General features: G+C 37.6%; 4 protein-coding genes across 4 annotated transcripts; 2 read left to right on the top strand and 2 right to left on the bottom strand.

Annotated features, from left to right (window-relative positions):
- Nucleotides 1-30,406: 30,406 nt before the first annotated feature.
- On the bottom strand, nt 30,407-31,256 carry LOC134796844 (helix-loop-helix protein delilah-like). Its single transcript, XM_063769055.1, has one exon. It carries the CDS (start codon nt 31,005-31,007, stop codon nt 30,546-30,548), a length of 462 nt encoding a protein of 153 aa, XP_063625125.1. The 5' UTR covers nt 31,008-31,256; the 3' UTR covers nt 30,407-30,545.
- Nucleotides 31,257-32,170: 914 nt separating this feature from the next.
- LOC134796935 (uncharacterized) lies at nt 32,171-33,942 on the top strand. Its single transcript, XM_063769129.1, has one exon. It carries the CDS (start codon nt 32,221-32,223, stop codon nt 33,940-33,942), a length of 1,722 nt encoding a protein of 573 aa, XP_063625199.1. The 5' UTR covers nt 32,171-32,220.
- Nucleotides 33,943-34,389: 447 nt separating this feature from the next.
- On the bottom strand, nt 34,390-36,946 carry LOC134797026 (inhibitor of nuclear factor kappa-B kinase subunit beta). Its single transcript, XM_063769228.1, has one exon. It carries the CDS (start codon nt 36,776-36,778, stop codon nt 34,454-34,456), a length of 2,325 nt encoding a protein of 774 aa, XP_063625298.1. The 5' UTR covers nt 36,779-36,946; the 3' UTR covers nt 34,390-34,453.
- A 628-nt stretch (nt 36,947-37,574) lies between these two features.
- On the top strand, nt 37,575-42,347 carry LOC134797025 (gastrula zinc finger protein XlCGF57.1-like). Its single transcript, XM_063769227.1, has 6 exons — nt 37,575-37,859; nt 37,944-38,739; nt 40,088-40,270; nt 41,226-41,379; nt 41,711-41,857; nt 42,083-42,347. The coding sequence occupies exons 1-6, from the start codon at nt 37,722-37,724 to the stop codon at nt 42,318-42,320; spliced, it is 1,656 nt and encodes a 551-aa protein (XP_063625297.1). The 5' UTR covers nt 37,575-37,721; the 3' UTR covers nt 42,321-42,347.
- The last annotated feature ends 12,036 nt before the right edge of the window (nt 42,348-54,383 follow it).

Genomic DNA, 54,383 nt, shown 5'->3' with positions numbered 1-54,383 from the left:
GAGCTTGGTCTAACTTTATCAGAAAGACAGACAGGTAAATCAGTCTTACTTAATGCATCAAATAAATAAAATAATGCAATGTTATAGCCGACACAGAATGTCATTTACTTAATGAGATACTTATTAATTAAGTTTATGGTTGAAACACTTAGCTTTAAGTATGTTAAGATATAATATTGAACGTATTTAAGCAGGGCATCGAAACTAAAAGATTTCTTAAAGTATTTCACATTATTTCAAGTTACATAAATAACTCTGCAATTTTCTTGGTGCGTCGGATGTTGACCCGCGCATCCGCGATCCATTACCTGTCCCAAAAGATTATTATTTTCAAGTCCTCTTTTTGTTGGGTTCTTCAATTAAAATTGAATAAATAAAGTAGATGCACTGTCAAGTTTTATTCGTAAAAAGCTACTTTGTTCACTTTCAGGCGATGCATTGCTTTCTTAAAGTTACGGAAGCTTAATAAGTATAGGTACCTACCTACCTAATATTAGCAAAGAAAATTTCTATTACCTACCTATATGAAATAGGTAGAGATAATTTTTGTAAACTTGCAGTTTAAAAAAAATATGACGTTTAATTAAATAACACTTTGCGGAGTCGGGGCTATAAAAATCGCTTCTAGATTGGTCTAACTTTAGTAAGGTTTCGACACTTTGAGGCTCCCAAGTCGGTACAAAGTTAGCTCAGCGCCTTTTGCACTATCCCACTAACCCGGGGTTAAACGGTTAAACTGTTAACCCAGTGTCAAATTGTACTAGTAACCATGGTAACTCCAGGTTTAACCGGTTAACCCTGGGTTAGTGGGATGGTGCAATGGCCATTAGATGGAGTCTATCAAGATTTTAATAGTTATAGGTATAGGTGAAATAATGGTGATGCCAGATTTTATATTAAAAGTCGAAGTACCACAGGAACCCTAATCGTTATTTATTCATACACATACCTATATCTTACCTAGCAGCATCGCACGACCCGCGCGAATGTTTCGAAAGCCAAAAAATACCTCCCAAAAAGGTGCTACGGGCGTCGACCTCCAAAAATGGAAGGACGTGATGCGAGGCTTAACTCTCATGTGCGGTACACCCATTTGTAATTAATTTTGGATTTTTAAATGTCTCTGGTTGGTCTGGTGTCATGAATGTCGTGTAGTGATAACGAAATTTTCTTCATCACATTTTGTCTGTATGTGGTAGTTTATCAAGCGGACCCCAAGCTTCCATGAGCCGTGGATGCTGGGATAACGCGAGGAAGATGATGATGAAATTTTGTCTGTAGGTATTAGTAGAAACGTACTCTGTAGTAGTCGAGTTACCTACTTGTTAGTAGGTATATAATCTCTAGCATCATCTCTACCATCAGCTTGTCAGTAGAAATGCACCTTTGCTCCGTTATTTTTCTGCCGCCTTTTTCTACTGACAAAGTTTGCTTGTCAGAACCAAGACTGGCAAAACACCTTATAAAATTAAGGGCCACCCCACACTAGCGTCTTTTGAGCGTCGTCGTCTTGCCAGCGCCCGAGCAACGACGACGCAACTTTTGTGTTGCGTCAACGCAGCGTTGTTTTACTTTAGTGTATTTAAGTAAGTATAGTTATTTACTAAGCTAGCGTGGGCGCGCGATAATCATCCTCTATATCACCTACAAAGTAGTTTTCAAAGGTTTATATGCATCATATATAAGGTTTATGTATAATAAGGTAGACTAATTTAGCACCATAAAAGGTGTAAGTGTCCGCTTACAGAACATGTTGCATAAATATATGTTAACGTAAAATTTGCTGGTTCATTTTAGCACCTTGTCACATTATACCTAAGTACCTATTCTATCCGAGAATTTATTGATGATAATTTTGCATAGTTACAAATATTAATTTTAAGTAAGTAAGTATAGTATTATTAGCATAAATAAATAAAAAATACTTTGATCTATAAAAAGTTCAATTGTGGCCAAAAATGTAATTAATTATATAATACCTACTATAGGATTATGTTGTCTAAAGAGCAATTTAGAAAATTTATAAATAATAACCTAGAAGTGTACAGTCAACTGTAAAAATATGGGTGTAGCCAACTTATTCAAAAATATGTCCCATAGTTCTTAATTCGCTGACATAAGAGCTATGGGACATGTTTTTGAGATGATTTGTGCACCCATATTTTTACAGTTGACTGTACTTTTGCTGTCATTTTGTTGTGAACTACCTATTTTGCTACACCCTTTCCAGGGTTGAAATTGTCAATAATATGCCGCAATAATTAATTATTAACGTATTTTTGAACCACCCTGTATACGACATGTATGTATATATGTTATGTATGTACGGTTGCCTGTACGGAGGTGTCCTAAAAACAATGGTCAGTATGACCGCAAGATAAACGTTTTTGGCAAAAAAGCGTTTAAGGCGTAAAGTGCACCCGAAAAAGGCGCGGTGTTGTGATATAAGATGGAATCTGCGTATCTGGCGCCGACGGTGGCTGCGCCCACTGAAACTTTAGACTTTACTTTACCAAAAAGAATAGATAGTATAGAGGGGTCCTGTCATTGTAAATTTTGTAGTCACTGTAAATTTACTGCCATCTATCGACACACGACTAAAACTCAAAATGAAAACGTATAAAGTTATCAAAACATGTATATATATGGATAAATGATTTCATTATTTTTATATCATTTTGATCCATGTTCATTCACTGATATCTATGTGTTAAAATTGTTAAATATGAAACGGTGTCGTCACGCCATCTAGCCGAGGATAGGCTAAAGGTGTGTGCGCCATCTATTCGAGAATGACTTTTGCTTCAATTCCGAGGCACGTTTTTTCCTTAGACTTTATTCGTCTTATACGAAGTTACATATGTCTTTGACTTTACTTAAGTATAGTCCGTAGATTCGTAACAGACCCCGAACTGCTAATCCTTTGTCTATTGTTATGTAAAACCACACTTACCTGCAAAAAAGGGTCTTAATTATTCTATTTGGCACCTGAGCGCGGGCTAGTCCAACGCTCAAAAAACCAGTGTAGGTGCGCTCTCCGATAACGCGCCTTCGTTACGCATCTCGATGACACATTTTAGACTGGTTCGACTCGCCAGCAGTAACCGTAGAGAATTACACGACCCTTTTTTTTACAGGTAGAGGCACGTGCGGTTTTTCTTAACAATAGACAAAGGATTAGCGGCTCGGGTCCACTTACAAATTTACAGACTATACTGCTGTGGCGCGACGACCAGTACGGTTACCATCAGTTTGTCACTGACGTAAACGCCGTCGAGAACGTAATTTACTTTCTATACATCTCGCTCGCACTCGCATATTAGTGCAAACGGGATGTATAGAAAGTAAATTACGTTCTCGACGGCGTTTATGTCAGTGAGAAACTGATGGTAACCGTACCGTACCTCCGTCTAAATTTGATTCGATACCGTGACGTGAGGTACCGAGGTACGCGTTTGCGTTAAGTCTAATTTAATATGGCATTTTGAGTTTCCAAAACGTCCCGCTTGGCGCGCTGTTCGAAATCCCATACAAAATGAGACAATGGAAACGAGTACTTCACGTCACGCTATCGAATGAAATTTACTCTAAGGGTTCAGAACACTCCGACACTAAAAGCCACCACCATATGCTTCTCTGTCCAATCGACGGCGCCGATTTCGGTAAGATCTTTTTCCACTTCGTCTCTCCATTGGTACCTAAGGACCTAGCTCCAAATGATCTTCGGCTATTGGTACCCCATCAGAGTACGCCTCCAGACTGCACGATCGTCTCCCATGCATTCGGGGGATCAGAAAAATATCACGAGGGTTCTCGAGAAGACATGGTCAGAATGGCCTAGTACGCTAAATGTGATCACATGATTTCTGAACGAGCCCTTACATGGCCCCTACTTAGGTAAGACGACGTTGACTTTCGTAGCATCTGTCATCCCGATATATTTTTCTTTTCGTTCGGCGTATGTCGATATGTACGGTTGTCATCTTGGCTAGGCCCCCAGGAAAATATTTATTTTTATTTTTATTTATAAGGCACACTATATAGACGACATTCAATACATGATTACAATAAAAGTGGTAGGCTTCATATAGGAATCCCATCCAAAATAAGTATGCACAGCAAGAAAAATAAATAACAATGATCAAAAACTATCTTAAAATTATAAAAAAAGTCAAAATATCTTAAAAACATACTAAATTATAAAATTACATAAATGATCGTAACATGCTAAATTGCTTACTATTGTTGTGTAGCATTACTAGCATTGACATAGATATCTAGGGACTGGCTTTACGGGCAATAATAATGAGGCATGACAGGGGCCAGTACAGCGGTGTGACACCGCTACAACGCGATTGGTTGATGAGTTCGCATCACGCGCGCGATTGGTTGATGAGTTCGCATTACGCGCGCTATTGGTCGCAACTACTTGCGTTAGACTGCACGATTGGCTGGAATTAGTGACACACACTAGTACCATTTTAAGTGCCCGTAAGGCCAGTCCTTAGATATATACGTCAATGTTGTGTTAGTATTATGATGGCCAAGAACTCTAACGACGCCTCTCGAATACCGCTAGCAGTATCGTATCGACGTCTCTATATTGTGATACTAAGTAATTGTACTGACGACAAATTCTATCGATTGGATTATAAAAATATGTATTATTTTTGTAGACCTGAAGGGCGAAAGTCTTAGTTAGGAGCACGGGATCTGAATCGAGGGGTATTGAAAGTAACCATCAGGGATAATAAGCTAGGCGAGAAGGCGAGTCAACTTTGTGATGAAGAAGTTTGTGTAGGAATGTCAGTCATGTAAGAGACGACTGAGATCGATCGATGAATGATAAATTTAAAAGATATTGTACGATTTACACAAGTCCACATTTTACGTAGGCAGCAGGTCGCATGACTCACATCTCGCAGGGGTCAGCCGTCGCGGGCGCAGATGAATGGGCCCGGGACAAGTGCGACACGTCTCTTCTACATGTATGTGGACATATACTGATTCATCAGATACATCGGAGCGGACGAGGTGCTCAAAAATATTATCTGAACACTAACACTCTATAGTACGGCATGCTCTATTATTCAAACAATATTCAGCAGCTACTTTTGTGTTACTTGGGTAGCGCCTTGGCAATAGAGGCGTGTTCAGTCAGATACTTCAGATTTTTGTGAGCCGCTTATTTCCGATATATGTATTATGTAGGTACTGGAACTTACAGTGGGTAAGTACCCGATTATACGTCGTACATTGATCACCTTCTGAGAGCTTTAGATCGAGATTCGAAAGCGCATTATTGATTGTCACTTGTGCCCACTTGTGCCTTATGAAGACTAGAATTTCCCCGTGATGTTTTCCTTCATATAAAAACAAATGATTTGTAAAAATAAATTGATTTGAGCTGGGGACGCTAGGCTTCGAAGTTCGAACCCACGACCTTTTGAAAGTCTGTTAGGATGCGCATACACTCCTTATAAGTAAATGATATATTTATTTGACATTTGCCAAGCTTCTCAATAAGCAGAAGAAGAGAAGTGTAGGTACCTAAGTGTCGTGTCGTGTCGTTGTACGGCCCCGTACATTATCGATCGAGTAAAACGCGTTTTAAACTACCTACATTAGTCCATTATTCCACGGGTCATATTGTATAAGTATCAGAGTATAGCCTGTCCGATTTCTAAGATCAAGTTCGCCATACATTTAGGGGAGATGTGGGTATAATGATCCCCTTCAGGGAGAAAATTTACTGCATTGTTCACAGTTGGAGACAAAAACACAAGATTTAGGTCTTTATGAAAAGTCCATTTACTTAACTTGACTTAACTAAGTAACTGCATACTTATTTCTCGGGTTTTTTTATATATTTAAATAAGTATGTTATGTTTTCTAAAGGTTAAGTGAGGATCATTTTATACATAGGTATGTATCGAGTAGGGTTAAAATAATCACAGGTGATTCCTTTGTAATATCAAGATTTCTTCGTCTTAATCATTTAAGTCAGTCGACTCCAGCGTTTCTTTATTTTTAGAAGATGAGTGCAATTATTTTTTCTACTTTGGCCTTATTTTTAACGCCGTCAGGGGCACAGATTTTGCTTGCTATTTTAAAAGGCAATCCATAATTTAATCGCATTAAGAGCCCTTAGCATTTCTTCCTAAGGTCATTTTTCGGAAGTGGCTTTGCGCACATAAATTTGCGACATGATATGTTATGGCCTGTACAGGAAATGCTCATAGTAAATTACTTAGGGAGTAAAATGATACCAGGGATCATTTTACGCCTACGAATAGGGATAATTTTACCTCAAACACCAAATTTGAAAACATCGACAAAAATATAACTTTCAACAAACTTTCAATAAACATCGTTAAAGTATAGCTAAACATCATTAAGATCCGACAGTGAAACACAATTTGAATAAAACGTAACATGCTAAAGGTAATGGAATTCGGAAAATAGGCATACCGTAGATTAGACATATATTTTTTAATTATTTCCTAATAAAATCTCGCTGCATGCTCGTACCGTCATGACACTTTAAGAGGCAACTGGCAGTGTCACGGGGCATACGTTTATTGCATATTTAGATAGATGGCACCAGTAGTTGCTCAGATACGATGGGAAATCATTTTACTCCGAGGGATCATTATACCCACATCTCCCCTACTATGGCGTATATACTTACTTGATCTTAGCAAAACGGACAGACTATACTCTGCATCCTTTTTCTACCAAGTCAGTGGCAAATACGGCCCGCAAGATGGTCAGCAGTCACTGTAGCCTGTGCCCCTGTACGTACTCCTTAAGCCACCACAAGGTCCACAAGTCTTACACCACCCCATCAGAGAAATAGGGTCTAAGAATTAGTGTAGGAAAGTGGTCTAAAATGACTAAAATGCGTTTTACTCTGGTTGTGCCCGTATAGCGCCATTTAGTTCAGCTGTACAGGAGACTTTGTTTTCTGACTTTACGCCTCTACTACAATCGATGTCTCTTTGTTGGTAAAGGTGTTGCGGCCCTAAGCACTGTTTTTCCACTTTTAATTGGCTACCCACGTTTTCTAGGCTAGCTTAATTGCAACTTTTGCACAACTACTAGACTTTGTTGTACTTAAGTATATTTTTTCACATGTTTTATCCTTATCAATTAAAAAAAGTTTTGTTTGTATAACTTGTACTTGCCCTAATTTCTTTGTTTGACAATTTCTAGCAAAGAAAAGTAGTACCTACCAGACATAGGAATCATAGGATATAGGTATATCAGGGGCCTTATTCGAGATGTACAACAGTCAGATTTGATTCTATCAAGTTTTGATTCGATCAACTTTACTGTCGATAATATCATTTGGTACAACCAAAACTCAGCTCTGTACTCGGGGTGGTTCGGTTTGGTTTGGTTGTCAACTAACTGTGGATTGCTAGTTGCTAATGTCAAATTTTGACAGTTCACAATTTTTCCCACATCAACGGGAGATCAACTTGATACGTCAGTTATCGCTAGTCGAATAGGGGTCCAGATATATGTTACTTGAATGTTCATGTTAAATTTCAAAATGATAAAATAAAATGAGCATTAAATTTTAAAATGGGAGAGTAATCTGAAATTCGATTGGTGGCGGCTAAGTACGTGTGAATCCATTATAAGTATACTGGAAGTCGTACTGCACACATATATATTATACATAGCTAGTATAATATATCATTTAACTAATTTATGGGCTCCTCGGTCTAGTGACTGCTTCTGGTATGTCCAAAGTTCGATGCTCGGGCGAAACGGAGCGAAACGCATGATACTAGGTGTAGATGCCTTATTAAATTTTAGTTTAGACTTTAGAGTATTAGGACTAACTAGGTATTTGTTTAAATTTTTGATATGGGCGCCCTAAATAATATTCGTTATAGGTACATATTAAATTTAAATATCACCTATTAAGTAGGTGGATGTCTCATTCAGGGCTGTAACCGCGAAAATCGAAGTTCGCAAATTGCGGGCATTTTTCTCTGTCACTCTTATTACGCCTTCATTGGAGTAAAAGAGAAAGATCCCCGCAATTTGCGAATATCGGTTTTCGCGGTAGCCCCTCAGAGCCGTCATGCCGATTAGCGATGGCGAAATTTCTCCCAAAACCCAAACAATATCAAAAGATTTGGGCAATAAATATATTGCGTCTACTTAAATCGAAATAATATTAAATTTTTATAACGTCATATTGTCAGTTACTTTAAGATACCTATGGTTATTGTAAAGTTATTTTCCTACTTTTACACTGTAACCTCTAATCCTAGCTTAGGGGTCATCCATTAATTACGTCACATGAATTTCTAGGTTTTTTGACCCCTCCCCCCCCCCCCCCCCCCCTTGTCACATTTGGCAAACCCCTCCCCCCTAGTGTGACGTCACATTTTTTCTACGAAATCGCCAAATCGAATTAAGTAAGTACCTAAGTATTATTGATATTTTATCAAAATATTTTTGACGATATGAATATTAGTAATTTTATAACCCAAAACTGCTTAGGAAAGAAAATTAAAAGAATAAAAACGATTATCGTTTTAAAAACTTGTTATTTAAATGTACAGCGAATAAAATAATTAAAAAAAAAAATTTCGGTTACTGATGAAGTTAAAGTGACGTCACAAAGTTTGTGTCTCCCCCCTCCCCCATGTCACAATATGTCACATTTTCTTGACCCCCTCCCTCCCCCTAAACGTGTGACGTAATTAATGGATGACCCCTTAGTATCAATTATGTTGCCGTGTGAGTCACATTTTTGGCGATGTAGAAAAAAGACAAGAGTGTTCTTGAAACAAATAAAAACCCAAAAAAATTAGTGTAATCAATTATACTCAAATTCTATAGCGCAGTTAGTGACTAAAAGTACTGAAATCAACTAATTGGTCAACAGCGTCCATTCGGCGCCTAAGATACTTTAAATTCCTATAAAAACGTACAGTCGACACGATTATTCTACACTCTAGACTTTGATGACGACATCGATCTAGTTGTATTACGTTTGATCTAAATACCGACAGCAATTAATGGCTATTTAATTGAGCTGACTAATCGCAAGTCATTTTTTAATCACATAATCAAGCGATTAATATTATCAACATAATTTAGTCGAATACCTGCAGCATTTTGTTACTTTAATTTTAAGAATAAGAATTATAAAGATACTTACTGCTGTGGCGGTGGCGCAGCGACCCAAAGTGTATCTTGGCCTCCGACACCAAATACCGCCTTGCTTCTCTGTCCAAAGCCGTTTCTGTCCAGTCGCTGGTCGTGTAGAATGGAAGATCTACCGAATTTTAAAAACACTGAATTATAATAAAGGTAAGGTGGATAATTTAGTTTTTGTTCTATATCTAAGTGAATATCTGACTTGGTGTTGCGAAATTTCGGAAAGACGACCTTTTCGCGGCACGTTATTGAACCACGAACCGTCCATTGGTAAACAACCTCTAAGTCAGCGGTCAACCTCTAAGTCTCGATTTTTTTGGCGTCGAAACCCCTTTGGAAAGCAATATATTTGACGGAGCCCCAAATAAAAAAAAATCGTCTGACAAATTAGCTGTTGACCAGAGATATAAGAGAGCTGGTTATTGATTTATTTTCGCTTTTTCTCGCGGAGCCTCCACAGAGGCTTTGCGGAGCCCTAGGGGTCCGCGGAGCACCCTTTGAGAATGGCTGCTCTAAGTAAATATGCACCTATTTACACCAGCTACCATACATCAAGTATTTTTATATAGGTACCTACTCAGTCATACAATCCATAAGGCAGTTTCCATCGTAAAACTTCGTTTACTGCTAATAGATTATGGTTGGGTAAACTTGTCCTATAATTGACCAATAAAATGTCTATAATTATTTAATTGAGGGCACTACACTACAATTGGAAAACTATGGGAAAGAATATGTTGGCAATTGGTTTTAAATGGTTTGATAAAAAAATTGTAGGCGATTTTTAATTTGGGCTCGAATTATTTTTCGTTAGATTCGGATAAAATTTTGCTTGTTTTGATGAGCTCCTCATCATGGGAGCAATAAAAAGTAGCAATAAAGGCCCAATTGGGGGCAATAAAAAGTAAACGTAATTTTCCATTAAATTGCGAAAATTTCATATATACTTACGTTTTCGTTTGCTCTTAAACATAACCTACGAAAATTAACAATATAATAAAAATCAGCTCATCAAGGCGATTATCAATCAGATATTATTTAGTTGCTTTATTACTTTAATTAGTAATACCTACTTATTATAATAGTAAAAAAAAATACATATTACTTCGAACGTTACCTAAATAAATGAAAAAAGCCTTTTTGTCCCTAAATTTACGTATGTGCTCCGCTGTTGTCCTTTCTGGAAACATCAAAATTTATTGTCGCCCATAGATGATTTGATCAAAATTAGTTTAGAGACGATTCTAAACATTCAGCTAAGTGAGCCTTCCTGGTCTCAAGCGTCCCTCCCCATTCGGTTTGGAGGTTTAGGAATTCGCAAAATTTCCAGTGTGGCTTCCCCAGCCTTTTTGGCGTCCACTCATAGCACGTCTGGTCTCATAGGAAATATCTTAAGGGCTTTGCCCACAAACTGTGAGATTGCGGGCTTTGAGGACGCCAAAAATGCTTTTAAAATTGCTTGCCCAGGCAAACAATTTCCAGACAACCCAAATTCACAAAGGAGTTGGGATAATGTTTACTGTGATTTAACTTACAATACTCTCCTAAACAACTGTACAGGTCCAGACCGCGCGAGGCTTTTGGCGGTCGGAGCCCGGGAAGCCGGTTACTGGCTACATGCCCATCCTTCGCCCAATACTGGTACTTTCTTGGATCCGGCCTCCCTTAGACTGGCGACTGGTTTGCGACTCGGGGTTTCGGTGTGTACGCCACACATATGCTCTTGTGGCACGGACGTGGACCGACTGGGACACCACGGATTATCTTGTCAAAAAAGTGCAGGCCGTTTTTCGAGACATGCGTCGCTTAATGACATAGTCCGTCGGTCTCTTGCCACCATCAATGTGCCTGCTCTTCTTGAGCCGACTGGCATTATCAGAGATGATGGCAAGAGGCCCGATGGAGTGTCCTTAGTTCCTTGGAGCTTGGGACGGATGTTGGTGTGGGATGCTACCTGCGTAGACACACTGGCACCGTCCCACCTCCAACGGACTACTGTAAAAGCGGGCGGAGCGGCGGAAAGCGCCGAAATTCTAAAACGTAACAAATATAAGAGCCTCGGTAGAGAGTACCATTTTGTACCATTTGGTGTTGAAACTCTAGGTCCATGGGGTCCCAGCGCGCATAAGTTGTTCGCAGAAATCGCGAAGCGTCTGGTTGACGTAACTGGTGACCGAAGAGCTGGCGGCTACCTCGCACAACGTATCAGCATTGCGATACAGCGAGGAAATGCCGCCAGCATCCTTGGTACAATGCCTCAAGGGCCTATTTTAGATTTAAGCTAGTTATTAATTTCGTTTAGTAGTACCACTGTATATATATTGTATGTAAATAAATGTTTTATTTTAATGAAAAAATAGATACTAATACGTCCAATCTCGGGTTAAATTATACAGGGTGACATTAATGTTCTGATACAAATCCACATTGTAATACTTACGTAACTACGTAGTTTATATAATTAATACTATATCTCACTACATAATAGTAGTCAACTATATATGTATGAATTAAACCGTAAATATTTCCTAATTAAACTGTGCTGGCCCACAATTTTAATGAACTAATTATATTAAAAGACCGGTCTTTATTATGAGGAACATAAAAAGTGCTCATATGAAGTATGTCATTCATTAAACTGAAGAAAAATGACATATTTACCATTAGGGCCCTCTGGGAATGCACTAAGCGCCCGCAGGGCTAGTTTTTGTTAGGATTTTTTGAATTACATATAACTCTAGACAAAACCAACTTAGCTTTACCGATTAAAAACTATGTTGCACGTTAGATGAAACCTTAAGTGTATTGTGATTAGGTTTAAGGTTTTATAGTTACGTGTACGAGTATTTTTGTTACGTCGTTACTACTTCAGCTAATGTCCAATTAGCGCAAACACTAGGTTTTCTTCAATGAAGAGAGTTTCTGTTATTTCTTTCGCGGATCTGCTTTATTCTCAAACGTCCAATCACGTCTTTTGCTTCTTCGTAGCGTTGGCCGGCCGGCGGTTAGTAGCATTACGAGAATTTTTGGAAACTTTCATGAGAAAATTCTCATGCAAGACTGAACCCTCGATCTCCGGATTGAAAGTCGCACACCTTACCACTAGCTAGGCTATCAAAGCTTCTCTTTTAAACGTAAAATGCTAAATTCACTTATATAATAGATATTTTATCGAAAACTTTTTAACTGCGTATGCACTTGCAATGCAAGTGCGTGCATCGATAACAATTGAATTGGTATTACATTGGTTTCTGAATTCAGTCTCTGTTTCATAGTAAGTAAACGAACTCATGAATGAAGTCAGTTGGAATGGAACACAAGTTTCAAGCTTTTTTCTCGTTTCCTTCAATACTATTATGACTTAAGTCTCTACAAAATGTATCAAAGTTACGACATATTACCATTGTGTAGTTTTGTAGTTAATTAGGTAACAGGATGGTCATTATCGCGGATAGATGGTCTATACATAAAAGAAAACGTGTTGTTGGCGTAATTAAGGCTTTTTGTGTTAAGATTTATTTTCAGAGTTACCTAGTGCAAAAGATTTTTTAACCTCAAAAATTATGTTCATCAATAAACATTTATTGGAACCATCCAATTATTCCGTGGAATCATCAGAGTGTAAGAAAAGTACATTTTTAAAATCCTTATTAATCTTCTTATGCCACAAATTCATAAATTAAGGTACTTAAGTATGTTTTACTATTCTGGAATAATAACAAATTCAAGAATGCTTGGAAAAAATATTCATGGTACTCAGCAGGTCTCTTGGACTTCAATTTATTACAAAGTAACCTCGGCTCTGTAAAATTTGTGTGTGAAACTGATACTTACTTCATTTCATCATACCATTATATGCTTTATTACCACGTACGTAACATTCTAAATTGCATCGATTTACTTAAATCGTTAATTTTGATGTGAGCAGTTTCTTAGCTAAAACAGGGTCCGTACCGCGTAACCGCGTTATATTTTCCCTCATGTTTTTTTCTAGTGAACTATAAGTCAAGAGATTAGAGTTTAGATTCGATCAGAATGATAAGATTCAATGGTAATGTTATCGTGGTTGTTAGCAGGTTGGTTCCATCCTTTATATGGGAAATCTGCTTCATTCAAATGCGTGTAGGGAGCCAGGCCTCAGTAATATGCACTGCAATGAGTAATGATTGACGGCCTAGAAAGGTTTTGTTTATATTAGACAAGGCCTTTGAGGTCCCCTATTTTTGTAAGTAGGCCGAGATCAGATCAGAGAGAGATAGAGGCAGATCGCTTTCTTTGGTTGTACAATGATATCTGGCCATTGATTGTTGGACATACAGGGTGAGGTGTTCAAATAGAATGGGTTGAAAATAACATTTACGCCACAATGATAGTTACAGGCTTCCAAGGAATATTGACATAGGAATATCAGTTGCATCCTCACTATCCTTAGCAACTGCTTCGGAATCCAAGGTCCGTAAGGTCCGAGATAGTTTGAATCATGGGAAAGCGAATATCGAAATAAGTAATACGTATTTGTAAGTATTTTCTCTGTAATGAATGCATTAAGAATGGTAATAAAATATGGAATATTGTGTATTATAAATTCCTTTTAAGTACTGTTTATAAAATAAGGCGTGTTAATGGCGTTTGGTTCGTAAATCCGACGCCAGATAATAATGTAATTAAACTAAAAGTTTATGTTTATCCTTATAAGTATCGCATTTTGGTTGTATAATTAATAAATCCTTAAAAGTACTTTACAACACCTAGCTAACTGCAAGCACTAACAAGCTATGACATAATACAGCTTTCAGCTTTTAAACTTATTTTAATAAACACATCGCGGCTTTTTAAGATAACGATCCATAACCGCAGTTAATACGTACAAATCGTCTATATTTCACGTTCCCTGCTAAAACCATATACGGTATATGTCATGACCAACTTAACTGCGTAGTTTATAAAATTACATCTAAACATAATAGCTTACAAGTGGCGCTCAGTTCAACGGCAAATGTATGTTTGTAAATTTGTTGTGATATAAACAGGCTACTGTGTGATCGTGTATTGAGTCACACATGATATCACATAATCTTTAATAATATTTTGAAGGATTTGTAGGCCTCGTTCTATGAAATGATTAGTTATGTCATTTTTATATGGCTAACTGGCAAAAGGAGGGTAATGTAAGCTTTAGTTAAAATGAGTACTTGTCGGCAGATTAGTAAGTCGTTTGATGATTTGGAATGTGTACACTGTTAGTAATATCATTAAGAATACCTAATATAGTCAGACCAAGAAAAGTCTGCAGAGATTTGGACAGCACACGCAGTGTAAATGTTATTATATACGTCATAATTTCATAGAAGTTTGACGCTTAAAATAACGCTTGCACTGCGTGTGCTGTCAAAATCTCTGCAGACTTTTCTTAGTCTAACTCTAATTGTTAATGTTTTCAAGAATGCTGAATTTATTTGATTATTTCTGTTATTCCTCTGTACCTATATCATTCGGTTTAACATAAGTACCTACCCAAGTTTTCATAATGTAGGTACATTTATAATTTATATATCATTAACATATTTTAAATAAGTATAGATATGTATTAGGAAAAATGTAGTAGGTAGGTATATTATATTACTAAAGCCTAAATAAAATGAGGAAAGTATCTTATTCGAGTTCATCCTGTATATACGATTCAAAGGTTTAAGTAAGTATAAATCATTAAAATATTTTTGCTCATTCTAACCATAGGAAATATAATTTAAAGAAATTAATAAAATAACTTTACCAATTCATAACTGAACATTGCCATGTCGCAAGACAAAATTCGCCATTTACTTTAGAAGTCGGGTGAAAAACATACTCCCGCGATAATTGAACTTAGTTGCATTGCATCAGGCTTATAGTTAACTAAGCAGCAAGTGTGATAAACGAGGTTTGTTTAGATATAAGCTACCGTAAACATAGGTTATTTCTAAGTGGTTGCGCTAATATCTTGATTACGCTAAATTAATCGTCATTACATCGTTATAAACTCGCCGTCTTGACGAGATTCTCCATGTAATGCGAAAATGGCGAAACTGTATAGTTTTTGCTCTAAATAGGTGTATCACGTCGGTAGCTAGTAAGCATACTACCCGCCTGATGGTAAGCGGTTACCGTGACTTATGGAAAGGTGCAACTTTGAGCGACGTAACACGTAATAGAGGCTAGCTCTCCCTCTCCACGGAAATAGGTATGCAATTTATAGAGTAACGAAATCCCTCTAGTTAGTATGCCATACTATCATTATTAATTAATCTGGGCGCCTGGCAGCTGTCTAGCGGTGGGTGTGGGAGTGGATGGGCAACAAAGTGGTTGTAAAATCAATTGAAGGTGTGCAATTTATAGAGCTCTGTGTTTGGTGTGATATAATAGCTAATTATGTATTTAATTCAAATATAACAATGCCAGGCGTTTTATTTGGGGGAAAAGTAGTGCCAGGCGATGAAAATACACAATCACTTGTGCGCGATATCCTCTTAAGAGTTCCTTATTGACCACGGAACCCTAAAAATAGGCAAAACCACAGTGAAACAGTTTTTCTTTCCCACGCCGACTTAGATTTCTAATTGAGCAAAGCAAACTTGTGCCAACCGCCATTATGTACGATATGGTCATGCATTCGAACATTTATAAAGAAATACAATATGATCTATTGATCGTGAGCTTTGGTACACGACGTGTCATGCTTAAATTCATACAAATGCACCCCTCAAAGTCCTTTCTAACCTTTAAAGCTTAAGTTATAAGGACTACATTGGAGTATTTTCTAATTTTGGAGCGGTAAAACGAAGTTGGTAGTTACAGGGTATGTCCACCTGTATCGTCGTATTAGGAGTTGTTAGTTATTGATTGGGAAACAGGCCTAGACCCGATTCTGAGGATTCTGGACTGTATTTAGAGCCTTCGTGTCATGTCAATCAATTGAAGAGACAAGTAATCTACATTTGGCAAAGTACCGAACAACAACTTAGATAGATACCTACGCTTAGTGTTAATATTAGGTACACACCTTCAAAAATTCTAAACACAAACTTTTTTTATCGTAAAGCTTTCAGAGTTTGAATAGTGAGACTAAAATAGTCGCGCACTATGTGGTTTAGAAGGAGTTTCCTCCGTGGACGCTTCCGCTGAGGAATGAGCTCCCTGCCGAGGTTTTCTCGAGGGACTACTAAGGAATTCTTCAAATAATCGACCAAGAGCATGTCGGGCCATGCTCAGTGTAGGGTTTCGTAGTTACCATTCTGTAGAATATGGCCAAACGGGGGCTATTAGTACCCTAAGTATCATGTACATTACAAGCACCTTTGCAGCGCTTTGTACGTCTTTTTACTAAGAAAAGAATATTTTTTGCAATAACTTAAAAACAACTGGACCGATCATGTTCGCTATAGTTTTCATTGAAAGTATTTATCAAGATTTTATTTCACGATGTTTTTCATATTTTTTGGACCCATGGTTCAAAGTTAGAGGGGGGGGGGACATTATTTTTCTTTCAGAGCGATTATTTCCGAAAATATTAACTTTATCAAAAAATGTTTGTTGAAGACCCTTATTCGTTTTGTAAGACCTTTACAACGATACCCCACACTGTAGGGTTGAAGCGAAAAAAAAATTGACACCCCCACTTTACGTGTAGGGGTGGTACCTCTACCCTAAAAAAAATATTTTATATTTTATTGTACGACTTTGTCGGAATTATTGGTTTATATAACCATGCCAAATTGCAGTTTTCTAATACTAACGATCACGGAGCAAAGCCTCGGACAGACAGACAGACATGGCGAAACTATAAGGGTTTCTAGTTGACTACGAAACCCTAAAAAGGAGTGTAAGTACAGGTTTTTAAAGGGTCCGAAATGCGCATTATGCTACGCAAGTGTTCGTAAAGGATGTGTCTCACGTTAGACCGGGCCGTGGCCGGCCGGAGCTTCCGGAGCTTCGTTTTCTATGGAAAGCACCACGTGATCACCGATCAGCCGTCATAAATGACATGTCGGACGCTTCGGCCCGGGCACGCCCCGGTCTAGCGTGAGTCATCCTTAACATGAATAAATGCATGATATTAATTAATTTCAGTCAGAAATTTAATTTGGTAGTTATTGGGGTAAATATTTATGAAATCTCACGGGAAGTAGAATCGATTGACATCTTCCAAAAAATTAATTCATGTAGCTAATTGTTACACTGATGTGATATTAGTGCGCATGTCATGTCGCCCTCAGGTGACAGGTCAGGCTGCGTCGGCGCCGCAAATCTAGGTGAGGGTTAGGACATTTTTCTCACACTACGCGCGCCGGGCGGCGCCCGCGGGGCTCCTCGCTAAGGCTGTGTGCGCATGCGACGATGTGGTATACCGTCAAGTAGGCATATAAGTAAAGGATGACTCATGTTAGACCGGGCCGTGTCCGGACCGGAGCTTCCGGCGCTTACTTTTCTATGACATGACAGGTGATCACGTGATGCTTTCCATAGAAAACGACGCGCCGGAAGCTCCGGCCCGGACACGGCCCGGTCTAACGTGGGTCATCCTTAAGGCGGCCAAATTATCGATATCTACACATCCTTATTTCCACGGTACCAAAGGTATAGATTCGGAACAACCTTGCACCATAGCATTTGCAAAGACAACGTGTGGCAATGTCATCATTGCCTTGTTTCTATGACTTCTATGTCCAATTTTGTTCATACCTGAAATACCTGAATAAACTACAGTGTCGTGTAGCACAGAGGGCTTAGCCAAGATGCCAATCGTTTGCACCGTAGCGAACGAAACGCTTATGATTATGATTCTCTGGCGCACTAAAATGGATGAGTGATATATATATGTATTAGAGACATTACCGTTTTATTCGCTACGGCGCAAACAATTGGACGTGGTATCTTGGCAAGGCCCTCAGATGAGTAACTCGAGGCACAATTCCCGTGTAGTCATTGTAGAGCTCAAGTCAGACATTCTAGTTCCTTGATTTGTTGATGTAAACAAGCCCTTACAAATGTAGAGTCGTTGCCGGCATTTGATAAGTGCAACCATCAAACATTATCGGCTACGGATCGCCGCGGGATTCCAGCAAGCAAAAACTTGTACAAACCGTATCGACACCATTAGGAATACTTTGTATTAATACTACTTATTAGGCAGCAGAAGTAGAACGGGCGAGTTGTTCAAATGAACTGAACAAAACAGTCGATGAAGCCCCGCTTCGCGGGAATTGCGGGGTTTCTGTTATTCCGCACTACTAAGGGACACAAGATAATTAACGCAACAATCCTGAGTGCGTAGACAACATGCCAATCGTTAACACTCCGTAACGAACAACAATCAAAACACAATTGTCACTGTCGCACTAATATGGAAGATTGATAGAGAGAGAGATGTTCCCAGAGTCAAAAACAGGAATATACCTAGCTACCATAAACAAAGACATGAAAGATGCAATTGTCACATCTGAGATAACCTGGGACAGAGCGTCCTGGCGAAGAAGGACTAGGAGAGCCGACCCCAAGTAATGGGATAAGGCTAGGCGGAGAGAGATATCTAGAGAGAGAGATGACTTACGCTATTAACAATTGGGTCGGTTGGCAATTTGGCATGTTGTCTACGAGACGATAAAAGTGCAGCCAGCATATCCGTGCTGGTCAAATAATCTGTCCTACCCACAATCATATAAATTGACATAATATTTTTAATTAGGTACATTTTTAAACCAAAACGGCTAAATTTGAACGCATCCATACTGTTTAATTCTATATTGAGGCATTTTTCAGTGTGGGAGTTTCTCAATACGCGAAATGCAAGGCCGTGTGACGTCACTTTTGTTAAAAATAATAAGGTTGTAAGTGCAAAGTAAAGCCTATACGTGGCTGTGCCCTTTTAAGTGTGAGTGCGTATGGAGATGACCACGTAGGACGACCTTTATGCCAGAACCAGGCGATTTGGGTTCCGTAAGACAATACGATCGAGTACATAGTACAGTCGAAAGTTTTAATTTATGACCTGTAAGGCATTTTTGGCTTAAAATGGATTTTTTGGGCATTTTTGGGAATTTTAAAATTTTTACTTTAATAGTTATTTATAATCAATAGGTAATAGTACGACATAAAATAATAGAAATTAAATAAATTCCTCATGTTTAAAAGCATTTTACGTCAAAAATGTGACAGTTACGTAGGAAGTGGCGCCATCAATAATTTTCTATAATTTCTTGGCGGACTATAAGTAAATCTGATCAGGCACTGATACAAACGAAAAAGCTAAACTCTACCTAGTCTACTCGTACCTACTATTGTTCTACTTATTTGATTAAAAATAATACTAAGCTATTTGAAAAAAAAAAACGAAAGTAAAGAACCCTACACACTGCCCGACTCTCTCTTGGCCGGTTCGTACATCCCACACAAGTGATTTTGGGACATCATAAATTGCCGGACAGCGCAAATGTCGTGGGTGCAACGTTGCGTGCAGTCCGAATTTTATGGCTCCTCTACACGATGGGCCAACGCTGGCCACTCCAAGGGACGCATTTATGCGTTAGAGGGAGCAAGTGATATTGCTATCTCATTCTACCGCATGGCTGCGTCCCTTGGAGTGGCCGGCGTTGGCCCATCGTGTAGAGGCGCCATTAGGTAGCGCGATCAATGCAGTCTTGACCTCAGTATGGAAGCTATGGAACGAAGGTACCGGGTTCGGTCCGAGGCTTCCGACACTTCGTTTTGTGTGACTATTGATCTGTGATTATTTCTATAGAAAACTGAAGTGTTAGACGCCTCGGCCCGGGGCCCGGGCCCGGACCGTTCTAGCATGAGTCATCTTGAAGGGTAATTTTGACTTCACCTGCTTAGTTACTTCTGCTGACTTTACATTTGAATAGCATTAATGTGAAGTTGTATGATCTGGTTTGAGACGATATCTCTATGACCTCATTCTTCATTGACTTATTTTTCTCGGAAATGCATTAAATGTCTGTGCCTTGCTCAAATTAGTTTTTACGTAGGTACAATGCACAAGTTTTATTTTCCTCATTGATAATCACCATCAATATGGGTGATCCGTTAACCTCTTGTTTGTGTGTGATAAGAAAAGAATCTGGCCCCAATTTCACCACGGTGACAGGTGCGACAATTGTAAAATCACTGTTGCTGACGTCACAGGCATCCATGGGCTACTGTTACCACTTACCATCGGGCGGGCCGTATTCCTGTTTGCCACCATCATTGTATTATTTAAAAAAACTTTATTATATCGGAAAAAAACAGATATTTCTTTTGCGAAGTTTCTGACAATTGTCAAGATTTAGAAGAATTGTAGGTAATTCTTGACAGGTAATGAAGTTATATGTCGGAATTTCGTGACAATTGTAGTGTTTCTTGTGACAATTGTTATAAACTTAGCAAGAGAAATATCTGTTTTTTTCCGATATAATAAAGTTTTTTTTAATAAAACAATTATGGTGGCAAACAGGAATACGGCCCGCCCGATGGTAAGCGGTAACCGTAGCCCATGGATGCCTGTGACGTCAGCAACAGTGATGTTTTACAATTGTCGCACCTGTCACCGTGGTGAAATTGGAGCCTGATCGAATTTATGGTCATCTTTTTGTTTTAGAGAAAGATTTCTTCTGCTCTATACAGCACAAACGAGGTTTGAATTTGAACGCACGATTTTTGTAAGTACAGTCGAAAGTTTTAATTTATGACCTATTTTGTACCTTTTCACAGTGACAATAGTATGAGGTAACGCTAGAGGCGTTATTCATATTGATTGTCACTGTGACAAGGTACGAAATGGGTCATAAAACTAATAAATTATATTAATACTTTCGACCGTACCAGTACCACCACACACACATACATAATAATATATTGTTTTACGAAGTTAGCTTATATACTCCCGTGTTTCTTAATTTTACAACATATTGTAATTTATATAGTACTTACAAATTTAAGGATATAAATTACAGCTAAAAATTAAAACCGAAAAATTATACAAACCAAACTGCGCTCCCTGCCATTCCCGGTGCCGTGCCGGTGCGAAGGTGTCGATGAAGCTCGTAGCATTTCGACGCTGGATTACCAGAGTTTGCACCAGAAACGACTCGGAGCGACGGTGTCTCCCTTCTGCCGGAGACGACGGCCTAACTCGCGTGTCGTTCTTGTGCAAAAGGCCCCTTAATCCAGAATACACGTCCATATTTCTGTACAATGCATTTATAGGAGTATGACGCTTCGCGTTATCTTTAGTGTTCGACCAAAACCGAAGGTTAGGTTTTCTCTTAGTTTTGGTCGAAACATGTTTTTTTGCCGAAACTGGAACTTCGGTCAACTACCTCCTTTAATCCTTTCGGATAAGTCCTTCATACTCTTTACGACACAAAAAGAAGTCGGGTAGACATACAGGTATAATAAACGAGAGAGCTAACTACGCTAAGTTATCAATAATAGTCATAATTTCTTCACCAGCCCACACGCCGCGCCGATACGGCCTTAAGTGAATCAGCAAATGACGAATCTGAGTTATTTGATGACTATTGTTTCATTTAATAGATAAGTAGGTAGGTACCTATATTTTATGAACCTTTAAAGGGGCCCACTGATTAACAGTCCGCCGGACGGTATCGGCCTGTCAGTTAGAACAAAATTTTGACAGTTCCGAACAACTGACAGGCCGATACCGTCCGGCGGACTGTTAATCAGTGGGCCCCTTAATAAGCTTGGAATATTGGTGAAGAGCCTTAAGTTAAACACCGGTGGTAGGCTAAATACACTTAAGACCCATGTAAATGTACATATAATTCATCATTAATAATTTATGCATGTCGTTGGGTTTAGGAGAGCGTATCATCGGCGATTGTATAGTTTGTCAAAGGACTGTCTCAGACAAAGACAGAGAGAATCAAACACAGACAGAGAAGAATCATACTATCTTTGGCTTACACTAGTACTAGCACTGCACCCAAAAGAAAAGGATGAGTATAGTTTTTTTGTTCTTATTTAGGGTCCAGGCGGAAACAGTGACTCAGCGCGAACAGTGGCTCAGTCGTCCAAATATCGCCTCTCTCGTGTTGAATTAGGTTGAGTGAGCAACTGTACACGGCCTTTTTCTACCGAGCCATTGTTCCCTCCTTGACCCTACTGACAAATTTGGTTTGATCAACTATATGTGAGCTGCTTTTTGGCCGCGTGAGTCTTAAAATAATTCCGTACCTATAAATTATAGTAACAGCACCAGTCATGGGACATTTAAGAGGAAATTTGGAGTATTTATGATATTTCCCTTGTACATGTAAATGGTCTTCCGCTTAGCGTGTTAAAAGATGAAAGTCCTATCCGCCTTTCATGTTTTAGGCGTGTTGTATCAAAGATACTGCAATGAGTTTCCACATAATTAACAAATTAAAACTATGCTTTTTTTCTCCAGTCATGGACACCAAAGCTCCAGTAATGGGCCCCCGGTAATGGACGTGGATCCAGTAATGGGCCCCCTATAATGGACATTGCTCTATCAGTATAAAATATTGAAATGGGGAATAAGTTATGGCAAAAAAATCAATTTTTGGTATAAGCTTTTATTGCTGAATGTATTTTTCTTTCCACAGCCAATTATTATTGTATTAGATTTATCGAGACAATTCTAATATACCCAAACACAATTAGTTAGGGTTTATTGCGATAAAGTTCCCATGGCCACCTCCTGTCTCCATCATCAGATCAAGTCCATGTTATCATAATATTGCATTATCATCCGATTTGCATACTTAATTACGTACTTACACAAAATTTCAACTGAATCGGAAATCGAAAAGTGGGTCAAATTCAGCTACCAAGATTTGACCCACACTAACTAACAAGGCAAGTTAAATAAAAGTTTGGAAAAACGATATTAATTTATCCTAAGTCCGAGAATACCTCCTGGTTGACATATTTCGTAACTCCATTTTACTTCTGTATTGTTTAAAACATGAAATTATGGCATGGCAAGCATCATTATGTCAATTGTCCCATCATAGGAGGTATGCAGTTTTACAGCTCCTATAATGGTATTGGGCCAATTACCACTATTTTTTTACATCTGTGGAGTCACAACATAGTGTGTTGTATACCTTATCTCATGGTTAATGCAATTAACAAAACACATTCTAGTTTTCATCAAGTATTAATTAATTAAAATTTAATAAATTAACTCACCTCTCTTAGCGAAGTTGTTAAGAATTTTTAGTGATATTTTTTTTCAGTGGCACGACAACTTTTGAGTTGACGCACATTTCTTAAAAAATAACCGAATTTAATAAAAATTCAAACATAATCAGCTCTAGGACTCTTATTTATGATAAAAATATATCCAGTGTTTATAAACTACTTTTATATACTTATTTTAGAGGAATTGTGGTTTTTTGTCCCATTACTGGTTCCGTGTCCATTATAGGGTATACTACTATACGAGTATTTTCTTTTTATTGGACTGAAATGAGGTGACAAACTACATTTCTCTTTCTAATCGACACTACTAAACACACACAATATGAATGTCTTTGTGGCTATAATTATCCTGGTGAAGCTATCCCCCCTCCCCCCCAGATCTCCCACAAGGCTAAAGCTCATAATAGCTTTGCCTCTCGCGTTTGACAAAATTAACCCTTAGAAAATAAGACAAAAATACACCAGTTCACGAGTTCAACAAACTTCCTTGTTTTGCTTAAAACGTCTAAAGTTTTAGAAACTTTTTAGCCGACTTCAGAAAGGAGGATTTCGCATTCGTCTTAGTTTTATTTCTTAAGTTTTTTGTATGTTCCTCCAATTTTTCTATCTATTTTTCGGCTAAAATGGCTGCAGTAAGTACTAATTTTGGGAAATTCTTTTTTGTTTGAATGGACCCATTATTTTCAGTGTTATCATGGAATCATTTTGCACAGTTACTTATAAAAGCAAATAATTTACGCAATCATATATTAGGTAGGTAGGCATACCTAATATTTCTGAATTCAATACTTCCAATAATAGTAGTCGACAATCTTGTACCTTCTCGCTCCGCGATTGTTGCGCCGTTTAGCCACTTGACCGTCCGACGATAGCATAGTATCCGATAAAAATATGCTCTTAACCGTCCGCGGGAACCTTACTATCCAAAGGGGTGGAAGAAAGAATTGATTTCAGAGCCATCTAACGGAATATTTCGGCATTATTTCCTAATTCTCTTGATGGGACAACGTAGCCTAACAAAATAGTTAGCTCTAAAAAAATTTAGATGGCAGTGTAATTATAATTTTTGTAGAAAATTGTGAATGCGCTGCACGGGGCGTGCGTCGCTAAATAAAAACCGGGCAAGTGCGAGTCGGACTCGCGCACGAAGGGTTCCGTACCATAATGCAAAAAAAAAAACAAAAAAAAAAGCAAAAAAAAAACGGTCACCCATCCAAATACTGACCACTCCCGACGTTGCTTAACTTTGGTCAAAAATCACGTTTGTTGTATGGGAGCCCCATTTAAATCTTTATTTTATTCTGTTTTTAGTATTTGTTGTTATAGCGGCAACAGAAATACATCATCTGTGAAAATTTCAACTGTCTAGCTATCACGGTTCGTGAGATACAGCCTGGTGACAGACGGACGGACGGACGGACGGACGGACGGACGGACGGACAGCGAAGTCTTAGTAATAGGGTCCCGTTTTACCCTTTGGGTACGGAACCCTAAAAAACCCGGACGGTTGACAGGAAAACAGTCTCGCGGGCCGGACGGTTGAGTGGTTAGGGTCCTGGCTAAATTGGTTGTTCAATACTTACGCTATAGAGTCTCCGATTTTCGGCAAAATCCGATAGGAAACAGCTTTATGTCCGCGCAATAAGCGCGAAAAAGCCGTCGACACGTCGGCAGGTGCCGGCCGATGCGAGCCGAGCCGAACAACGACTTTTTCGCTCTTATTGCATAGACATAAAGCTTTTTCCTATCGGGTTTTGCCGATTCCGCGTCGACATATTTGGGGGAACCCTTAGCAAGAATCCTAAATAGCATAACAATCCCGTGTGGTGAGTATTAGTGGCTGTACATAGTAGATTGTAGATCTAGTGCTTTCGGTAACATAGAAGACAAATAAGTCGCTTAACTTCAAACTCGGGTAAATCCATCTGTCAGATTATACGATTTTGGTATTAAGAAAAGGTAATAGGGTAGATATTTGCTGAAAGGGTCGAATGGATTTACCCGAGTTTGAAGTTAAGCGACACAAATGAGAACGCTAAATCTGTGTATGACCCAGGTACATGTAGGCTTATTTTAAATACCTACGTACATATATGTTGTCAAGCTCCCCTACCCGCAATCAACTGTTTCAACACACTGCCCTTTTTAGGCACACAATCGGTCTCGATTTGGCGACGTCTATAGCATAATCAAAGCTCTGCCTGACGGACGGCATTATGCATAAGCATAACTGTCAACGTGAGCAAAATCAAAATAAAATGAGCAAGTTTCGCGGCCGTTTTAGTAATGTGTCATGTCATTTAATCACATAATTCAGAGAACTGTCATGGATGCCGTATTTGGCGGGAAAGCAATGCGCTTAAGCCAAAATGGACATGGGCCGGGATACCACTCGTTGGTTCTTTATTGCATGACACCGCGTTGCATAAGTTTTGCATTTTTATCCTAATGTATATATGTATTTTTGCTTACGTCATGAGTATGAGCCGTGTTATGTTATTTTATTCCTGTTTTGCTTTAACGGGACACGATAATGTAAGAATAATGTGAATTTTATCCTTGTTTTATCTGTAACATATTTGGTTTTTTGTGTGGTTAATGTCCGTTATACGATTTGGATGGTCTTTGATGGTATATATATATACGTATCTACACTAGGGTATGCCTCCGCAGTTTTATCAACTGCACAGGTAAAACGGAACGTGTGTGGCATTCGACTGTGCAGTTTCCTATAGTTTCCCTGTGTAGTTAAACTGTACAGGGAGAACTGCGCAGGCGTTCTCTATAGTGTGTATGGCCAGCTTAATACAGTCACATGTGCGGTGCCGATCTTTTAGAAACCTGTATTACCTACTTCTTTTTGTCCCCGGTTTGTACTCCATCGAAAAAACCTCGAGAGGAAATTCCTCTGAAGCCGTACAGTGCACGACCACATAGCGCTACTTGCATCATCCCACTATCTCGGGGTTAACCGGTTAACACCGTTAACCCAGTGTCAAATTGTACTGGTAAACATGGTAACTCCAGGTTTAACCGGTTAACCCCGGGTCAGTGAATGGTGCAAGTATACGACTGCATTTCCACTGAGGCGGAGATGGGAGGAGCATTGGGTTGTAATACTTGTAATCCACATCTCTTCTCCGCTCCTCTGAACTACAACCAATGCTATTGGTTGATGCCCGCCCGTTTTCAAAAATTTTGATTTTATTTGTAACTAAATTGAAAAAATGTGCTTATTGTCGGTTGTCAATAAGACGCTATTTCCATAAAGGTTCAATTTGAAATCAACCTCAACGACAACCGACAATGTGGTACCTTTTAGTTGTAAACGTCACATTTAGGTACCTACCTACTAAAAGCAGGAAACGATAATATGTGACGTCCCACGGGTAAAGGTACCTTATGGCGGTTGGCGCTTACGCTATTATTAACGCCGCTCCAATATTATTGCGGCGCTATGCGACGTAAGCGCCAGCCACCATAAGGTACCTTTTGCCGTGGAACGTCACATATAAAGTGAGGATTACTCATTAATACTTATTATAAAATGTAAACTAAATTTTGTCGTTAATTATATTCATTGATCGAATGCTAATAAGCAATCGTTTTGGCATACTTTTACGGAGTCGTCTCCTTTTCGGTACAGAATGGCCGAAAATGTATGGTCATTAAACTTACGAACGTGTCGCGATAAGTAACGAAGTCAATTAAGTGTAAGAACAAATACAGTTTATAACAGTGGTGGGCAAAGTACGGCCCGCGGGCCAGGTCCGGCCCGCGAAAGGATTTATCTGGCCCGCCGCCGGTCATTTAAAAAAATGTATAATATGGCCAGCAATATAATAAAAATACATTTTTGCTGTAAATCTGGCCCTCCTCTGAAATTCCTTCAAGTTTTGGCCCCTCATGAAGAAAGTTTGCCCACCATTGGTTTATAAGATACTTATAATATAAAGTTTATTGCGTTCTTACTTAGGTGTATATGCATTAATAAAATACTGTTTGCATGAATTAATGAAAATATACCTACCTCGCTATTTCTTGCTAAACTCTTTAAGACATGTTCAAATCTTCTATTTCTAATATGTATAAGTTCTTAATATGTATAAGTTTGTAAAATGTAGGTAAGTACCTACTACCTAGTCCAATCATTGTACTGAGACTACTGAGTAGGGGAAGCTGTTCTACCCCGGACAGTTTATTCTTTTATGAATTTTAGAAAAAAAACTAAAGGCTGCAGAATTATTGTTTATCCGAATATTATAAGATACATTAATAAACTATCTAATACGATATAAAATTTAAAGATTAGTTTATTTATTTTGATGGGATACGTTGACGAAAAAAAAGGGAAAAGTGTCCAAGGAACAACACCCTAATGTACCTTGTTCATTTCCCGTTGTACCTCGGACATGATAATTTTAATTAATACATTTATAATATAATCATAGAAATAATATTTATATATGAAATCACAGATATTTTTAGCATATTTACGCCATTGAATAGATTTTTCTAGTACAAATTAGTACCTTAGAAAAATATACTTAGCAATGGTCATTTTTTGTTTTTGCCTAAAACATTTTAGGCATCCTTTCTAAGATTGATTACGTGGTGACTTATAACGCAGATAACTGATAATTAAAAATACGGTAAATATGAACCCTTAAGTTTAAAAAAAATATTTACAGTAGTAGCAAGTATGGGACGGGCCAAGGTACCGACATATTTTCGTTGTCCGAGGTACAACAAAGCAACTTTTTGGGCAAGTAAGCTTCGTAATAGCACTTCCATTTGAGATTAGGCTGAAATTATCCCACCATCGAGTAGCTAATTAACTTAACCTTAACTTATTATTTTGAGTTTTATTATCTATTAGCAAAACATGAAATAATGATCCTTGATGTAAGGTTCGAAATACTGATTTTTCGCAACACAACTTATATTTTAATTTTTTTCTCGAATTACCGGCCGCTCTCAAGTTTCGTTGATAACTTGTTTTTTATACTTAATAATAACGTTTCAAATAATATAAATGAAATATTTCAATAACCGTGGCAATGTGGAAATATTGCCATCTGTCCGAGGTAAAACTACGTCCAAGGTACAACAGTTTCGCCTACTATATACTGCCCACCCCAGTCACCCCAAGAGAACTTTTTGACCCAAATGTTAATAATTCATCACCCCACTTCACTGCGTTTAAAGTATTTTTAATTAAGGAAAATAAAAGATTATCAATTTACCATTTTGTCACTATCTATTTAGAGGTTCTATTATTCTAGAGCAGTGGTGGGCAAAGTACGGCCCGCGGGCCAAGTGCGGCCCGCGAAAGGATTTATCTGGCCCGCCGCCGGTCGTTTAAAAAAATGTATAATATGGCCAGCAATATAACATTCATTCATGTTTTGGCCCCTCATGAAGAAAGTTTGCCCACCACTGTTCTAGAGGTTTGTAGAAGTTTAGTTTCAAGTTTATTTTAATGTAATTTATTAATTTAATGATTTAGTATGTTTAGGTTTAAGTTTTAATTTCTAATAGGATTAGTTGTATTGATTGGTTTATGTAATATGTATTTGGATTATTGAATAAATAAACTGTTACGTTTGTAGAATAGTAGGTATTAAATATGCCTATTAGCCTTAGGGCATCATATAGCATATAGCCTATTAAGATCTATCTCTTGAGTAGGTAGGTATTTGAAAGATGAACTTAGGTACTTATCTAAAACTTTTTGTTTCAGTTGTGAAGAATTAGGAAAAGGATCATTTAACTTAGACATAAATCAAGTACTTAATTAAAAGACGAAAAATTACAGGTCAACGACTAACAAGCAAAATTAATCATCCGTAACATTACATTCATCTTCGTATCCATTTCCAATGACCAAGGAACAATGAGAGAGATCAGCGCGTGGGCAAATGGGCGTGTGCACCCGCCTTTACTGTCATAAGGTTTTAAGTCAATGAAGGTCCCTTTTGGTTGGGACTTTGTGCGATCCAGCCTACGCTTCCGGAGTTTTGCATAATCTTCGGTCTTTACGCGTCACTGGAGATTCGCTTATACGGAACGAAAATTGTCTATGGCTTGTTGACTTTTTTGGGTTAAGATAGAGATAAAGGTATCTAGAGTAGATAATTCCAAGGCTACCATGAGATAAACCGTATGCGAAATCGGTTTTTAGGGTTCCATACCCAAAGGGTATAAACGGGACCCTATTACTAAGACTCCGCTGTCCGTCCGTTTGTCTGTCTGTCACCAAGCTGTAACTCATGAACCGTGAATACCGTGATAGACAGTTGAAATTTTCACAGATGATGTATTTCTGTTGCCGCTATTACAGCAAATAATAAAAACGGAATAAAATAAATATTTAACCCTTTTCCAGGCATAGTACCACTAGAATTTAAACTTTAGCATTCCGATTTAAGATTCAAATTAGATTGCACTTTCGGGAAATTTGTCTTGTCTTCAAATGAATCATTAAAGCTGGATTCATTGGAATATATTTGGATTTTTCGGGAAAACCTTGTAGATTGGTGCGGCCTGGAAAAGGGTTAAGTGGGGCTCCCATACAACAAACGTGATATTTTTACCGGCTTTTTGCGCAATGGTACAGAACCCTTCGTGCGCGAGTCCGACTCGCACTTGGCCGGTTTTTTATTTTATTTATATCTTTTCAATAAGTACGTTTGAGTTGATAAGAGTCTGTTTATAATTTTGGTCAGTACATTAAAAGTAATGTTTACCCGAATTTGGTCAATTAATGCATCGTTAAATTTTATTTTCCTTTAAGTGCAAATGATTGGACATGCCTTACTATGCTTGGAAGCCGTTTACGATTTGTTTAACGCTTTAATTGATTTCAATGTTTTTGATTACTTGCATTTTATTACAGTACTTGACTTAAGTGATTGCATAGGGGTTAAAGTAAATAAACTGATGCTATAAGTAAAAGAGCTAGACAAGAATAGTGTGCAAAATAAAACTGAAAACATAACGATAACAATTAAAATTTATTACAATTAGAAAATAAATAAATCTCAAAAGAAGAATCTCGTATAAAAATATATTAATTAATATGGCAATAAAACTTATACCTAATCAGAAAGCAGTCCATCACAAAACACTTCACGTCACGCGAACGTTCTCTCCATGTATGTATCATAGTCAAACTCCGCAAGAAACGTCTCGAAGGGAGATAGAGAATCCTCCGCGCATTCCGACCGGCTTTCCATCTCTGCTGAAAACTCCGATAAATCCGAGCAAAGCGGGGAAGCCCAAGGGTCTTGAGGAGTAGGCTCTTCACTGGAATCCCTAAGCGCGGCTGAGAGAGCTGTTATATACTTCATAGCCAGTCGCAAAGTTGTGATCTTGGTTAACTTCTCGCATGGTACTGGTGTTCCAGTGATGGCCGCAGCAGGAACGGCCTGTCTTAAGGTCTCGAAGGCTCGGTTGATCTCCCGCATGCGACTCCTCTCCCTTGCGTTGGCGGTTTTTCTCCTGTATTTGCTGAGGGGTTGCGGCGCCCGGCGCGCGCGCGGCTCGCGGGAGCGCGCGGCGCGCGGCCGCAGCTGGTACTTGTCGTGGTCGGGCATGGAGTGCGACTGCCGCCTGCGACTGGAGCCGCAAGCGCCGCCCGCGCCCGAATTCCGCTCGAAAAATACGCTCACTCCGCCTACTCGCCCCGCTTCGTTCAAGTACAATCGCTCGGATAATTGCTTAAACGCTGAATGGGCTCGATTTATCACTATCTTCTAGAATCTCGTCTTGCATTGTGCAATTCATATCCTTGATGAAATGACACTGTTAACGTTTGATAAATGACAAAACTCTGAATATATTTAAACACAATACAGTACAAATCTACGTGTATGTTTTCTGGGTTAATATTACAAACAGTATAAATTTAGACATTTAACTACTTACTTAGTCATAACATTCGTAAAATCGTGATGAATATGCTATGCGTCATCTCATTACTCCGTCATTCATCGATTTAGCGTCACTAAAATTTAAGGCGCTTTAGCACCCGAGCGTACTTAGTTACAATGAATGAACGATCACAAGCAGGCATTAAGTAAGGCAAATATTGCTGATCAGATTAGCATATTGATCCAGCATTTCCGTTCCTCGGCCTCCGCTGATTGTGTGCCGACCTTGCAACTTCTGTTTCGTGTGGGCTAGTAAATGTTAAGCGTAGGCTTTTAGTGCTGTGATTATGTAATGGACACTTTTAGAAAACAACCTCATGAGTTGTCTAATTGACAATTCTTAAGTAGATAAATTAGTTATAAATAATATGGTTAAACCTTAATTATTTTAAAATGCATTCTTGCACCTTAATTAAACTTAAAATAAATATGGAGTACCTATATTCTGGCACAGTCACTTTGTCAGTAGTAAAAGCAGCCAAATTTAAATAAATTAAATGTAGTCGCGAGTGGTTAAAAAAATTAGAATTTCGCGCCTTTTTTTCCTACTGACAAGTTGGGTGTGTTTCAGTATAAAGTATTTAAAGTACACCTGTACACAATGGGCCAGCGCCGGCCAGTCCAAGGGACGCAGCCATGCGGTAAAATGAGATAGCAATATCACTTGCTCCCTCTAACGCATAAATGCGTCCCCGTACAGTTTAGGTAGACCACAAAACAAAAGTTTTTTTATTGGCTGATTGCGAGGAAGCCCAAAACAAGGAATCAAATTTAAATAAAAAAAAACAGAGGCACGTTGATAAAAATTCAAAACCTTAACGAAATTAGTAACTGATAAAATATTAATAAAATAATTTCTTACGCGAATATCACAGCAATGGAAGCAGGTTGTCAACTGTTGCTATATTTGGACAAAAGGCGCTTGTTGCTATATATGAAGGAAGCATGTGACAACTTTTTGCAAAATTTGAATGACAAGTCAGCCCGTTTCCCGCCATTTCGGTACCTGCTTGAGATCGACGTTATGGATGTTATTGATTTAGTTCCTGATGTCGGAAAATTTCTTTTGAAAGAACCGTTGAAATTACAGCAAAGATTCAATGAAATTCTATTTGCTTGTCTGCAAAACGTCAATAATTACACTCATGGTATAGAATTTCCTCAAGTTGCGGTTACGTTGAGGTTGAAAAGCGTACCTACTGTTTTATTGCACACTAATCCGCGTAATTTCTCAGGGTTAGTGTATTTCCGAGGGCTTCTTCTAGCTATTTCGAAACCTGCAAGCTATGCCTACCATACAGTTTGGTCTTGCCCCGAAGAGTGTGAAGGGAGCGAAGTAATTTTACAATACATACCGAAAGTACCGCCAAAATGCTACGTCTGCAAAAGTGTTCTCTTCGAAAACAGCGGTTTGAAGCGATGCGGCGAAAAGGTGATTGCTACCTTTCTGTTAAAAGGACAAATGCTTACAAAACAGTTTTGGATCCTAGACGATTTGATCCCTAAACTAAAACTAGGATCAATTTACGATATTTATGGAGTAATACTGAAAAAGATTACATCAATCTGGTCAATAGAGGAAGTTCTGCCTTTGGCAGCTCCGGTGACTATTCCGATACATTCAGACATCGCGAAATTGTACAGGTCTTGTAATGGGATACCGTGGTCGTTCATATACTGCCTCGCCTCAAGTTTAGGGCTGAATGTCTGTCCTTTAAACACATTCATGGAGCTAAAGATCAGCCTTCTGCTAAGCCTGGCCAGTGTGAAAGCGAACGCGTTGAACTCTTCTAAGATTATTCACGTTCTCGTCGCAAATTTCGATACCAGATACGCTGGAGAAATTATGGCGCATGCTGCAAAACTTGCTGATCGATCAGTCTTCTTAGGGACATCTAATACAACTGTCTCAACCGCTCTGACAGCAAGCTCTGGAGGAGTCTGTGTAATGCCTTTACCGCTACACTCATACAATCAAAAGCAGACTTCTGCTATTTTAACTGCAATCGAGAGCGCAGAGATTTCAACGGAAACCTGCAAAACAGACTTACGAAGCGCAATATGGGCGCAGGGAATGGATTTCAAGAAGATTATACTCTTCAATGTAGCGAACGTTTTCGGGACGGTTTGCCAAGGCGATTTAGGACAATACACTGATGAAGTTGTAGACATGATGCTGCAAAGGGCTGTAGAGCCGGAAGAAATTAGCGAGGAGGAAATCAAAGCTCATAAAGACTTAGCGTCATATTTGGATATAGTAGCAGGTGTGAAAGTGAGTCTGGATGACCACACTGAGAGGCTCTTAAGGAACTATATGCTAGCGGCCCGTAGAGAGATGCCTAAAGGAGTTTCAGTTGGGAATATGGGAGCTTTAGTTCTGACATGTCTGACATCGGCTAGGTTATGTGGAAGAGCTGTAGCCAATATTAATGATGCAGTATTTGCTATCTGGCTTCACGTCAGTGGCAGCCCCGAGCCAAGGATCGCACCAGACGAGTATTTACGACCTCCTTCGGATGTGAAGAGATTGTCAAAAACAATAGACGGCTTTAAAAATTGGTTGGAACAGTTTACATGTAGCATGATGGAGATTTTGTAACATTTTCCTTGTCTGTCAAGGGTGTCAAGACTGTATAATTTAATTGTTTTTATTGTTTAGATTATTACTTTAGGTATGATGTTCCATTGTATCTTCTATTTCCTGTTAAAGGTTGTATAAATTATTATAATTCAAATAAAATAGATATTTAAGTAATAAATGTTGTATATTAAGTCCTACAGCAGCACCCACCAAAGTTTAACATTAATAAAATACAAATAAGTTCAAAATACAAAAACATTTAGTTGGCACACTTAATAAGAAACTCTTTCATTTATTTAGAGCACTAGAAAAGCACCTGTTATTAAGTAATAAGTAGATAGATAATCATTTGAAGTAACAAAATCAACTACAGTACTATAACTAACTTTAATTACATTTATAGTACCTATGTATTTAATTTTATACAATTAGCAGATATTATTGCACAAAACACATAGAATTTTTTTTTTAAGATTCAGTTTTATATTAAATTTCTCTTCCTCAGTCTACATTTACTAACTCTACATTTTTATTCTGCTAAGAAACTGTAATCAATGCTGGACTTTTTCATCAATTCTTTATGCATGTTTAACTGCGCAGTCAAATATGAATGATTTTTCCTTAGCTTCAGACTTTCTTCAATTAGTGATTTCAGTTTTTCATCATCTTGTATATTTGGTACTTGGATACAATGGTTCGATACTGGCTCACCAATTTTGAAATCTCTCTTCTGGAATGATACCACACTATAGGGCAAGTTAGCTATATCATCCGCATCACTGCTCAGAAGACTTATAGTGTTCCACATACAATTGGTCAACTCATCTATTGCTGTTGTCAAGTCTAGATTTAATTTGTCTGTGGTATCAGCAGCATTAGAAATAATATCAGCAATCTTTGCAAGCTCTGTGTTCAGATCTATGAGCTTTAACACAAATGGTTGATGGCGCATTTCATGTAAGATTTTACATCTAAGTTTCAAGCATTCATAGGAAAGCTTTATGATGTCAGTGCACTGTTTTTCTTTACATCTTTGGTCGGTGAAGAATTCACTCTTTTTGAAGTGCACATATGTTTTCAAAGTGTCCATGAGTATTGTTTGAAAGTTGTTTTTGGAAACAAAGTTGTTGATGTCTGTGGTTAGAACTTCGTTACTGCGTCTTGTTGCAGATTGTAGTCTTACCGAGAGCTGATTCCATGCTAGTTGCAATTTGGTTATTTTCTCAGACCGGTCATCAACATCTTTAAATATCTTGTCGAAGCCACCCAGGTAATTGACCCCAGTACCAGTTTCTCTGAGCCGCTCAATGTGTTTTTTACCAGTCTCTGTCATTTTTGTAACAACATCCAACTTATCTGCTAACTTTCCTATGCATTTGTCAACTTTATTATGGTTCAAAAGTAGCAGTTTGCTTCCATGTTTAAAGGATTCTGCCCGTACAAATAGTCCATTTATTAAAGATTCATACATTTCCACTTGAGACATTACAAAATATACACTATTCCGGTACAAATTCTGGCTGTTCTTAAAATTATACATTGCCTTTTGATTTTCCTTAAGAGACCTTTGTACAGCCTTAGGCACTATTGGTTCAATGACATCTTTTATCATGATAGTTTTATCATACAGATAAATCATGTTATTACATGAATCATTCCAATAATTAACAACTAATTCATCATCCCCAAGGTCAAGAAAACTTTTAGGAGAGATCAAGATTTGGGTTTCTTTAGAAACTTTAGTATCACCCTCTAGGTATTTTTTTAATGTTGATATGTTGGTTTTGTCATCAATTTCATAGGCATGTTGTGAGATAGTAGACACTGAAAATACCTTTATTATCTTTTTAGACAGAATTTCTTGTAACAGATCAAATATCACAATTTTACTGCCTGCCGTTGCTTGTTCAGCGGGGATGTTAAATGTTACTTTTGACGGGGTATCTCTTCCTCTCAACCTTGGCTCCCACTCTAAAGCAACTCTCAACCACTTTTCTAGCAGCGCTTTAAGGGGTTTAGATATAAAACTTTCAGGAAATAATTCATTTGAATATTCAATGTCTCCATGGTATGTTTCATACACACTTATGTTATCATGTGCCTTCTTTTTGACATGTGGTATCCATTGTACAGGTGCCAAGTATGGTAGAAAAGGTCTTATACCACAAATCACTTCAAACGCAATTAAACCCATTGACCAGAAATCAACAGAGTTGCTGTATGTTTTGCTGGAGAATAATTCCGGAGCTAGGTATTGTAAGGTGCCTACAAAACTAGCACACACCGAGTTTGAGTCTATTTCTTTAGCGTATCCAAGATCAATTAGTTTGTAGACTACTTTCTTTTGAGCTTGAGGGCCTATGTTTTGCTTCCCTGGACTGTCAATGATTTGCATAACAATGTTCTCAGGTTTCAAGTCTCGATGCGTGATTTTATTGCCGTGAAGAAACTGCATGGCATTCCTGATGTCGCCGAGTATTTGTCTCACTTGTACCTCTTTCAGGCCAGAACAGAACTCCGCTTTATTAAGGAGCTGGCGGAGGTCACCGCCACTGCAATACTCCATGCACAGGATGGGCAGTCGCGAAGGATTCATTCGTTCCAAGCCGCTGACAAATTCTGGCGGTAATTCTTTCGTACTCACAATATTCACGTTGTCCGATTTCTGCAACATTTCCACCTCCTTGGTCCATCGCTCCCTGTGTTTCTCGGTAAGTTCGTCGCTCCATTTGCATGTTTTTATGGCCAGCTTTTCGTCAGTTCTGTTGTGCCTCCAAAGGACAACGACACCAAAACTTCCGGATCCTAAAACCCGGTCCTTTGTCCAATCACCAATAAAAACTAGATCGTTCATTTTCACTTACACGAGATATAGGGAAGTACACGAAACTAGAACACAAGTAGCATGCTGTTTCCTATAAAAATAGGTCTTCACCGCTTTTAAAGTGCAAAAATAACTCTGGTCTCATCAAAAACTGATAAACTTTACGCATACGATTTAGGCAAGATACTTTATAGGAGACTAATAAGGCTCAATGTTTATTAAAATTATCTAGGCTAAGATGCAAAGAATAATCAATTAATTATGTTACCAAACTTTCCAAGCTCTGTCAAATTAGTAATGAGGCATAGTAAATTATTACACTCTAATAAACAAAAGAATAGAATTTCCTATGACTAACTTTGCGCAATTGCAAATCTTGCACTATAAAACACCTTAATGACATTGATGTCACAAAAATAAACTTCTCAAAACAAACTTATTTTTTCACTTCTTTCAAATATGTCAGCCAGCTGATGTTCACGCTTGGAAGGGAATTCAGGCAAATTTGACCTTATTCTCACCGGATTCTCAGAAAATGACTGATTTTTAACCGCATACTTGATATTGTTTAAAATGTGCGTTTCTGCTTACGCAGTTTCTTTTGACATACAAAAAAATTTGCTTATGAAAAATCATTATTATTTTGAAAAAGAAAAGAATTTAACATAGAATTAACATTTATTTTGAATAACATTTAAAATCCCATAAATTTAGGGCTATATCTATGTATATCATCAAACGTGTAACTAAAAAGCAGAATAATTTAGGATCGCTATTCGCATTATTCTAGAATACCAAAAAATAAAAAAGAACATTTTCTCTCTATCCAACATTGTTTGATGACGAGAAAACATTTCATGTTTTCATTTTGCTTCTTTTTAATGGACTAATTTAATTAAAATGTAAATGAATTCTGTGCGTGGCATTTCGATGTGATATTTGGGTGACTAGTTACGACGGTATTTACCTAAACATGCTCAACCTAGAGAAAACTTGTCGAACGTGCATGAAAAGCTGTGAAATATTAATAGACCTCAATGAGCCTTTGAAGTCGGAAAATGAGAAATGTCCTTCGCTGTCCGAGATTTTGGAAGTCTGTACGGCTACGCAGGTAATATTAGCTTCGTCAGCAATGTTTAACATTCATAATGTTTGATCATTATGTAAGATATTAATTAAAAAGCCATTATTTCAGGTATCTAAAGAGGACGGGTTTCCGCAAAAATTATGCGAGGAATGTGTCAAAGCACTTCAGTTTACCTACGCCTTTCGAATGCAAGTGCTTAATACCTATGAAGAGTTCAGGAAAATAATTGAAGCACAAGCAAATGTAAAAAATGAGGGAATTGAGGTAGAACTCAAGACCGAAAGCCAATTCGATTATGATTTTAGTTACGACGATTTTCTACTCGACGACTTTCCCAAACATGAGACTGAAGACAAAACTTACGAGTGTAGCATATGCAACAAGCAGTATACTAATGAAAAAAGGTTTATTAACCATTTAAAAATACATAGAGAACCCGAATCTCCTTGTCCTGTATGTACGAAAACTTTTCAGAAGCAATCTTCCCTGAACCGCCATTTAGCAAAACACTGCAAGTGTAATATATGCCTTAATTACTTTGAAACCGAAAAGTTACTATTAGAACATATGACCGCTCATGTAGACGTTGAGATAAAGACTGAACAAGAAGATCTGTACAAATGTTCCGAATGTGATGTAGCATATACTAAACAGAGATCATTAGCTATGCATATGAAAAAACATAAAGGCAAGGGGAAAAAGGAGAAAAGTTTCTACTGTGATGTTTGCGGAAAGCAATTTGGCTTGAAGACATTGCTTCGGAGACACATGAAGTTGCATAGCGAAGAACGGCCATATCAGTGCCTGAAGTGTAATAAGAGTTACTCGAGGCATGACCAGTATACTGAGCATATGAATAGACATAACGGAATCAAACCTAATGTGTGTCCGCATTGTAGTAAAGGTAATTTTTTTATTTAATTCTGTTTGATTTTAAATATTTTTGGTCAGTAAAAGTATCTTTCTATTAAAATTCTAGTAAAATTCATCAAATGGTAAAAGCATGGTATAATAATATACTCTGCCTGGTACTCTCTTCCCGTCTTTTCATGGTCACGTGACTGACACAAGTCTACGTCATCATGCGACAGCGCTATATGATAATATGCGATAGCACTATATAAAGTGGCAATGTTATTGTGACGTAGTCTTGTGTCACTCTGGGAAGAGAAAACCATGTTTTATTAGACTATGGGTAAAAGCACCTTTTACGATTTACCAAGCTTTAGCTATACCAAGTTTACCATTATTATCAAAAAGTTTGAATTTATTTGTAACTTGATAAATGGCAAAAAAGAACTAAAATCTATTGTATATACTGGGACTTACAGTAAATAACTGAAAAAAAAAATTGCTATGTGTGTGTTATGTTTAGTAATAGTAATAGTACTTATAGCCTTTATTTCATGCATTTTTGTTATTTTTACACTTTCATTGTTTTTTAAGTTTTTTATTTTATTTTTTTTTATAGGACAATTTTACACAGATCAATCTAGTCCCACGGTAAGCTCAATAAGGCTTGTGTTGTGGGTACTAGACGACAATATATATAATACATAATTATATATAAATACTTATATACATAGAAAACATCCATAACTCAGGAACAAATACTTGTGATAAACACACAAATGAATGCCCTTACCAGGATTCGAACCCGGGACCTCTGCTTCGTAGGCAGTGTCACTACCGACTAGGCTAGGAGGCCGTTAATATATTTATTTGCATGTCGCGTGTGCGGAAAAGGCGTCCCCCAGTTTTTCCCATTCCTTCCTATTCTGTGCTGTTCTCCACCAGTATCTGTCGAAATTTCGTAGCTCATCTCTCCATCTTGTTTTCTCGTGTTGTGTTGTGTTTGTTTTCTTTGTTTGTTGTTTTTTTTTTGTTTTCTTGGTGTGTCTATTAGTGTGTTATGTTTAGTTTTCTCGGTGTTATGTTTAGTTGCCTAATTCAAGGAAGTTGAAAAATCCAACAAAAGCCTAAATGTAGTATAGGGTGCAGTCCGTGACAGGTCTACAGTATATTGGCAGCCTCGGCACGTAAAATTCAATAAAAATCTATTGCTGGCTTGCTTTGCTAAAGCTTTAATCTTATGAAATTTATATGTATGTTAGTCTTTAAAGTATATTGTTTAATATGGGCCTGGCCTTGTTGTCAAAATCAATATTTATGAATGTAATTTTTTTCAGTTCATTGTCACGAAAATAATTTCAAAATCTATGCCCATGTTTTTGAAAATCTCTCCTTTTCAGCATTCAGCCAACTCTGCAGCCTTAAAGACCACATCCGCACACACACCGGTGAGACTCCATATCTCTGCTCTGAGTGTGGCAAGGGCTTCAATAACAGCTCTAATCTGCGGCAACACATGATCAGGCACACCGGGCTTAAGCCTTTCGCGTGTAACTTGTGCCCAAAGAGATTTTCAACTAAAGGTGAGTCGTAATAACAGAACTTCCGTGAGACACAGACAGAGTGACCCGTTCTTAATATATTTAAAGGTGAGTTGGTTGGTTTGCAATTCAGTGTGGCTACCACCAGTTTGGCTCTGACATACACGCTATCGAGAACGTAACTTACTTTCTTTGCATCTCGCTCGTACTCGATTTTGACAGCTCTTTATCTGTGTGTTTGTGTGTGTAGGGTGTCTTTAGTTTAATATGTAACTGTGTGTCTGTCTGTGGCATCTTGGCTCCACAATTAAGTGCAACTTTTTTCAAATTGATTTGATAGTATTGAGCTGTCCAGATTCTCCAGATGGTTCTTAGGGTGGTATTCCATCTGTCGCAATATCTTCGTCCAATCTCATTGCGTCTCACTCTCTCATTAAGCAAAATGTGAGACAAAAAACACATTGGACAAAGAAATTGGACAGGTGGAATAGATATGTTTCCACTCACTAGATGGCGCTGTTTTACTTGTACATTTGCAAAGGACTATGCGTCAAAATGGTCCCAAAACCAACACAGTTGAAAGATAGGTCATTAGATAGGTATTTCTCTATACTTCATTTCGTTCTATGGGCACCAAGCCGAATTCCATTGCAGAACTGAGATATTGGTATTTTAGTCAAAATGTCGTCACCCTTATTACCTAGGCAATAGAGTCCACCGCCGGGCGAGCGCGGCAAATCATTTCGGTGTGCTCGCCCAGCGGTGCGCAAACATCTACCCTGCAGCAATTAATTTACTTACTTGGACTCTATTGCCTAGGTAATAAGGGTGACGACATTTTGGTTAAAATACCAATATCACAGTTCTGCAATGGAATTCCGCTTGGTGCCCATAGAACAAAATGAAGTATATAGAAATACCTATCTAATGACCTTACTTTCTCTTCTGTTGGCGTTGGGTCCAGGCTCCATACAAAGTTGCCCATGGTCCTTTCCAGGTCAAATGACGTGTCACATCGGCACGCACACCGGGGTCCATCCATACAAATGCGACGAGTGCGGCGCCGCCTTCACCAAACCCACCTCGTTGAAGAAACACAAGCTGATTCATCTGGGCATCAAACCCTTCGCTTGCGATACCTGCAGCATGCGGTACAGTCACCTGCAATAATATGTTACTCTTCGAAGGCCGCAAAAATATGTGACACACTCTTATGGCTCTACAAATAAGATCGTGTCAGACATTTTTGTGGCCTTCGTTTTGTAACATATTATTCCTGGTGACTGTACGTGTAACCAGAGTAATTTATTGTAAGAGTTTGTAAATAATGAGAAAATCGTGCTTCGAATTTCAAAAGTTAATATGTATAAGGGATTAGTAACTTCTGATCGTCAATATAGTTGAAGTCTGCATGTCTCAGTCAGTGATGTTGCTAGATAACTTCACTGCGAACAAAATGAATAAATTATATGTTGTTTTCAGATTCTCGTGCAAAGACCACCTCAAACGCCACTACCGCATTCACACTGGCGAGAAACCTTACAAGTGCAAGTACTGCGACCGAGCCTTCACGCAGAGCAACGATTTGGCCAAGCACACGCGTATGCACGTCGGACAGAATATTTACCAGTAAGTAACAATGTTGGACTACTGCCTTGAGGTACTCCATAGTAAGTAGATTATTGAGTTAGAGGTAACAAACCATGTCGAATGCTTTTGTACGGTCCACAAATACAATACATTTTACCTTTAATTTATATCATTTAGGTTAGGGTTACGACTTAAATTCTGTATAATTATGAAATATACTATAAACTACGTTGACAAGAATGTAAATATATTTTTATCCCACAGATGCACCCAATGCGACATGCGCTTCCGTCTCCTCAGCGAGTTGAAACAGCATTACCCCTCACACTACATCCCCAACGGGGAGCCCCTCCCCCTCCCCCTACCCAAGGAGTCCTTGGACGTGCTCAAACCGTGTGAAGAAAACAAGGAAGGCACTATCACTATCACCTTCAGCAGCAACGGGATGGACAAGGATGGGTTGCATGGGAACATTACTATTGACATTACACCGCAAAATTAGAGTAAAAATTTAACAAATGTGGCGTTCCATGCCTAAAGAGTCCTTATGCTTCATGTGCATAAGGACCCTACTCAGATGGAAAACCACAAATTATTTTGGGTTCAAATCCTGGCTCGTACCAATGAGTTTTTAGGAACTTATGTACGAAATATCATTTGATATTTACCACTAGCTTTTCGATGAAGGAAAAGCATCGTGAGGAAACCTGCATACACCTGCGAAGAAATTCAAAGGTCTATGTGAAGTCCCCAATCCGCATTGGGCTAGCGTGGGGACTATAGCCCAAGGCCTCTCACGCAGGAGAGGAGGCCTGTGCCCAGCAGTGGGACGTATATAGGCTGAATTATTATATTATTATTATTATGTTATTATAACAACGCTATAATTTGCAGTGACTCTGAAGCAGGGATGTTGCGGATGCAAATTTTTTGACATCCGCGGATGCGGATGCGGATGCGGATATTTAAAGGCTCACATGCTCGGATGCGGATGTCATTTTTAGTCTTTTTTTATTTAAAAAAAACGAAACGTTCAGTATTTGAGTAAGAATATAGGTGCGTTATATTTAATAAACAGTAACTTGGCCGACTTTTCTGGATCTAGACGATTTCGTTATAGGTAATGACGAAATTACCTAGCACTTACGGCGCCGCTAAGACGTTCCTGTACCGACTTATTCGACATCCGCATAAGCTCCGCATCGATTATATGCGGATGCGGATTGTAATAGTAGACAATTGTATAGGTGGAATACCACCCTAACAACGAACTTAGTCCATTACCATAAGGTTTTAAATCGCAAAACGAGGAAAAACTGTGTTTATTATCATAATTAGTAAGTTAAATACTGCCTTCATGTAGGGTAAATTGTCAATTATACTGGCCACCGGCTAATAACTGGCCACCCTAAACTAAAAATGAATTCTATTCACCTATAAACAGAATTTTTAGTATAAGGTTTCAATAACTAGCCACCTTTCAATAACTAGCCACATTATAACTAAAATAAATTATGTTTATTGGTGAATAGAATTCATTTTTAGTTTAGGGTGGCCAGTAACTAAACAGTGGCCATTAATTGACGAATTACCCTACAAGGCAGGAATAAAAATGCCTTATAAAAATCTCACTAGACTAAGACATTGGCTTTACTTAATTAAGTCAGTTTTAAACGATTTTTAAATGTTTTGGTAGGTAACAGTACAAAAGTGTTTTATAAATTTATCTACACGATTTGGTGATAGATTAGGATATGTTTAACCGTCCTAAGTCATTAAAATTTATCGCATTTCTTTAAAACTAAAAAAAAACCATATTGATGTGGATATTATGTCAAAATTTGCATGCGTAAAGATATATTATTTATTTGGTTTTATAATATAGAACCTAATAAAGAAAATTTTAGAAAATTGCTCATATTCAGTATAATCTGTATAATATATTTTGCATTAAAACGCTGTAAGCGTTATTTTGTTATAAATATTAGTTTATTGCATATAAATTTAATGATTTAAAACTATATGTACCTACATATTATATACCTGTATTAAGTTATATTTAATTAAGAAATTTGTACACAAGTTAATGAAATACACATAATTTTGTGTCAAATATTGTAGCTGCTAATTTGACAGCTAAAGTAGATGGCGCTGTCCGTTTTATGGTAATTCGTTTGCCAAGCATTAGCGTATCACAAATGTGGCCTTATAGCGTCATCTATTTCCATTGACTTAATTGCGATTACACTTCTTGGAAATGTTTGAACTCTACTCGTTTGGTAAATTGTAACCGTAGCCTACGCACATTTGAAACTCCATTGGTGACATTGCCGCTCTCAAACGGGGCGCCACTAGCACAGACAGTTAACAAACCACCTTGATGCGTCAATGTCATATTTATTCGTAACTAATAATCTGTGAATGCTTGTCAAAATACTGTTTACGGCATAGTATACTCGTACATATTCGTACATTCTATGGTTTACAGTTTGTGCTAGTGCTGCACTCTGGCGGCAGACTATATTTACTAATACCTACTCCCTATTAATCTTTGCAACTTTTAACATCGACTTCTACTTCTTAAGTATTTAATACGTAAAACGTGGCGCTATTATTTATAAGTTTAGGTCCACTACATACTAGCGTCTCCCGAGCGTCAGCGTCTAGTCAACTCACATTTATAGATGGGTCCTATCGCGAATTTATTTTATTACCTTTGTTTACCGACGTTTCGACATAGGTTTCACTGGTCGTGGTCGCGGTTAACTGATGTCCCAGCAAAATGTCAAAACAGAGGTTAGTGAAACTCATGAATCTAGTATATAACTGGATCTGGCATGAAGGGTGGGGGGAAGTGACCGAACAGGATAGTGTTATGTATGTCTCAGTAGGAGTAGCAGTGAAAGAGCTATTATTGTTTGTCCTTGTCACAGTCTCACATTTTATTTGTTCCCCACCGTAAATTTAGTATGGATTATGGCGGGAAACAAATAAATTCGACCAATCATAGTTTCGCATTGCGTATGTTTTGTCCCTCACGGAGGCACGCGTATACCACTTCTATAGGACCCTACCTTCTATGGTGAAACCTGTGTCGAAACGTCGGTAAATAAAGGTAATAAAATAAATTCGATAGACCCGTCTATAAATGTGAGTTATTATGTGTTCAAAACGCGAAAGTTTTAAATATTATGTCTAGTCAACTCTATGGTTGACGCCATATTTCATAGCGCTTACTAGACGCCGACGCTCAAAAGACGCTCTAGTGTGCGGTGGCCCTTAGATGTAACTATTAGGTGTTTTAATTTAGATATTTACCTGTATGAGGCTTTCCATGTCATTGTGTTAGTTTTCATAATTTTAGAGGAGTTTGGGTACAAATATTTATTTAGTTCCAATGCATTTAGTTCATGTACAAAGTATTATAATATTACACTATTTTGTTTCAGTCCATGTGTTTTTATTATAAACCCCTTTAGAAAAATATTTCTTGACTGTAGAACTCTTGATTGGGTATACCCAATTCATTATAGCTATGTCAAAAACGGTTAGGAAAACGGGCGTCTTTCCTAAGAGCAATACACCGATTTTTTACTGAGACTTTAGGGTTCTGTAGTTAAATTGGAACCCTTATAATTTCGCCATGACTTTCTGTCTGTCCGAGGCTTTTCTCCGTGATCGTTAGTGCTAGAAAGCTGCAATTTGGCATTTGGATATATAAATCGATCAATCCGGAAAAAGTGCAGGTAGAATTAAATCTAAAAAAGGTTTAATTACTGGATTTCATAAAGTAATATCAAAATTAGTAATTAAACTTTTATTTGCGTATCTATAGGCCGATACGGGTACCTAGCTAAGCTCTTCCATGAGTCACTCAATGTGTGTATTTAGTTTTCGCGCCTGCTGAAATTTATTAGCAATTGTTAATAAAATGTTGGCCTATGCAAGAGAAATGGATGGAGTAGTAGTCTGTTCGAGAAACGGAAAATGGTGAAAAATAGAGATAATACTCCTAAAATCACGTGTGATACCTCACTAGATTCGTAATGATGTCTAGAAAAATGTATTCGAAGCGTGTATTAGCACACAAAAAATATCAAAAGTTATAATCAAAAAAAGGGGGACAAAAGTAGATATTTTTTATATCCCTAATATCTCAAAAAGTATGAATTTTTAAGAAACCAAATTTAATAATATAAAAGAGGAGGATATTTCCAATCAAACATTCCATACCTGCAGAACTGTATCTCCATTATTTATACTTTTTATTCAACGCTGAACACAGCCCTCCGGGCCTCATTTTCGAGAAACGGGCGCGGCGTGGAAAAGCGATTACGTACATTAAATATAATTTTAAAGGTATTAAATATTCATTGAAAAATTTTAAAAATATATGGTGTATTTAAAACATGTCATGTTTTTTTTTTAATTACTTAAGACTTCATTTAAGCAGTATTATTTTATGGTAGAGTTTTTAACATTTATATAAGAAGATCAATAAATTACCATCTTAATATAGTTCTTAAAGTTATTTTATCAACAAGTTAGGCAATTGTTAATGAACAAAATTTTCTCGAAATTCCTTCTTTATTGAAAACGCAAAAAAATGTATAAATAACTATTGTAAAATTTCCTCGCTTTCTAGAGCCCTTCTCATATACATGCTTAATAAGATCACATTATAAAAGTTTTAATAAAGTTAATACTTTGCTTAAAAGAAGTTTTAGAATAACATAGAAAATTGACGAAAAACGAAAAATCAAGGTAAAATTGTAAAATATAAAACAATATTATAACGAAACTATTAATTTTTTCAGAACTTTTATAACGTGATCTTATTAAACATGTATATGAGAAGGGCTCTAGAAAGCGAGTAAATTTTACAATAGTTATTTATACGTTTTTTTTCGTTTACAATAAAGAAGGAATATCGAGAAAATTTTGTTCATTAACACTTGCCTAACTTGTTGAAAAAAATAACTTTAAGATAAATTTCTTCAAGTATTACATTTGTTGACATGTTTTAAATACACCATATATTTATAAATTTTTCAATGAATATTTAATACCTTTAAAATTATATTTAATGTTACGTAAACGGTTTTCACGCCGCGCGCGTTTCTCGAAAATGAGGCGCGGAGGGCTGTGTTCAGCGTTGAATAAAAAGTATAAATAATGGAGATACAGTTCTGGAAGTATGGAATGTTTAATTGGAAATATCCTCCTCTTTTATAATATTAATTTTGGTTTCTTAAATATTAAGACTTTTTGAGATATTTGGGAAATATGAAAATTCTACTTTTTTCTCCCTTTTTTTGTTAATAACTTTTGATATTTTTTGTGTGCTAAAATACACGCTTCGAATACATTTTCTACACATCATTACGAATCTAATGAGGTATCACACGTATTTTTAGGAGTGTTACCTCTATTTTTCACCGTTTTCCGTTTCTCGAACAGACTATATAGGTACTGTGTGATAATGATTGTGCGTTTTTTTCCAAAATGTCAGTATCCAGACAGGAAAAAGGGGACTACGTTTGTACGGAGAAAGCGTGGTCCACTATCTTCTTAAGGTAGAAAATATAGTCTGGCAAACCCATTTTGTCAGTAGAAAAAGGCGTGAAATTGAAAGTTACTACCCTACTACGCGCCTAACTAACTAACTAACTAATATGGCTCAGCGATCCAAAGAGGATCTTGGCCTCCGAAACGAGAGCACGCCACTTTTCCCGATCCTGCGCCGTTTCCTGCCAATTATCGGCTTGAAGCTGACGCAGATCCGCCTCCACACTGTCTCCCCAGCAGCATTTGGGCCGACCTACGGGCGGCCACCAGTCGGTCTTCCCAGGCAAAGAGAATGAAATCACTACGTTTTCCCAGGTACGCCCTCTTGGCAGCCCGATCCTCTCCCATTCTTAATAGGTGACCGAACCAGCGAAGTCTGTGGGATTTCGTTTCGCCGATGATATTGGGTCCGGCCACCAACTCCTCGATTTCGGCGTTCTTCCGTATCCTCCACGTGCCGTTGTCTCTCTTGATCTTCGCGCCTACATTTTTTAAATTTACCGCATTTTTCTACTGACGGAAATTATGTGCCAAACTATATTTTGGTACTTTATACTAAAGAAAATAATATTGGCACACACCTGTGCCCTGTTTATCAAAAGCTTGTAACTTGTAATACAAGTGGGAGTCCCTTTTGACAGCTTTTGTTAGAAAGGGACTTCCACTTGTATTACAAGTTACAAGCTTTTGATAAACAGGGCACTGGTCTACCTGCTGTTGTTTACTGTTGCAAGAACTATCTGGACATCTCTGCGAAATCGGTTGCACAAAATGTAATCGCTGTCATTTTAACAGGAAAATATTAAGCAGACATTGGTTCGTTGGATCCGTTGAAATCTAACTAAACTTGCATCATATTGTTTAAGACACCAGTCTTATCTTTTGCCTTTTGGTCGGTAACATATGCATAACATAACGACTAAACGCACGTAATATGCAAATGTGCAAACCCCAGTTGTTGCAATTTATTGAAAATTAGGCTTGACAGAACTATCTACCGTAGAAAACTCTATCTTCGCCCGAAGTAAATAGATATAAATTTAATGGAAATTGACAATAAATAGAACTGTGTAAAAAGCATTTTAACGTAAAAAAAATAAAACCTAAAATTCCCTAACCTAAACTTTTGCCACCCGTCTCCAACGTACTGGCCCTCTAATCTAAGAAGAATACTGCTTGTGGTAATTTCATTTCAGTCACACAAAAATTTACATACTATAATTCACATTTTACACACTCAATTGTATGGAATCTAAGTATGATTCGAAGTTCCAGTTTCATAACTTCAGCAGCTTGTGTGTGTTGCTGTCATACTTACAATAAAATAAATCATACAGTGTTGACTACGCAACGGAACCTAGTCAAATATTTCGCACCTTCACACGATCACGTACCGTACCACCAAGTCAAGAATCCATTGAAGTAAGCGTAGTGGTGGGCAAGTGGTAGGGCTATTGTGGTGTCGCGCCGCGCGGTCAACGCGCGCGAGTTAACGTTCTTATTTTAAATTTGGAACTTGGAATTCGTAAGGTGAGTGTTTGTTTTAAATTTTGTTTTTTTATATTTCTTTTTTGAATGTGGCCAGTGTTTAATTTAAAGTTCGATAAAAAAGTTAAAGGGCGTTTAAAACTTATAATGGTGAAACTAAAAGTTGACTAATAGTTTCGGAAACAACTAAATTTGAAATAAAAGTCTAAAAAATATAGTTAATGATTAGGCAATAATGATCTAGTCAGTTGCAGATTGGAAAATAAACCTAGACTTAAGTGGGCGGCATTTTTTACCAGATATTTCATTTAGATTTAGCAAAACCTGCAGATCTAGAAATCAGTTACGCAAATAATTGCTCACTTAAATAGTGAAATATCTACTAATATAATTGCATCGTTTTATACGGTTAATTACAGGTTAACAATATATAATTTTCGGGAAACTTCCGATTGCGAAATATAATCTAAGAAAATTATGACTGTGTTTGCATGCAAACATTTAACAATTACAGAGTTAATTATGTATAGGTTCGTTAGAGTCAGTGCGGAAAGAGAATGAGTCGTGGAATCTATGGGGCCCAATCTTCGAGCATTTAATAACTGGAGTCGCCTTTAGGAGCTTACTTATCCCTCTGCCGAAAAACTTGCACAATTGTGCACTTTTGTATGGACTGTTATGGCTATTTGTACGTTACGTACAAATCATGTAGAAATAGCAATACATTTGACGTCCCCTCCCCGCGAAAATCGGCAGACTGTACAGAAAACGATACAGTACAGAAAATTACAGCCACGACGTCTCCAGTTACTAAATGCTCTAAGGGCCCAATACATTCCACGACTCTTCTCTTTCCGCACAGACTCTACCGATGTTGTACGCTTGTTAGCAGTTACTATAAAAAGCTCGAATCTCGTAATGTCATGTCATTTTATGTCTCGTAATGATTGCAGTACATTGCTGCTCGATTAATTTTCAAAAATTAATTACAAGGTCATAATTAAGTGTAACTTAAAAAATCTTCTTAATTAATTATTACGCGGATAAATTCTATATCTTTAATTTATCGCTTGTATTGGATTTACATCACTATCACTACATCTTATAAAACAAAGTCCCCCGCCTCGTCTGTTTGTGTGTTTGTATGTTAGCGATAAACTCAAAAACTACTGAACGGATTTTCATGCGATTTTCACCTATCGATAGAGTGATTCTTGAGGAAGGTTTAGATGTATAATTTGTTAACCCGTGCGAAGCCGGGGCGGGTCGCTAGTCTACTGTAATACCTACTTATAATTAAAAAAACTAGCGACCCGCCCCGGCTTCGCACGGGTTAACAAATTTAATTATACCTACACCTAAACTTTCCGCAAGAATCGCCATCGATAGGTGGAAACCGTCTAAAAATCCGTTCAGTAGTTTTTGAGTTTATCGCGAACATACAAACACACAAACACACAGACAGACGATGATGCGGGGGACTTTGTTTTATAAGGTGTAGTAATAATCGTTTTTTAACTAATTTCAGTTTTACTGCGAATTTGTAAGTACTTGTGATAATACCGAAAGTATATCATAATATCCTGATATACATATCAAACGTATGAATTTGGCAGTAGGTAGGAAAAGGTGCGAAATTCAAATTCGTATTGGAAGTTGACCCTTCGCGTGTACAGTCAACTGTAAAAATAATGGGTGTAGAAACTTACTCAAAAATATGTCCCATACTTCCTAGCTATGGGACATATTTTTGAGATGATTTGTACACCCATATTTTTACAGTTGAATGTACATTATCAATATTTTCCGGCTTTTTCTACTGAAAAAACTATGGCTAGTCACACTAATTAGGCACTAACTTAAAAGGAAATGTGGTAAATTTGAATTTTATTGTCTGAATGTGGCGCGTAAGACATTACAGATAGTTTATTATTGTTCGGAATGTTTGCTATTAAATCTAACAGGCCAATTCGGACGTACACTGACATCAGAATGATGTCTAAATAAATAAATATTATAGGACAATTTTACACAGATCGACCTAGTCCCACAGTAAGTTCAATAAGGCTTGTGTTGTGGGTACTAGACGACGATATATGTATGTATATAATATACACATACTTATATACATAGAAAACATCCATAATTCAGGAACAAATATTTGTGATGAACACTATTAAATGCCCTTACCAGGAGGATTTGAACCCAGGACCTCCTGCTTCGTAATGAATGCTAATTGAGTCTATTTATTTATTCCGTGTTTCTATTATTAGTGGCCAACGAAGCCTGCGTTCCAGATTTCTTAAATATATTTATTTAGGATTTAGGTAAGGTGCAGCGGGTCATTTTCGACTGCGGGTTAATTTCAACTACTTAATCGAAATATCTTCCATGTTTTACGTTATTAACTAGAGTCACACACAACACACACACAGCACATCTTTTTCGCTATAGCTATCGCTGCACCTTTTACATACAATATTACTAGTATTTATATGTCATAATGTCTCTTTGGTATGACGACATCAAAAGAACAGCTGGATCAAAATGGGTACAAAGGGCATAAAATAGATCAGAATGGCAAAAATTGAAGGAGGCCTACATCTCAAAGACTGAAAAGGGCTAAAAAGAAAGAAGAAAGAAGAAAGAAGAAGAATGTCTCTTAAAAATAAATAAAATTATTATTTCTATTTAGTAATCGCGCATTTCGCTCGCCTGCAATAATATGTTACACACAACGAAGGCAGCAAAAATATCTGACACGATCTTATTTGTAGAGCCATAAAAGCGTGTCATATATTTTTGCGGCCTTCGAAGAGTAACATATTTATGCAGGTGACTGTACATATCTTGGTGAGAGCGAGACGCACGATAACAAAATGACATCATTCCGATGTTAGTGCACGTTCGAATGGGCCTGTAAGTTAATGATGAATAATTAGTTTCATTATCTGTGTTTATACACTTTATACTGAAAGGAAACTTGTGCGTTAATTTACGTTTCCGTGTTTTAGTGAATCTAGATCTACGAATAATATGTTGTATAATACCTATGTAATATAATACTTACCTACTTTAAAAATGGAAATTGAAAAGTTTCGACTAAGTTACTTTACAAAAATATGAGAAGTTTCCGAAATTTTTCCAAGTTTGTAACTATATTTTTAAAAATAATATTAGAAATATAAATACTACAAAAAAAAATAACGAGTTGAGTGGGAGTGCCGGCAGAAGTGAAAACTCAATGACATTGTAACAGTTTTTCGATCAGGTCACGTGTCCGTCTTACGAAGCGTCTTACGTCAAAATATTAATAACAGCGCCATCTAGTGCAAAATGTCTGCAGCACTATGTATAATTGAGGTTAACGCCATCTAGCGTTATTTCGTCGCATTACTTGAAACCCCTAAGCACATCACTGTTAGTACTCGAGTTATATTAGTACCAGTTAGAGGGAAACTCACTAGATGGCATTTAAATCAATAAAGAAAAACTCAATGACATTGTAACAGTTTTTCAATCAGGTCACGTGTCCGTCTTACGTCGTACGGTCACGTGCTACCTGTTACGAGTTTAACATTTTTTCCCCATCACAAAAAGTGCACAGCGCCGCTAAAGAAGTTTTCACTTCAAAAACACACAAACCAAACAAAAATCCCACCCCAAGTGATCCCAGGCGCAAAGGTGCCCAACACGCTCGCCTCGTTAACGTGGTAACGTTAACGCTAATCGCGATGGACCTCTGCACAAAGATTTTTTTTAATGATGCCGTGCTAAAACTATAAGGACCCGATTCTGTTAAATTCCAATACTCGATATTACAGTACGGAACCATCTTACAGGAAACAGAACTGGCTCTACGGTATCTTACGTGACTACAAACTTATCAATGGCGCTGGTAAAACACTAATCGAAACAAATTTAACTAGTTCCAACACTTTGTGACAGCAAACATAAGTTTGTTCGCTGCAGCCTATTCACCTATATTAACCAGTTAAACGTCTTTCGCTATGATGTAAGGTTATGTACAGATGACAACAAATACACAGTAGTGTGCAATATAATAGCAGCTGATTTATACTAAAGCACAGAATAAATAATAGTACTAGCAGAGATATATATAATTCCGTATAAGATAAATAAAGTCTAAGAAAAAAACGTGCCTCGGACGGCCAAGGAAAAGTCATTCTCGAATAGATGGCGCCATTACCTTTGGCCTATTCTCGGCTAGATGGCGTTAACGGCACCGTTTGGTATTTAACAATTTTAACACATATCAGTGAAAGAACATGGGTCAGTATGGAACAATAAAAATTAAGAATCATTTATCCGTAAACATATTTTGATTATTTTATACATTTTCAATTTTATTTTAAGTTTTAATCGTGTGTCGATAGATGGCAGTAAATGTACCGTGACTACAAAATTGACAATGACAGGACCCCTCTATATTTATTTATTTATTTATTTATTTAATCTTTATTGCACAAAAGAAAACCTTATAGTACAAAAGGCGGACTTAATGCCATAAGGCATTCTCTACCAGTCAACCTTAAGGCTAAGCAGAGAGATTGTGAGCGGTGCTACAATTACAACAGCAAAAACAATCAATAAATTACGAATAACATATTAATTACGTATACAAATATACTATGATATATATGTACATGTATATATTATATACCTATATATATATATATGTATATATATATATATATAAATAACGACGAAACATATTATGAAACTAATATATAATACACTAAGATTTTTACTATACTATCTATTCTTTTTGGTACTAGGTACAGAAGACTCACTCTCTAACAAAACGCGTCTGTTACGATCAGGACAGATATGGCCGCTAGGTGGCGACGGCGCCACGCGCGGCTTATGGCTAGCCACCAAAATTGGCGTGGAACGGATGTACTTTTAGCTACCTCTAGCAAAGCGACGAAATCGCGGAGTGAGCCACGCCTGACTAAAGTTATTAGAGTTAATAGGGAATATTACGCGAAACTGTGCGTAGGAGGCGCCACTACCACTGTCCGTCACAATCGAAATTTAGTTTAACCTCTCTTTCACTCTTGCATATTCGAGCGATAAAGAGGCAGATACCAAAATGTCGATTTTCGCGTTTCCCGGTAGGCCCTTGTTAACAAACCCCCTTGATGCATCAATGTCATATTTTATTGTCTGTGAAAACTTGTCAAAAAACAGTTTAAGGCACAGTATGTATATGTTACTTACTCTGTGGTTTACTAGAGGAGCTAGTGCTGCACTCTGGCGGCAGTACATTGCAGTAATAATCCCTATTGAGTAATTTAAAAATGGTTATAGAGAGTTTCGGTTTGTTCTGGGAGGCACTGGCACGGCATTATCAACACGTTCGACGTGTTGCCTCTCTGTCGCACTTGTAAATGCGTACGTAAGTGTGACAGGGAGGCAACACGTCGAACGTGGTTCGCGGTAGACCCTCTGAGCCTTAAGCAAGAAAACAAACCAAGTAGTTGGT

The sequence above is a fragment of the Cydia splendana genome, chromosome 14 (genome assembly GCF_910591565.1).
Source record: "Cydia splendana chromosome 14, ilCydSple1.2, whole genome shotgun sequence".
NCBI lineage: Eukaryota > Metazoa > Arthropoda > Insecta > Lepidoptera > Tortricidae > Cydia > Cydia splendana.
The sequence above is the reverse complement of the archived record's forward strand: the minus strand, read 5'-3'. Positions and strand labels throughout refer to the sequence as shown.

What these genes read in the sequence shown, in the direction of transcription:
- LOC134796844 (XM_063769055.1), bottom strand. Translation starts at nt 31,007, where the DNA reads ATGCCCGACCACGACAAGTACCAGCTGCGGCCGCGCGCCGCGCGCTCC.
- LOC134796935 (XM_063769129.1), top strand. Translation starts at nt 32,221, where the DNA reads ATGGAAGCAGGTTGTCAACTGTTGCTATATTTGGACAAAAGGCGCTTG.
- LOC134797026 (XM_063769228.1), bottom strand. Translation starts at nt 36,778, where the DNA reads ATGAACGATCTAGTTTTTATTGGTGATTGGACAAAGGACCGGGTTTTA.
- LOC134797025 (XM_063769227.1), top strand. Translation starts at nt 37,722, where the DNA reads ATGCTCAACCTAGAGAAAACTTGTCGAACGTGCATGAAAAGCTGTGAA. An exon ending in TGCGATACCTGCAGCATGCG is followed by an intron (nt 41,380 to 41,710) that starts GTACAGTCACCT and finishes TGTTGTTTTCAG; the next exon opens with ATTCTCGTGCAAAGACCACC. An exon ending in GTCGGACAGAATATTTACCA is followed by an intron (nt 41,858 to 42,082) that starts GTAAGTAACAAT and finishes TTTATCCCACAG; the next exon opens with ATGCACCCAATGCGACATGC.